Source organism: Artemia sp. Qi Xiang Cuo, chromosome 15 (genome assembly GCF_049724085.1).
Source record: "Artemia sp. Qi Xiang Cuo chromosome 15, ASM4972408v1, whole genome shotgun sequence".
Classification (NCBI taxonomy): Eukaryota; Metazoa; Arthropoda; class Branchiopoda; order Anostraca; family Artemiidae; genus Artemia; species Artemia sp. Qi Xiang Cuo.
The window spans coordinates 21,795,521-21,867,609 of record NC_142808.1 but is presented as its reverse complement, the minus strand read 5'-3'; the positions used below and the strand labels follow the sequence as shown (position 1 = coordinate 21,867,609).

Genomic DNA, 72,089 nt, shown 5'->3' with positions numbered 1-72,089 from the left:
AAGCTACTACCTCTACTTCTCTTTAATTTCTTGGGATTATAAGAAATTGCTTGCTTTAATTTATATTGTATATTCACTCCTGTAAATTTCATGTGCTTAATATACAACCTTTGGGGTTCTCCAAGAGTTCAAATAAATATGGCAATATAAAAACAGGGGGGAGGGCATTGAAATTGTCCATAACAAGGATATGAGTTGAAACATTTAAAATACATGCTAAAAAAAAGTTACAAAGTTTAGTTCAATTTTCTGACTTTTTATAAATAAAGTAAGGCTTCTCTGAAGGTGAACGTAGTATTATTAAATGCTTGATTAGTCATGTTAACAATTTTGGTTTTTATTTACTGTTTTTCAGTTGAGAGATATCCATGGGTACTTTGGTGCCCTCACAAAAGAAATGAAGGAGATGGACCCTGAGCTGTTTTTTAAAACCTATTGGATGGATAAAGAGCATGTGAATGCTATTGCAACTCTGGTCCAAGCTGATTTTGTGAAAGAGGACACAATAATGAGACCTGCGATTCCAGTTAAGGCCCATTTAGCTGTGACACTTAGGTGAGAATTATTCTATACTTTTGCTTTTAGTATAGATTAGGATCCAACCAGTATAGATTCTTGGGGTCTGATAACATATATTGCTTTCATACTGACTCAGTACCAATATAATTTGCTGATAAATTCCTCTCTGGAAAAAAAAACCTTATCCTACCTGAAGTTTAAACCTCCTATTCTTTGCTCATAGTCATAGTCACTTGTTTCTTCATTGTCTATACACTCCAAAGAACAGCCCCAACAATTCACTGTGGATTCCAAATGGATTTATGCTTTTTATGATGTTCATATTATGGGGGAGGGAGGATTGTTAGAGGTGGAATTTGTTTTGAACTACCTGTTCAATGTTGTGAGGTAAAGAGTATCAAGATTGAATGTGATTCACTCATCCATCTGATTTGTGGTAGGTGGAGTTGGATGACGTTTTTTTACTTTTACCTTATGATGTTATTTATAAATCAAAGAATAAAGGTTTAATATGATCCCAAAGATAGATAGACAACAGAGTTTCAGTAAACAGTATGACAAAAATGGCTTAAACTCAGTCTTGTTCCTCCAGACTGAATTTATGGTTTATGCATATATGCCTGAGTTGGAAGCATGTTTCCCCTATTTGTTTGCTCCCATTAGTGTTAATCATTTTGTTCATGTTTCGCACTGTGAAACAATTAATCCAATTTTGTTTGGAAAAACATGCAGGCTTCATAGATATATTTGGCATAAAGGCTAAGAATCTTAAAGTGATGTTAATATTGTTATATTGTTTTTTTTTTGTTTTTTTTTTATAGAGGAATTAAATTGAGATTGAAAAAAACTGCCAGTATAATGGTTTTATTACCTTATATATTTTGTCTGACAAACCCAGATTTTTTTTTTTTGCCTCACCATAATGAGCTTCAGGCAATTGATTTATCTATTGACAAATATACACTCAGTTTTTGACCTATTTATTACTACAAACACTTGATTAAGCTACGTGATCGACGCTGCCACATTTAAATGAGGAAAAATTGCCTTGATAAATTTCTTTGTGATAGAAGGTAAAATACCTTATTCGGATTTTATTGACTGTTAAAATATTTTATATACAACAGTCAATATAATTTTTCTCAGAGGCTTGGTCATTAAGGTAAATTGAAAGTTTTCTACCCTTTGTACTTTGCAGAAATTAAGTCAGTGTAAGGTTTTGATTTTATGCCCAATTTTAGAAAGCATATAAGAGTGATATAAATGGATTTGAACTGTAAATGATTTGTAACTGTAAGTGATATAAATGGATTTGAGAGTGATAATGGATTTTGAGTGTAGCTCCTTTCACTTGTTTTCTTACAAATTCTAACTTGAATGTTTGTTTATTTCAATCTTGTGGCCCCAGTTTTTTTTGTATTCTCTTTTACAACTGAATTTATACAAATCAATTTTTATTTAGAAAATATGATTACTATCCCATCTTTGTGGTAGTCCCTTTATATATACACATATTATATAAATACTTTATTTTCAGGTATCTTGCAAGTGGGAATTCTATGGCAACATTATCATCGTGTTACAGAATGGGACAATCCATAATTTCAGGCATCATAAAAGAAGCATGCGAAGCAATTTGGAAAAACCTACAACCTATTTATATGAAGCCACCTTCCAAGGAAGATTTTTATGCAATAGTCAGAGATTTTTCCGAACCTTGGGACTTTCCACATTGCATTGAGGCAATTGATGGAAAACACTGTCAAATTCAGTGTCCTTCTGAATCTGGTTCTGATTTTTTCAATTTCCATCAATTTTACAGCATAGTTTTGATGGCTGCTGTAGATGCTCGCTACAAGTTTATTTATATTGACGTAGGCGCTAAAGGAAAGGAAAATGACAGCACTGTCTTTTCTAGGTCAAGCTTTGGTACTGCTTTGTGCAATGCCACCCTACCCATCCCTGACCCATCTTTGTTGCCAAACTCAGAGGATGTTTTCCCATTTGTTTTTGTTAGGGATGAAGCTTTCCCTCTTCAAAAAAACTTAATGCGGCCATATCCAAAGTATGGTAGCCTCACCCAACAACAAAAGATATTTAATTACCATCTGTCACAGGCTAGAAGGGTGGTGGACAATGCATTTGGGATAATGTCCATGAAATTTAGAATCCTCAAAAGTAGTGTCAATTGCAACCTGGAAACAATGGATCTTATACTGAAAACCACTTGCATCTTGCATAACTTTCTTTTAGGATCTGATTTGTCAAGACATAACTTCACCACCCTTGTTGACCGAGAAGCAAATTGGCAAATTATTCCAGGCTCTTGGCGCAACAGCTCTAGCCTAGAGTCAGCCGGAAATTTATCCAGCAATTTCTCATCTAGAAATGCTATCCTAGTAAGAAATACCTTTAAGGAATATTTTACTGGTCCTGGATCTGTTCCATGGCAGGATCAGTCTGTGCAAAATGGGATATATTAGATTCAGTCAGTCAAAATTGTTTTTCTCTTTCCAGTTTGCAATTGAGGCTATTTCTATAAAACATGTAGGTTAAATGAAAGTTATTAACATGGTATTGTTTTGGGATTGGGGTAAACACTTGAATAGCATATTAGTACTATTTAGTATTTAATGATTAGCAATCTTAACGAGAATTGTGCTAGAAAATCTTGAGGAATAGAACAAAAAATTAGATGAAAATTGTCTTTCTAGAACTCAAACTATTTTGTAGAAAAAACCCATTTATTTATTAAATTTTTTAATTTTTTTCATGGGTTCCCTGTGGCAATGTTTCATTTATCCTAAAAACTAATTTTTTTGTTATTATTTCTCAAACATATATAACAAGTTATTTAAATATAATGTTTTGTTAAACACCAACACTCCAATCAGATTCAAAGCATGTTTTGGCTTCATTTTGAAATTGAAGCTATTTGCCACTGAATTTGTAATGTTTCTTAAGCAATACAATTTTTTTTCCTTTTTTGTTTTTATTTACTTGCTTAACCCAAGACAATTCCTAAACCCCATAAAGTACAAACCACAAGATATTTCTTTTTTAAGCCCCTATTTTTTTCCAGTACTAAAACATGCACAGAAAGGTATTAAAATTACAATATTTATTTTTTAAATTCGGCAAGAAAGAAAAAATTATCCAAATATTTTTTCAACAATAGCCATTCTATTTGTGCTAGTAATCTCCTTTTCTTTAGTGTCTACTTTATTCTTGTATTCCATAGTTTTTAGTACTATTTTAATTTGTATTTTGGTAACATGACACATATACTGGACTAGGCAGGATTGTTTCTCCTATTAATGTTATTTATTTTTGTCTTGCCTAGTTTTTTGTTTGCTTTAATGATTATTTGTTCATTTGGGGTATAATTTTTTGGGGTCTCTAATTACCTTCAAATGGATAAAAGAGTTTATAGACCATTGGAATTGACTTTATTAAATCACTTACACCATAGTTCTTCTTAGTATGGATGATAGACAATCTATCAACAGTTGTTTTGTGTTTCTTAAAAAGTTATGCTAGCTTTGCATCTCACAGAGACAATCTGTCTTGGCTTTACTCTAATTAGCCATGGCTTTCCAGTTTTTCATTACTTCCATCAAGTTGATTTAATTCAGTTTTTTTTCTTCTTCTTTTCCTTTTTTTTTTTTTTTTTTTTTTTTTAACTTTAATTAATTTTAATTGCTAAATTTAATTTTTTTTTTCATAAATGCCCTTTAATTTACAAAAACATGTTTACCGATTATAATACAATATAAAAACAAATAAAAAAGTTATTTATTTTATCTATGTATCTTAAGCAACAAAACCAACAATAAGGTTACCTACAATACTTGATTAATTAGGACCTAGACTTGATTAAATCCAACCACATCCAATAGAGGAAGCCATACTTGAATCAATTGCCTAAAATTTGTGTACAAGTAACTTACGACACATAAAGCTTATAATTTAGTTTTGATAAGCATAATAGTTTATTTTAAAAAAAGCAAAAAAGCACAATTACTCAAGCTTATCAAGCTCTTGTTCAAAAACCTCCAGAATAGCCTTCTGAGTACAGATTTGGCTATTCAAGGGAAGGCCATCCAAGTTTTTTGCAAGCGTGCAACAAAATCCATTTTTTCTTGACCCTTCCCACTCGTCCTTTTTATTGATCCTAGTTTCAAGAAACTGCTTGACAACAGACATGGTATGTTATACATCTGCTGTCTGTTGTAATTCTTCTCGCGCAGTGGGGAGTCTTTTTCTTTTATTGTGAGAGTTGGAGGTGGAAGTGGATGAAGAGGTTGGAATGGTGGTTATTGGGAGGTTGGGAGGTTAAATCGTTATTGGGAGTGTTGGAGGTGGAAGTAGGTGAAGAGGTTGGAGTAGATTCTAGGTGAACAAAAGTGATTGGAATAGGAAAATAAATTGGGGTTGGTGAAGGATTTGACACACTTGGGATTTGGGATTATGAAGGAGGCGGGGGGGCTGGGGAAAGATTTCACATGAGGAGTTTGAGTTTGATATTTGGAGGATTGGGGAAGGGGTAAAGATTCCACATGAGGAGTTTGAGTTTGATATTTGGAGGATTGAGGAATATCTGAGTAGAGGTTTGATGTTGAGATTTCATCACTTGAAGTGGTAGTGGGTAGGTCTGTGAGTCCATCATCTCCAGAGAGCTGAATAATGACTGTCTCTTCAGTATGTTCCAGATTCCCTGATGTCCTGCAAGACAAAGTAAGTTGAAAATATTTTCATTTACACTACAAAGCACATATATTTTTAGTTTTTAACGCTATCTGTAGTTATCTTTGAAAACCAGAAAATTAAACAGTCTAATTTTTTTCACAGAAAGTAAACAGAACAGAAGAAAGATACAAATGGTTGGTAGTTTGTCAAGGATTACTATTACTTAATAGCCTTGCAATCAGCATTACTTGAATCCAATTTCCATAATCTTAAATGCAGAGCTTTGGCCACCATTTATTAAATATTTTATACAAAAAAATTGTCACTGGCAAATCTTTTGAAATGATTGAACAATCTATTTTAACGCCATTTCCTTCTGAACTTTCTTTTAAAGCTTGGTCAGGGGCGAATCCAGGATTTTTTGTGTGGAGGTGGGTCGGGCAAAATAGGTTGATCCAATAAAAAAAATTTAGGGGTGGGGGGTAAAATATGTTTATCCACTAAATTTGCATTAGCAGCAAGTTTAATTAATTTAAAATTGATTTTATTAATTAAATTACACAAATTTAGACTACGCTGGGGGCATCCCCCCCACCAATCTGCCACTGAGCTGGGTGACTGTTTAATGCATATCAAGTCTTGTTCATAAAAAGCTACTGAAATATTGTGAACTTAAAGGTTATTTATGAAAGTATAATTATATATATTTCAAAAAGACTATTAGAGGCTATAATAGATTCAAATTTGCTTCTTTGGTAAAGTAGAGCATGAAGGAAAAAATAAAACCGTTTAAAACTAATTAAGAAAGAAGTATACATAAATGGAAAATGAAAAAAACACAAACAAAGAAAGAGGGGGGAAGGTGTATTTCAATTATTCCAGGGAAAAAAATAAAAACTTACAGGGACAAGATGCATCACAAAGCAGTAAAATTTAAAGGAAAATTGCTATAGCAGCATACAAACAAATGAAAAGAGACACCGGAGCCCTGTTTAGTTCATGACATATATCAGGCACCATGAAAAAAGGCAATAAACTATTTTGAAACCTCTCAGTAAGAGCATTGATTAGTGGTTAAATTAGTATGGGTGAGGTGGTTATGGAGTAGGACAGTATCTGGGGCTATAAAATTCATTGAAAATATCCTCAATATGCATATTGAAATGATGGACTTAACAAAACGCTAGCAAATACTGTCCCTTTATTTTTTGGTGGATTTATGATTAGGTTTCATGTTTGGACTGGAGTAATGAATTACCCATCTTTTTTAACTTTTTTATTTTATGTTATTTTAGTTATGTCTTCTCCACCACATGGAAAAGCTCTGCTTTTAGGGTGAATTATTTATTGTGTTCAATAATAAATTTAAGGAAACCACTCCATTACATAGATATAAAGGAATATTTTTAAAGGTAACAAAAAGTTTTCTTTTTAGATACCTATAAATACTTCCTGTGTATAAACAATAAATGAAAACCATAAATCTTACCATCGGGGATTATGATGATTCAAGACAAATTGCATTGACCTAAGGTGAGGCCACTTTGGAAATCCCCAATCTTCACCACCATCCCCACTTGTTTTGTTGTGCATTAAGCTTCTTGAAAAATTCATTTCTCAGATACCTCCAGGTATTTTTGCACCATTCAACTGAAAACAAAAATGTTATAATAAATTGAAGGTCCTTAGTAGATTGTTAATACATTACTGAAGTTGGCATTACTGAAATAGGAAAAATACTTTCCAATCACAATAATCATTCAAAGATATGATAAAATCATCAAATGCAACACATCTCTAATCAACTGCAAATGTAACATAAAGCAAAATTAATAAAAACTTGAATTACTCTACAGTTTGAAAAATTGGGCTTCTTGAAAAAATTTATTACTTTGGAACCTGAACTCAAAAGAATAGAATCACAATAAACTTCTATTTTGCAACACAAACATTCTAGATACATGTAAATTGTAAGACACACCCAAGTATTTGCAACTAGATAGCATGAAAAAAAAAATGCATGCAAGACAAAGAGTTAAAAGGAGAAAAAAAAGTTAGTTGGGAACCAGCTGTATTTTGGCAAAACCCAAAAGAGCAAAATGTCAATATAGCAATGTCGAAATTTTGAAAATATATACAAAATGGAAAATGATTTTTAAACAGTGTTGTTTGAGTAACCAGACTAAATTTATGCCATTTTTGCCCAATTATTTACTGAAACTCTATTGCCTGACTATCTTTGTGTGAGTATCTAAATAAAATTATTGCTTATTATTTTGTCTTTATTTGTATAATCAGATCCAAGAAAGAAAGGAAATGAACAAAGCTACAATTATGTATCTGTTTTCTTTAGACAGACTGAAGGGGCAAACCTCCAAGCTTTGACAAATCCAATCTTAGTTTTGGCTCCTTTTCAAAGGGGACTTTCTTTGGATTCTTTTCCATCCAACTAAAAGCAGTAGGGGCAGCATCAGGTACAAGTGACCTTCCTCTTAGTCTACATACATAGGGGGAAATCATGCAGCTCTATACTAGCCAATAAACACATGGTAAATATATAATATGGACTATAGATTTGGGAAAGGTTGGGTTTGAATTGAAGGTATAGATGCATAGTTGATCCTCTACATAAGGAAACATGTTAAGATCATAATACTTAATAATTTGCAGAATAATCATAGTTAACATATTCTGAAGGGGAAGAACCTTCATCTTCAATTCTTTCCTTGTTTTTCTAAGAAATTCATGAATTTCTTAGAACATATATATAAGGCTGTACCCAGGATTTTTTGAGGTGGGGGGGGGGGTGGGAGGGGGTTCAATCCTCCCCCTGGGTATGACCTTGAATAGATATTGACAAAGTACATACCCCACCCCCTTAATGTGTAAACATATACCCAGATTTGCATTCTGGATCTAAATACAACCTTCATTTGCATCACAGATAAACTTTATGCCCACGCCTAAATGGATCAAAATCAGATTATATATTTGCAGGCCATGGGGGTGGGGGTAAAGTTGATCTGTGATGCAAATGAAGAATATATTTAAATTCAGGATGCAATTCTGGGACTACATTTGCATCTTACAGGGGTTGGGATATATACTTTGTTAATATATAGGTTCTAAGAAATTCACGAATTTATTAGGAAAACTGGAAAAAGAAGTGAAGATAAAGATTCTCCCATTGCAATATATGTTAACTGGGATTATTCTGCATATTCTGAAGTAAGCACTGTTTTCTTAACAAGTTTCCTTATGTGGAGGACCAGCCCTGCATCTAGGCTATACTGAATTTAATTAGCAACAATAGGAATTAAACTAGCCTATTATATTTGGAAAAAAAAAGCATAAATAGGCATTAAGTTGTATGTTCATATGTAGATTGTTCCATATTTACAAATATATGTTAAAAACTACAAATTTGGGCAATCACATCAGTGACCTACAACAAATGCTGCAGTTGTAATTGCATTCAAACCCTTCCTAAAGGTTTAATTTGTATAATGAGCCAACTGTTCATAAAAAAAAAACAAATAAAAAGCAAAGGCAAGCCCATAAATCCTATCTATGTGGAAAAGGGAGTATATAAGACAGTAGGACCTGACGGTCCAATTTCAACAGCTATTTGATTCCATCGGTCATTTTAAAATTTTGCATTTTTATAACTGTTATTGCTTGTATCAGACAGACAAGGATGGTTTTGAACAAAAGCAATCAAGTCCATATATGCTTCTACTTTCACATTAACTCTTTCAGGGCTTTGATCTGTCATTTTTATAATCTTCTCATTCCTCTTGAAGGTAAAATAGGTTTTTCCTATCAAAATCATAGAATCCTATCACCCTCATAGGGTCGAGTTGAAAAAATTTCAACTCAAAAATCCTATCGGCCTATGAGGAAAACCTCATAGGAATCCTATCACCCTCAAAGGATTTTGATAAAATCCTACGCGTCTGATCGAACCTTAAGCTAGTAGGAGAAGTAAATTTGTACGCGGTTCGAAACTGGGAAGATGTGATGATTCCAGATACTCCTTTGGTTCGTTCGGACTTTGGTCTGGGCGTGAGTTTGGGACGTGCTTCGAACTTAGTTCCTGCTGAGATTCGTCAGTCACGCACACTTGATTCCTTTAAGAGACATGAAAAGCGTCTTATTAAGGGTAAATATTAAATAATTTTTAGTTGTTTTATGTTTTTTTTTTTTTTTTTTTTTTTGGCGTTGGATCCTCGATGATGTAGAGAATTTTATTTTTTATTTGTTGTCGGGTGATAGGAGGGTCGCTGTTTCGTGTGGACTGTCGGTGAGCAGGGTTGCCACCCTGACCTGGAAGAATTTAGTAAATCAGTGAGAAAAAATTTACTAGATCGTATCCGTTTTTACTAAATGCTCAAAAAATGTTTTTGCGCGTGCGGCTATGCCGCAAGCGCACCATCAAGAATTAATTTTTACTATAGGAGGATGATCAATACGATTTTCACAATCTTTTTTCTCTTTTCTTTCGTTTTCATAGTATGATTGAAAATTCCGGAAACCTACAAGTTCAAAAATCCTTTTTTTGGATCGTCCCCATATAAATCTTTAATCTGTCTATAAAAATGCAGGCTACTAGACTTTTCCAGACCCGTTAGCCAAACCTGAATCTCTTGGTCCCGAAGGCGCGATGCAAACTTACCGAGGAAATCTTCTTACCGAGGAATATTTTATACACTGTTGCTTTTTTTCAGGTTATCAGGTTTTTTAAGTGTCTAGTAGGTCCCTTTGACAGGTCTTAATCCCCTGGGTGCGCTTGCAATGGTGAATATCTTCCATAAAAGGACGGAAGACCAGTTCCAACAGGGAATAAAAAGTTCATTACCTTTACCTCATAGATTAGGTGAAAATAAATATAAATATATATATATATATATATATAATATATAAGGAACCTTTTCGCGTTTTTTATGGCTGCAAGCCAGTATTTTCAGGATAGTTGGTAAAGGACCTGAGTATTACTGAAAAATTGAAATGTGGAAAGTTTGCTACTGACAATACATAATACGTCGCTTTACTTATTATTAATTTAAAAACACTTTTTCCACGAAATAAGCCTTTCAAAGAAAAGTAAAGAGACATTAAACCAAACGCAAGCAGAAATGAAGTCAAATAATAATCATTCAAGTGCAAAACCACTATAAATCACTTTATTACCAGGGCATCATAACCATGACGTCACTATAAACCAAAAAGACATTGACGTTTTACAGAAAACAAAATACGTCTTATATTTTCTTTTTTAAAACTTTAATGAATCTGGGACTGTTGAGACCCTCGGAAATTAATATCAATATATACTAAACGGAGAGCGTGAAACAGAACCCCATGCACAAAATAAGCAGAAAGTAAACAATTTAATGTAAAGCAGTCCGCCTTCAAACAAAATTACTCCCTGATTTACTTCACCGCCTCTACACTAGAGAATGATTAACTAAGTGGAATATCTATTGGTATCTGTGGTAGAATAATAGTAGACTCAGCTTATCTCTCTTGCCTGCTACCGCTTTAGGTAGTATCTCTGCTATAGTCGAAGCCGAATCTCTGCTAGAATGAAACTCTGACTTCAAGAAGAGAAACAGGTTCACGAATCTTTTACTACTCTTCATAGTTGTGCCCAGACCCCAAATAAACTCTTTCTTTTTGGTGGGCTATTTTTTCAGATTTTGAACCTGTTTAAAGATATTAATACAATACGTTTAACTTCTAAAGAAAATTTTAGCAACAAGTGGATCTGCAGATCCGACATAGTAGAAGCACTGCATTTACTCTACATACGACTACGACTAATCGTCCAACAGGCCACTATGACATTTAACTCAACAGGCAATCTTATGAGGTTTCAAAAGGCATCATCCAGCAGCTCATATCCGCTTTGGCTGTCGTCCAACTGTTTCAACTGGCACTCATTGGCTGAACGGACACTTTCAAGATGTCGTCTAACAGGCTCTTTGGTTCTCTTGATAGAAACCAGTTCCTGCTACTCAGATAACTCATGAACAGCAGCAGTAGTGGACATGGTAAGAATCGTCACGGCAAGAGTAGTAGCGGTGTTATTGATTGCCTTTCTACGGGTAGTCCTTAAAGCTTTAGTGGTAGTTGTAGTAGGACTGGATTCCTTTTGCCTCCTCAACGCATCACTCTTTACGCTAAAGTTTGACTCTTTGTCACAACTCTACTTTTTTAAACAATATAAACTTTAGCGCAAAGAGCGAGACGTTGAGGAGGGGACAGCCCCTTTCATACACGGAATAATTTCTGTTCGTTTTAATGTCGCTTCTTATATGACAAACAGTCAAACTTTAGAGTAAAGAGCAGGGTATTCAGGAGGGGGCAACCCTTCCTGTACGGAATAATTTTTTTCGTTTTTCAAATAATACCGGTAAATCTGGCTCACCCTCTGTAAATTATGCCCCTCCCTCTCACGAACAACTCTTCCGTGTAGATTTCATCGAACGTAAAGTGCATCCATCCCGTCAAATTCCCTCCAGACAGTTCCATCCTCTCTGAGAATCCCCTCTCTGTAAAATTGGTTACGGACGATTTAGCCTGAAAAATTCCCCTTAGCATTCTTTCATTTGAATAAGACTTTAATCTAATTGGTTTCTCAATCACTCCACAAACACCCCCTTCCATGGAAATTATTTCCTAGAAATCAAAACACACGGAAAAAAGCCCCTGGATAACATCCCCGGAACATCTCCACATGAAAAATTTCGCAAATAGAATGGAAGACAACTTAAAAAAAATTCGTATAGCCTTTATTTTTTCTAACTAGACTGGTTTCATTTCTCTTTTTTTAAGAAAACGTTTTCAAAGTTTCGATCACTATTGTCTGTGGTTCACTCTATACTAGATTCCACCTAAGAATTACAACAGTGTTTAGTAACATACATTCAACAACAAAAACAAAAATAAATAAATAAAAAAAATTAAATGCTATGAAAGAAATTTTTGAATTGTCTTGACAAATTTGTAATTTTTTCTCATATTTTTTTCCTATCGTTTTTAATGAATTATATTATAGCTAATAAAATTATAAATATCAAGCATATTAAAAAGTTAGAAGTTCAGGCAAATTTGTCGTTTTTTTTAAATGGAAACAGCGGAAAATTGGTATTTTCAACAAAAATATACGAACAAAAGCTTTTTTCAATTATAGGGGGACTATATTCCCCTCTCCAATCAAACCACTGCAGGGCCGGCGCACCCTATCCTGCCGCCCAAGGAAAGTTATTTTTTTGCCCCCCCCCCACAATTAGATTTTTTGCAAATACAAACAATGTAAAAATACTTAACAAGGAAAATCTAACCTGTGTGGCTGCTAGTACAACCATAATCACGATGGATAATTATACGCGAAACCCTTAGTGTCTGAGTATTTATTTCATTAGGTACATAATAGGAACTTATCAAAGAAAATCGATAATTTTGAAGAAAAGATATCTTTAATTCTAAAAGTTTACATAGATCATGGAGAAAAGTCAAAAGTTAACAGAAAGAAGGTCTATAGTTCACAATTTAATTTTTCTTAATTTCATCTTTGTGAAAGAAGTCACCAGTTCGTTCAAGTCGGTGTCTTCTGCCAAGTCTTGGTCTACTGGTAGTGTGGCTAGTCCTTGAAGCCTTTCTTGCGTCATGGTGGATCGAATATAAATTTTAATTAATTTTAATTTTGAAAAACTACGCTCACCACAAGCAACAGACACAGGCAGAGTCAGCAAGATCCCTAAAGCCACGGACAAATTTTGGCACAATCTTTAAGGCCATTGCTTATGATACAGTTAAGGACATCTTCTGGATTTGCGTTCTTGGGTACCCTCGTAGCAATGGCTTGAGTTTGAGTGCAAAGTTTGTGGCCTTCGATATCTTTAGCTTCATTGTTTAAGAGGAAATGTTGTAAATTCATACAATCGTCCTTCAGGGACTTTGTTGTTGCGGCATTTACCTTGGATATGTTGTAGAGAAATCTGAAATAGAAGTAATCTCGTCTAACTGTTGAATCTTTCACCCAGGGAAGAAATTGCAGTATCGAGAATGGCAAAATGGATATTGACTTTGAAGTGTTCTTGAGGGGATACCAAAGGTTCATCATCCGCTTCGTAATCAAACTGTTTTTTCTTCTTTTTCAACCGAGTTGCCAGGGTTTCTGTTTCAAGTGTTGGTTGAATGTTCAGCTCCTCTGCCACTCCTCTGGTGTCAACTAGAATACTTCCAAAGCCACCCTCGCAACGTAACCTTTGTAAGTACAATTTAGTTTTGCTTGGTAGACCTTTGGCAGCAGCCAAATCAAATTGTTTGGATTGTAACTGCTTACTTGAAATGTCGATTTCAAAAAGTATACTGTGCCATAAAACTACACTTACAACAAAATTGTATTTTTCAATGTTTTTTGCCAGACTTAAAGCTTGCACTCACGAGTTGTTACCTGTTTACCCATTCAAAGAGCGATCGAGTGTCGTCTGTCACTCCCGTCTCTCATGCAGTATGAATCAGTAAGTTGACCTGTAAAACATAAATCAAGCTAATATTCAAAAATTTTTATTCTGAAATCATTTTTTTTCTAGTTTTTTCATTTTTGCCGCCCTAGGTGGTCGCCTAGTTTGCCTAGTGGACGCGCCGCCACTGAACCACTGGTAGCTCCATACATGAGTCATATTTAATTTAATCAAAAGTACGTTTTATGTGTAAATTACGTTATTATGACGCTATAATCACCAGCCTCAATGTCTAGAAAGGGGTAACGCTTTTGAAGCTCTTTACTTTTTAAACAGGGCGATCAATTTTAAACAGAGAGGTTTTTCTGTTACAGCTTTTTTTGGGCGATGTTTTTACGTGAACTCTTGAGTTTGACTGAGTAAAACCGCAATATTTGCAATACAGGTCTAATTATTATTATTATTTTTTTATTATTGTTGTAGCCATGTTTCAAATAAACAACCTTGAACTTAATATGCTTTTTGACAACCTGGTCAAGTGATTTTTTTTTAAGCTTAATATGCTGCTTGATAAGCTTAATATGCTGCTATATTTACAAACTTATGTGGAATGTGTTTGAACTTGATATACTGCAGGACAGCCTGGCCATGCACTTATTTTTGTTTGAGCTTAATATGCTTAATTTGCATGTAATTTATGCATAAAATGTGGCCCATATATATCCCGCACTAGCTGAAAATTAAGCAGCATATGCTTTAACCTAAACTGCAAAACATTTTTACACTTAATATCCTACATGGCGGCTTGGCCAAGCAAATTTTCTTGTTTGAGTCTTCATATAAACTGGTTTGATGTTAACAGGTCAAAGACTGACAAATCATGACAAAGAGCTATATATCACCAACACGGCTTTCAAACACAGACACCAATTTAAGGTCATATGGAGATCACCCATTAGAATGACTGAAAACAAGATTGACTATATTCTAATATCCAGACAAAGGAAGTCTTCAGTAAAAGATACTGTTTCACTACCCGGAGGGGACTTTGACTCGGACCACACGGTCCTGATGTCTAAACTCAAGCTAAAATTAAAACCACTTGCCTAGATGAAAAAGATTCCCAGATTCCGACCAGAACTTCTCCGCGACCCTACCAAAAAAGTCGCTTATACCACTAGCCTCTCTACAAAACTACGGGACATCCTGAGTATATCTACCCTCTCACAACTCCTAAAGAGATTGACCGCTTAGCCAAACATACTATCATGACAATAATAGAGATTGAAAGTGACATACTTGGTAGAAAGACTAAAGATTAAAAGCTTTGGATCACTGAAGATATTAAATTAAAAAAAACAAGTTTTTTTAGCTGAAAGTAATGAGCGACATTAAAACTTAAAATGAACAGAAATTATTCCGTATATGAAAGGGGCTTTCCCCTCCTCAACGCCTCGCTCTTTACACTAAGATTTTTGTTGTTTAAAAAAAAATAGAGTTGTGAGAAAGAGTCAAACTTTAGCGTAAAGAGCGAGACGTTGAGGAGGTTTGGGGGTCGTAGCTAGCTGATCAATATCATCAGCGTACGCTAGTTTGTCAACTAGGCTTCAACCTATTTTTGCTCCATGCCCAGTGGGTATCAGGGAGAGGATGGCATGCAGGAATAGACTGAACAGATGCAGGGATAGGATGCATCCCTAGAATACTCCTCAAATTGTCGAGAATTCATCGGAGAGTCCATTGGTAGTCAGAATTTGCCTTTTGAACTTGTTTTACATGTCCTTAACGATTTTGACGATTTAGTCTGGGGCACCGTAGTGTTTTAGAATATGCCAAAGACCTTTCCTCCAAATAAGGTCAAAAGCAGGTCGAAAATCAATGAATAGTAGATAGAACCCTCTTTGAAACTCAGTGTAGCGTTCCATCACTTTGCACACAGTAAAGATTTGGCCAGTAGTAGATCGTCCTTGGCGAAACCCAGCTTGATACTCGTCGATAACATGAGCAGGGATTTCTTGTATTCTATGGAGGAGGATCTTAGTCAGGATTCTGGCTTAGTGGCTTGTCGGGTTGATAGGTCGGTAGTTTTCACACTCTTTCTTCGAGCCATTTTTATGGATTGGAACTATTGCAGCCTTGCACAACTATCGTGGGACATATCCAGTGGACCAAGTGGCTGTTATAATACTATGGTATAGGTCAACAGCTTCTTCTGAGTCGATATTTGTTAGTTCTGCAGTGAAACCATCTGGTTCTGGAGCTTTGCCTTGTTTCAGGGATTCTATGGCCACTTTGGTCGTAGATCTTATTCGAAGTAGCGGGGTGTCAAGCTTTGTGACTGGGAAGTAGCTTAGGACGTATGGTTCTGTCACACTCTTTCTTCGAGCCATTTTTATGGATTGGAACTATTGCAGCCTTGCACAACTATCGTGGGACATATCCAGTGGACCAAGTGGCTGTTATAATACTATGGTATAGGTCAACAGCTTCTTCTGAGTCGATATTTGTTAGTTCTGCAGTGAAACCATCTGGTTCTGGAGCTTTGCCTTGTTTCAGGGATTCTATGGCCACTTTGGTCGTAGATCTTATTCGAAGTAGCGGGGTGTCAAGCTTTGTGACTGGGAAGTAGCTTAGGACGTATGGTTCTGTCACTACTTGTGGGTTTAATTTCTCCTCAAAACATTCTTTCCATCGGGCGAGCTTTATTTTCGTATCATTGATTGTTCCCCTGTTTGTCCAGGATCACGGACGTTGTAAGATCTCTCCTGGTGGATAATTCTCTGACTGTTTTGAAAAATACATGACTGTTACTTTTGGTGAACTGGATTTAACTGTCCTTAAAATTCTCGGCGGTGTGGTTTTGGAATGCCTTTTCGACTTTTCGTTTGACTTTTCTTTTGAGATGTTTGTAGGTGTCGCGGCTACTTTGGTCAGATTTGTTGGTGTAGAGGCTTTTCTGGCCACACTGTCGTATTATCAAACAGTTAGTGGTAACGAACTGGACCACGAACTGTAAATAAGGAGCGACCCGGCTATATAGTAACCGAAACTTTAAAAGTTATAACACCCCCTAGAAGTTATAGAACCTTAATGAAAATCACAACATCAGATTCAGCGTATCAGTGAACCCTACTGTAGAGGTTTCAAGCTCCTACCTGCAAAAATGTGGAATTTTGCATTTTTTGCCAGAAGAAAGATCACGGATGTTTATTTATTTTTTTTTTTATCTTGGGTAATCGTATCGATCAAGTGGTCCTAGAATATCGAGGGAGGACTCATTCGAACGGTAATTAAAAGTTCTAGTGCCCTTTTTATGTGACCAAAAAAAATGGAGGGCAACTAGGGCCCCTCTCACGCTCATTTTTTTCCCAAAGTCACACGATCAAAATTTTGAGATAGCCATTTTGTTCAGCATGGTCGAAAATATAATAACTATGTCTTTTAGGATAACTTAATCCCCCTAAGTCCCTGGGGACAGGGCTGAATGTTATGAACTTTACCCAATGTTTATATATAGTATTGGTTATTGGGAAGTATACAGACCATTTCAGGGGGGATTTTTTCTGGTTGTGGGGAGGGGGGTCGGAGGTTATGTGGGAGGATCTTTCCATGGAGCAAGTTGTCATGGGGGAGGCACATTGCTATAAAGGGGGCACCGGATTTCCCAGCATTATATAAAAAACGATCAGAAATTAAATTAAAAAGTTTTTCAACTGAAAGTAAGGAGCAACATCAAAACTTAAAACGAACAGAAATTATTACGTATATGATTGGGTTCATCCCCTTGTCAATACCTCGCTCTTTAAGCCGAAGATTTTTTTTAGTACTTTCATAAGAGCTATTTATTATTATTAATGGCCTTTGTAATTAAGAGGTCATTTTTAAAGAATTGGAACAAAATTCAAACTTTAGCGTAAAGAGTGAGGTATTGACTAGGGGGCGAACCCCCTAATATACGTATTAAAATTATATGAATATAGAAGTTCGTTACGTATGTTAATTCGTAAGTTACGTATATTTATTACTAATAAAAACGTTCGTAAATAAAATTAAACAAATTTTCGAGAAAGCCATTTAACCAAATAAAAGTAACCGACCGAACAGCATATCGAGCACTGATCCATGAAATTTCGAAACAAATGGCCCCAAAACATCATATGGGGATGGATGGGACTTAAGTAAGTTAGTAAGTAAGTATTCTGCTTGTTGAAATTTTGTGACATCACCTTAGACCATATTAATTAGAATTACATTATAAAAAAGCAGGGGCTTGAGATCCGTGCCTTTCCCTCTGACTTCAATATACTGAACCATAAAAGATATTTTTTTAAGTGAAAAATAAAAATCGACACAAAAATATAGTTTACAAATAGAAAAAAAGACCCTTAATTAAGGCACATTAATAAGGAGTGGTGAACCTCATCTTACATTTAAGACAAGAGATCAAAGATCGTTTATGGGCTTACTCAATACTTAAATAAGACATAACCGAAATAGACTAAAGTCTTAAAACAAAACCCAGAAGAATCATAATCCAGAGCAATGGTGCGTCGTTTACAAAGCTAAAATTTCCTTGAGGAGCGCAAATCCTCAAGGTTGCCTTCCAAGGTCGTTTGCAGTAGCGGTTTTGTGGGTGAACTCGTGAAAGGTCCACCCCCAAACCATTATGAAGCCCCACAAACAGGGTTTCCTTTCCTCGGATAGGACGAAGAAAAGAGCTTATGGCGAAGTTGTGATCACAAACCATCTTTCAATAACAGAACTCCAGCCTTTTACACATATCTTATTCTTGTCAGGGAATTTGCCGGGGGTTTTCATCCAGAATAGGCTGGATAGAAGGCATAAAGAAGGACTGAAAGGCAATAATAACTTCGGGGTTGGGAGTAAAGAGTGAAGCTTTAACTAAATTAGGATGGAGGAGTATTTGTATTTGTGTTTGCCTCAGGCGGATTGGTCCTACAGTGAATCGTTAGTAGTGGTTAACAGGCCCTGAACGAGCACATTTTTGTAGGTATATGTTTATCTATTTTGTAGGTATATATGTTACTTACACACGAAACACTGATTATTTAGATGGCGTTTTCTTTTTAATACATGCCTGCCTGAAATCAAATTCCGAGCACCATCCCTTTATAATACAGGGTTAAATTACCTTTTGACTCCATGGTTTTACAGTCCAATCAAATGACGAAGTGAGGAATAGGTGAGAGAAGTCAAGAGGCCCTGAGGCGCTATGACTGCTAATCCCTGTAACAGGGCCATAATGTCCATCATATAGCTCCATAACGCCAGATTTACTACCGTGCCTGCAAATTTATAAGGTATCACTTGTTAAGTTCGCTTTAATTCCTATATATCATCATAAATTTTTAAGTTTTATGTATTATAACTGTTGTGAGTTACATTCAAATAACTTTGGCTTGTTTTGACTTTTGTTCTTACTTTGATATTTTGGCAAATTCCAGTATGGATTGATCCATAATCGTCGGTGTTTTCCGCGTGGAATAAGCAGAACAGATAAATAAAACCTATTAATTCAATTTGACAGTGCTTTTCCTTCTTAAAAGCAAAAAAATTAACAACGAGTTTATTCCAGAAGCCAAATATCAGAATCAAAATTTTGATAAAAGTTACGTCCTTTCCCTGACAGTTCATGTAGCTACATATAAACTGCAAATTTTCTCACTATTCGACATTTTGATCGACACTGCTTAGCAGAAAAGCCCTTTCTAATTTTTACCACTGGAAAATTTATTTGTCTTCCCCCTGACAAACGTCTGTAGTGAAGCTTGAGTCCTAGAAGGTCATGCTGCCAAGGGACAAAAACCCCTTGCTACTATTCCTGCAAATTCAAGGATTATCTAGTTAATTTGATTTTGCTTACTTCTGATGCATTTTTTCACAGTTTTTCGCAAAATAAACCCAAACATGGGAGAGAGTTAAGCTCTATATTGAGTGGCGGAACAGCAAGTTCGGCAATGAATTTCAGTTGCAGTAGTCTAAAACTAGGGGTTACCAAACTACTATCCGCAGGGCATTTGCGAGATCACAGATGCGTGTTTATTCTTTTTTTTCAGAGCTGATCGCATCAAACCGATGGTCCTACAATATCGAGAGAGGACTCATTCGAACTGAAACTCGGTTATAGAGCTCTTCTAAAGCGACCGAAGGGATCAGGCCACGGGAAAACGGTGTTTTCGGCCATTTTGTGGCACATAACTACTATTTTGCCCGCGAGTAATAAGCAGTCGACCAAAGTCGATTATTCGGCCCGCAGAAGGGCAGCAAAAAGAGGTCATAAGAAGAGATTTATGAGAAAACTTTATGGAAGGGATTTAAGCTCTCTATTGAATGAAGAAACAGCCTGTGCGGCAATGAATTTCAGTTGCAGTATTCTACATCTAGGGATTACCACACTACGATCCGCAGGCCATTTGCGGTCAGCTAGAGCATTGTATAAGACCAGCAGATAAATATCTGCCGCATGTTGCGAGCTTAAACCAATCTGATGTTTCTAGTCGGACTATATTTTTTGGCGTGCTTCTGTACTTCCTTTGTAACTAAATTTCCACTCAATCAGAATTACAAAATCTGATCATTTTGGGTTCAATTTTATACAGAAAAGTTTTGTGACTGTTATAATATAGAATTAAATCAATGTAGACATAGAATTAATAAAGCATTGAATTAATTAAACAATTAACCAAATTGAATCGTAATGAATTAACACTGAAAACTGAAGATGAATTCCATGTGTTCAATGAAGAATAGACTATTTAAAAACTGATTTACTAACGTTGGAAACAATTTATATTTATTGTAAAGTGTAGTTAAAGTAGACTATAGTGAATATATGATGCTACCGTTAGCAATTAAGCCTACAATGTTGCCCTCCGAGTAAAAAGTTCGCCCCCGCCCAATCTAGACTCGTTGAACCTCCCTTGAATAGACTACTGATGAGAGTGGTAGCAACTTGCCTGCAAGCAATATAGACAGAGCCATCTTCAGATCCTACAATAAACGTATTGACATCAACTTGTGGCTGAGGGAACGTCATACAAGTGGCAGCGACAGACTTGCCCTACCTATGATGCAGCGCTAAGGTTTCTTGTGGAGAAGCTAGCGTATCGAGACTCCAGGAACAGAGCTTACCATCTGTTGAGATAGATACTAAACTGTGCGCATTTGAAGTACCAACAACACTCACACAATACTCAGGATGCTAAAAAAGTGGAAATTAAATAAAATAATAAAGTAAAGAAATTGCTACAAAAAACACAATAAAATCCACGTCTGACAATAAAGTTTAAAAATCCATACAGCAATTTAAGAACAGTTCAGTTTTTATGACGGTTATGATAAATGAATATAACTTGTGCTGAAAATTTGGAAAAGTAAGCATGAATGATGTTGCTTATTTTATTTTGCTTGTCCGTTTATCAATAAAAATCGACTTCATAAAAAACATTTAAACTATTTTGGGCTACAAGTATGAATTTGAATTAACCTTTTATTATTATCTTAAATATAAGCGAATATTTTTAGGGGAGATATACACCCCCCCCCCCCTAGAAAAAGTTACATGAAAGTACGTACTTTCATATATATTTAGAATATATTAGCCAAAAGTGGTACGAAGGTGTCTCTTGTTTGGGGTCTTTGAAAAAAAAAAAATTGCCTTTACTTAATTTTTGTTTTATTTCCCTTGGGGTAGGTAATCCAAGAAAGGTTGTATATACAAATAACGTGTGCAAGACAGTCATAGATTTCTCTCCATTAAATATACAATTTCTAGGATAGAAAACAATAGCACGAGATAGTACGAGAATAAAGACTAATAACAAAGAAATGAAAATAGTGAAAAATTAAGAGCTTAATAACAACTAACGAAGGAAATAAATCGAAACGACACAACCAAACTGTTCTGGTTTTTGGCACTAGACAATATCGTGCCGGAAAATCATGTATGGGCACAACATCTTTCAAGTACTTGCATGTTGTAGTATCAATACGGTAAGCACTTTTCAGGTTTTGGATTAATTTATTTTTTTTTTACTATGAATTTTTCCTCCTCTTTCTTTTTGTCCTCCTTCACTACCACTATTTAGTTTTACGGGTACCTTTACGGTAACCGTAAAGGTACCATTATTACTACCTTTACGGTACGTACAAAAAAGCACGTGCCGTAAAAGACAAGGAATGCGTGTAGTACCAGCCATACTCGTTGCGGTATCAATAAAGCAACCAGTTTTTCTCGTTTCAATTTTTTGTTTTGTTTTACTATTAATGTTTGCTACAATCAATGCTTTTTCTTGTAAAATATTCCTGATCTTACAATCAATAAAAATGTTCCGTAGAGAAAGGAAATATATACACTATACATAATAGCTATATCAACTAGTTACAATCTCAAGAAATCGAGCAATTATTTCCGTTTCGGTTTTTTTTCTATTAGTTTTTTCTTTCTTCTCTTTTTTGTATTCTACTATCTATGTTTTTTCAGGGCAAATCTTGACAAGCACTTTTCTATTCTTAAGAATCAAGAAGAAAAAGCCATGGAAAAAAAGATCATAGGCGCATACACATTTTGACTAATACTTTTTATATTGGTCAATATATTTTGACCAATACTTTGACTCAAATACCCGCATTTCCTTAGCAGCACATTGCCATTTTAAAATAGTAAATCTGAACACTGTAGTTTTTCCAAGTTCTGGTTAGTTTTTAAGACACCTGGTCATGACACCATAGCACCATGACACCTAGTCATGACCAAACAAAGATAATACCCGAGTCAAACAATTGTCACACCAGTTAATGAAAAAACGATATTTTCAGAGCGGTCAGTCCCTTAATGTTAACAACACCTTCCGAGTCTTTACCTCCTCCCCCAATTAGCATGTCAAGATATCCTTTAGTGAGAAACCGTCAGCAATAACCTTACTTTCAGGTCAAACGACTGTCTTTAAAGGCTGATGGACTGGAAAGTGTGGTAAAGGTTACGACGAGAGAAGAATGTAAACAAATGCACATGTACATCGGTGCCAACCTAAGGTACATTGGGCAATCGGTGAGGTTACTAATTGCTTTTGATGTAGACTTGACACTGAACACCCGCACCATTTTGCATAAATCGGTGCAAAAATTTTTGATGCAAGAATTTTCACTGTATAAGCTTTGCCAACAGTTCTTGCCATATTCTACACATTCTTTTAGGAAAACTAGCAACATGTGAAGAATTTAGCACCAAAAAGATTCAAGTGGTGAAAAAAAGTATAGAGTAAAATATAGGCATTAGGTTTGGATGATAAAATTATCAATCAGGGCTAAGTTTTCTTTATTTTTATTAAGAAATATCCCAGAGAACTAGCTGACCTGAATAAGTACCACCAAGCACCAAGTTAGGGTGAAATTTCGCAAAAGTGGCAGCGGTGACAGGCGACTGGCAGTGGAAAGTGTATTCGGGTGAAGTTTTCTTGAAACGAGTGTTCCAAATGAGACAAGCACCGTCGGGATCATGAGGAGCATCCTCACGACTGTGGTAGGCAGCCAAAAGTAGTTCAGGATGTTGCGGTGACCAGTCTAAGAATGAAAAGATGAAAAGATAAATAGGCATAGCTATCTCATGTTTATATTTATGTTTTAGATGTTCAGGACAACCTCCTAAAACAGCAAGAAAACCAAACATAAACGACACAGCAACATAAAAACCTTTTACATCACGCAGATACCCAACAGCTTTTGAAATCGTCATCGAAGATTGAACTTATTAGAGAGCCAATAATCAAAGAATTATCATGGATAGAAATAGGAGCAACAGTAAGTAAAACAACAGAGAATTTACCTAAGACAGTGAAATTTGTTCTGAAAACACTATACGCAAGAATCGTCCGCAGCAAACTAGGTATATAAATTAGATAAACTTTTATCAACAATATTTATATGGTTTAATATAAATTAAACAATAAAATGGGATCTTTAAAACTGAAATTGCAGAATTAAAACAGTCTCGACTTGGCTGTTTTTTTATAAGGAAGAGGCAGTGTGGTCTTCGTCGTTATTTAAAGAAAATGGACGTGTCTTTTTCACCCAGGGATAATCGTATCAAACCAAGGGACCTAGAAGATCGGGAGAGGGCTCATTCGAAGTAACATTAAAAGTTTGACGTGCCTTTTTCAATCAGGGATGATCGTATCAAACCAAGGAACCTAGAAGATCGCGAGAGGGCTCATTCGAAGTAACATTAAAAGTTTAAGAGCCCTTTTAAGTGAACAAAGAGTGTGGAGGGTGACTAGCCCCCTTCCCCTGCCCTTATTTTCCCCAAAGACATCCAAATCAAATTCTGATATAGTCATTTGGTTGATCATAACTGAGAGGTACTTGGTTGAATTTTCTCTTCGTCCAGAAGCTCTTCAAAGTTGTCTGATATTTTTTCCTTTGTTGCTGGCTCTATATTAATATCATTGACTTTTACTTCTTCCGTCGCTTTTTTTCGTTTTGTCTCGGCAAAAGGGGCTGAGTCTTTTCCGCTTTTAGGCTTGACTTTTGTTCCAGGTCGAGCTTTCTTTTCAAACTGTTTTTGCATGTTTGGAAGTTGAACAGAAGTTGAATCGCTCTCATATAGAGCTTCTTTAACTGGAGTCTTGGTTAGCTGATTGACCGAGGCCATCGAAGCATTAGTTGGTTGAATTCTCTCTTCGTCCAGAAGCTCCTCCCAGCTGTCTGGTATTTTTTCCTTTGTTGCTGGCTCTGTATTAAAGTCTTTGACTTTTACTTCTTCCGTCGCCTTTTTTCGCTTTGTTTCAGCAAAAGGGGCTGAGTATCTTTCGTTTTTAGGCTTGACTCTTGTTCCAGGTCGAGCTTTCTTTTCAAACAGTTTTTGCATGTTTGGAAGTTGAAAAGATGTTGAATCGCTCTCATATAGAGCTTTTTTAACTGGATTCTTGGTTAGCTCATGGATCGAGGCCATCACAGCATTGTTTGGTTGAATTCTCTTTTCGTCCAGAATCTCCTCCAAGTTGTCTGGTGTTTTTTTCTTTGGCGCTGGCTCTGGAATAAAGTCATTGATTTTTACTTCTTCCGTCGCCTTTTTTCATTTTGTCTCAGCAAAAGAGGCTGAGTCTTTTTCGTTTTTAGGCTCGACTCTTGTTTCAGGTTGAGCTTTCTTTTCAAACTGTCTTTCATGTTTGGAAGTTGAACAGAAGTTGAATTGCTCTCATATAGAGCTTCTTTAACTGGAGTCTTGGTCTGCTGATTGATCGAGGCCATCGATGCATTAGTTGGTTGAATTTCACAACTTTATTTTTCAAAACAATAAAAATTGTTGACAAATTATCTATTTCATTTCGCCCACCATCTTTTTTCAAATTCAGCCATATATTTTTGGCCTTTCCGACTCGTTATTGGAAATCCAAAAAAAAGAGAAATTTTTCTGGAATAGAAAAATCATTCTTTTGGCGTTTGGCATCACTTCTGAATAAGTCACTTTTGCATATTTCATTCGGGTTCGTCAAACCTGAATAAGCCACACCTATTTTCTTAAAAACAATATTAGCTTCTTCCCCAAGATCTATATTTTTATCTGGATGCCATTTTAAAGACAATGTTTTATACGCCTTTTTAATTTCTTCTTTTGTCGCGTGTGTAGGTAACTCAAGAATAGAGTAAAATTCTCTCCTTTTTTGCATTGTCCCTTGATCTTTTAAAGAATATGACCTACGTCTCTTTTGACCTTTATAGGAAGAAGTCCTAGGTCCTGAACTGTCATTATTCTTATGTGCTTGAAGTGCTTTCTGGTTCATTTTGGTCTGAGAAGCATATTCTTAACGCTGTTCTTTTTCTTGTGTGGTTATTTCCTCTTCTTCCAGAAGCTCCTCCCAGCTGTCTGGTATTTTTTCCTTTGTTGCTGGCTCTGGAGTAAAGTCATTGACTTTTACTTCTTCCGTCACCTTTTTTTGTTTTGTCTCAGCAAAAGGGGCTAAATCTTTTCTGTTTTTAGGCTTGACTCTTGTTCCAGGTCGAGCTTTCTTTTCAAACTGTCTTTTCATATTTGGAAGTTGAAAAGAAGTTGAATCGCTCTCATATAGAGCTTCTTTAACTGGAGTCTTGGTTAGCTCTTCGTCCAGAAGCTCTTCAAAGTTGTCTGATATTTTTTCCTTTGTTGCTGGCTCTATATTAATATCATTGACTTTTACTTCTTCCGTCGTCTTTTTTCGCTCTGTCTCAGCAAAAGGGGCTGAGTCTCTTCCGTTTTTAGGCTTGACTCTTGTTCCAGGTCGAGCTTTCTTTTCAAACTGTCTTTTCATGTTTGGAAGTTGAACAGAAGTTGAATCGCTCTCATATAGAGCTTCTTTAAATGGAGTCTTGGTCAGCTGATTGATCGAGGCCATCGATGCATTAGTTGGTTGAAGTCTCTCTTCGTCCAGAAGCTCCTCCCAGCTGTCTGGTATTTTTTCCTTTGTTGCTCGCTCTGGAGTAAAGTCATTGACTTTTACTTCTTCCGTCGCCTTTTCTCGTTCTGTCTCTGCAAAAGGGGCTGAGTCTTTTCCGCTTTTAGGCTTGGCTCTTGTTCCAGGTCGAGCGTTCTTTTCAAACTGTTTTTTTCATATTTGGAAGTTGAAAAGAAGCTGAATCGCTTTCTTATAGAGATTCTTTAACTAGAGTCTTGGTTAGCTCAGTGATCGACGCCATGGCTGCATTAGTTGGTTGAATTTTCTCTTCGTCCAGAAGCTCCTCCCAGCTGTCTGGTATTTTTTCCTTTGTTGCTGGCTCTGTATTAAAGTCCTTGACTTTTACTTCTTCCGACGCCTATTTTCGCTTTGTCTCAGCAAAAGGGGCTGAGTCTCTTTCGTTTTTAGGCTTGACTCTTGTTCCAGGTCGAGCTTTCTTTTCAAACTGTCTTTTCATGTTTGGAAGTTGAACAGAAGTTGAATCGCTCTCATATAGAGCTTCTTTAACTGAAGTCTTTCTTAGCTGATTGATCGAGGCCATCGATGCATTGGTTGGTTGAATTTTCTCTTTGTCCAGAAGCTCCTCCCAGCTTTCTGGTATTTTTTTCTTTGTTGCTGGCTCTGTAATAAAGTCCTTGACTTTTACTTCTTCCGTCGCCTTTTTTCATTTTGTCTCAGCAAAAGAGGCCGAGTCTTTTTCGTTATTAGGCTTGACTCTTGTTTCGGGTCGAGCTTTCTTTTCAGACTGTTTTTGTCTGTTTGGTAGTTCAACAGAAGTTAAATCGCTCTCATATAGAGGTTTTTTAACCGGAGTCATATTCAGGTCATTGATCGAGGCCTTCGCAGCAATGGTTGGTTGAATTTTCTTTTCGTCCAGAAGCTCCTCCCAGCTGTCTGGCTCTGGAGTAAAGTCATTGACTTTTACTTCTTCCGTCGCCCTTATTTCGTTTTGTCTCAGCAAAAGAGGCTGAATCTTTTTCGTTTTTAGGCTTGGCTCTTGCTCCGGGTCGATCTTTCTTTTCAAACGGTTTTTTCATATTTGGAAGTTGAAAAGAAGTTGAATCGCTCTCGTATAGAGCTTCTTTATCTGGAGTCTTGGTTAGCTCATTGATCGAGGCCATCGCTGCATTAGTTGGTTGAAGAACTGCTTCATTTTCAATATTTGCCGGTGGGGGTTTTGCGTCACTTTTTTTTCATCATCCTTGGCGATTTCTTCACCTCGGGATAAGCTGGTTATCCACGAGTAAATTGGTGATATAAATACGAGACACCGGTGATATACACCGGTGATAGAGCAGATTATATTTTTGAAAATTTGTACGCCTTTGTGTAATCCCTTGATCCCTTGCTCCATCCTTGGTCCTTGATTCATCCATCTTTTCTTCTATAAAATCATTCTGAGTTTCTGTTGAACTCCTTGAGCATGCCTCCGTTTCAGGTTCCGTATATTTCTTAACAGCCCACCAGGCTGATATTGTAGTAACAGAGATTGGAACTCCGACAACAAGAACTTTTAAAATCATTATCAAATGTTGCAATATTGCTTTATCAATAATTAACTGACTACTACACCATGTGGATTCCATCACTTCGACTACACTCCAATCACTTTCGACTATTAAAAAGGGCACTAGCTCTTTAATTTCCAATCGAATGATCCTGTATTGAAGTTTTTACGACAACACCTTCTATAAAAAACTTATATGCCCCCAGGGCATATCTTAAAACCCGTGCCCTGAGGGTTGTAGGGGCGTGTCCTCCTCAAAAATATATTTTATATTTGGAAATCAACTACGCTGAACAAAATGGCTATCTTGACATTTTGATTGGATGTGTTTGGGGGAATGATGGGCGTTGGGGGGGGCTAGTTGCCCTCCAATCATTTTCGACTATTAAAAAGGGCATTAGAACTCTCGATTTCCAATCGAATGAGCCCCCTTGGAAGTTTCTACGACGACCCCTTCCATATAAGTGCCTCTGGAAAAAAAATAAAATAATAATAAAACATTGGAGCCGTATGGCCTTTACTACAGGCAACGCTGCAGCGTTGCCTCTGATATAAAAACTTGCTCTGACGGATACATTACTCCCATCTATATTACTTTCCTCATCTGATAATAGTAATACGCCTATATACATGAATGATGTTTTTCATTATCATTATCATTGTCATAATGGGTATTATTATGTATAAGCTCATACAGGAGTGAGTTGGGGGAAGTTTTTTTCCCAAGGATGTGGCTTATAACTTTATGTATAATTTGTTCATGTGTTTCTCTGGAGATATTATTTGCAAAATTATTCCAGTAGTTATATTAAGCATCTATTATGGTCTTTTTTAGATAACATTCTGCTTGTAATTTTTTTTAAATATGTAGTAGGTGATGGTTTTTTAAGAATGTTCTCCTAGCTGCCTTTTTTGTTCTCCATTTATTTTGGCACTCATTTGTCCACCATGCTTTGGGAATGTGTTTAGGGGAGGTTTTCCTGGGTGTTATCCTGGGGATAGCATGATTAGCTGTATTTATTAGTAAAGATGCCAAAACTTCAGCATGTGTCAACTGTTGCATTTGAAATTCATGAATTTTGGGCGAAACTTGTAATTTCACCATTTAACTTATTTTGGAACATAGGCCAATTTGCTTTAGTGTTGATATATTTGGAGGTATGTGATAGGGTTTCAGCAGGTTCGTTAGGGAGCAAACTATGGCAAAGTGGTCAGTACAAAGACTATCAATTTTATTTATATAAATTTTATTCAAAATATTTAAAGACACAATTTGTAGGTCAATTATAGAAAAACTGCCACTTTTGAGGTTGAAATATGTATTCAGGTTTGGAGGGGTAGCAACAGCTAATTCATTATTATTTGAAGTCATAAACTCAATGAACTTACCAGCTAAATTTGCTGGGTTATTCCCCCACAAAAGGCTGTGGGCATTAAAGTCTACACAAATAATAATATTTTTCACCATATTAGAATTATTTATATAGATGAAGAAATCCATGGCATCTGTAATTTGGCCATTAGGGTTATAAAAACTTATTATATAAGTCTTTGTATTATTCAGCCAAACACTGATACCAATTGCATCAACATAATTCACAAAATTTGGAAAGCTGATGCAACAGAAATTTATATTATTTTTAACTATTAAAGCTACTCCACCTTCTTTTCTCTCTGATGATCCATCCTTTCTCAGGATAGTTTATCCCCGAGACTTAATTTTTTGATTTTGGTTTAGATGAGTTTCCTGGAGGCAAGCAATATTGATAGAATTATTATTCATAGAAGATATTAATTCATCTAACTTGTGTTCAGTAAGTGACCTTATATTCCAATGGAGCATTGATGTGTGTTGTGTTGTTGTTTTATTTTTTATATGACTGTGTATCAATGTTCAGCCTTGTTAATAGTAGAGCAAGATCTTTTTGCTTGAATGAGCAAATGATTAGGGATGTAGATTTTTGCCAATTCAGCAATGATTTTTGTTTTCTGTTGTTGTTGTATATTCATGGCCTGAACTACATTGCAGTTTAGAATGAATAAGCATATATTTGGGGTTTACATGTTTGGCTGTGCATCCAGTTTGTCAGTTAAGGGATTAATTCCTGGTAGTGTTTCTGGTTTGTTTCTTATTAGGAGGGGGTGCCAGGCCGACCTCATCTCACTAGACAAGGAGGCTTGTTGGCTTGGTGATTCTTTCTGATAGAGATATGAGGTGGGGGGCTTAAAGGATGGTGTTTTGTAAGGAGTACTTGATGCATTGGGAGTGTTTGACTTGGGAGTTTTATTTCATTTCAATATAGGTTTTATTTGGTGTGATTTGGCAGCATTTACTTCCATAGGTGCAAAAGGGTATGGAATGGCCTTCTCTGTTGCTATTTGGAGTGTTAGTGCTCTTTTCATATATGCAGGGCATTGTGATTTATTGGTGGATTCATGTGGGCCTTTACAATTGATACATGTAGGCTGAGTGTTGTCTCAAGTTGTCAACTCTTTAGGATGGGAGCCTTTACAATTACTACAGGCTAGGAGAATTTCATTGCATTTATTTGTTGTGTGTCCCAGTTACAGACACTTCTGACACTGGATAGGCTTTGGCTTGTATTCCTTGTGCGGTTTGATTTGCCCAAATAGGAATAACTTTTCTGGGATATTAATTTTTTCCTTCAGTGTAAATAGGAAAGATCTACTTGTTTTTAATCCATTAGAGTTGGGTTTACCCAGTTGAGTGACATCTTCTACAGGGATTTTATTACCAGCCCTATCTGACAGCCCTTCTTTTAACTCCTGAATTGGTATTTCTAGGGGAACATTATATACTACTATTTTTGTTGGGGATTGTTTTGGGTTCCATTTAGATTAGTTAATTGGGGTATTCAGAAGAGATTTTAGATTAAGTATTGTATCAGCTGATTTCTGATCTTGGACAGATATTAGCAAAGATCCATCACGGTGAATGTTAAGAGAAAACATTGATTTTAACATTTTGTAAAATTACAACTCTTATTGTAGTAATCTTTGTTATTTCAAAGGGGGTATTTGGAGAAATTTTGAGGTAAATTCCTAAGTTTTGGGAAGGATAATCTTGGAAAGGAGGAGGGGAAATACTTTTGCTTGGGGATGTTTTTTTCCTTTTTTTTGGAGCTTCTAGAAAGGACCTCTTGAAAGCCATTATCATCTATAGTGGCATTTGCTCCAACACTGATCATTGTCCTATTCTCAGAATTTGAGCTTTCATGTGAGCTTGACCAGCCAATATATATATATATATATATATATATATATATATATATATATATATATATATATATATATATATATATATATATATATATATATAAATATATATAAATATATATATAAATATATATAATATATATATATATATATATATATATATATATATATATATATATATATATATATATATATATATATATATATATATATATATATATATATATATATATATATATATGAAACTCAGAGAGGAGAGAAACTAACAAAATGAAAAATAAAATCAAAAAGGGTGAAAAAACGAGGATTTTTTCAGCCAGTGGCAAACCATAAAGATGACAAAATATAAGCAAATATTTCGACAAGGACCTCCGCCAAGTCGTCCTCAGTGCTAAACAAAAAAGAAGACAAAAAAAACGAAAATCTAACCTTTCGAAGTTTACTTTACAAAGACAGAACAGACACTGAATAAAAACCAGGTAGAAATCAATGAAACTGAATTTACCAAGATGATTGGGCAAGGATCTTTTGCCTTGCAATAGTTTTAGCTGGTCTACAACTTCGGTTTTCATTAGATATGCAAATAAGTTCTTTAAGTTATACCGGGTGAAAATATTGATTGAGTCCTTCAAGATTAAACTGTCGTAAATTGGGCTTAATGAAATATCTCCAGTATCTCTATTTATTGCTAAATTTTGGTTCATATACTTTTTTATCTCAATTACCTCTTTAAAAGTTTGTGGTACACCCTTTACAGTTGATATTAAAGCTGCCTCGTCAAACAGAACTAAATGGGTCGGATTTACGAAAATATGCGAAGCCAATGCTGAATCAAAGTTGTCATTGTTGTTTTTTAATCTCAGGGACTTATCTACTGAAATTTTGTGCTCATGCAAACGTTCACCTAGTTGTTGATGGGTCCTACCAATGTAAAATTTTCCACAAGAACACGGGATTCTGTAGACACCACTACCCAGTACCGGGTCAGTTTTATCCTTTCCTGAGTTGAAAAAGTGTTCAACTTTTTGTTCGGTTTTGAAAGAAACAGAGAGATTATGTTTTTTAAAAAATCTTTCATATTTATCGCCAAGTTTCGGGATGCATGGTAAAACGATGAAAGTTTTTTTCTCAATTGCCGAGGTAACTGAATCAAGGGGTACAAACTCCCTATTTTGTTCTTTTATCTTTTTTAATCGTCTATCTGTTATATTTTCAATGAGTTTGATTGGGTAACCATTGCAGAAAAGAATATCCTTGACATAATTTAATTCAGAATTTATATGATTACGGGAACAAATTTTTAAAACTCTGTCGACTAAAGAGATTACTACCCCTCTTTTCACAGAAGGAAGAGAAATGTAGATATCGATCATTATGAGTCGGCTTTCTATATATAGAATATTCAAGACTAGGATTAGTTTTTATAATCAAAACATCCAAGAAAGGCAGTGTACCTGAATCTTCGAGTTCCATTGTGAACTGGAGATTCAGATCAAAAGAGTTAAAATGTGCCAAAAAATCACTTCCAGAGTCCTGTCCATTTTCCAAAACAGAAGGGATATCATCAACGAAAACAAACCATATAGAGTGTTTTAAGTTGAAACTATTCAAAGCAGATCGTTCTATGAAATCTATGTAAAAATTTGCCGAATAAGGAGACAAAACAGTGCCCATGCATAAGCCCATTATTTGAAGGAAAAATCTTTTTAAGAAATTAAAATAAGAAGAGAATTAATTGTAATGATGGAAGAGGATCATTATTTTATCAATTTCCAAAGCTCTGTTATTTAACTGGGTTCATTTCTCCTCTGATTTACTTAACAAGGTCTGGTCATAATTATGGAAATCACAAAAAGGGCACACAAAAACTGTATCGAAACTAGATAAGACGGTATTTTCTGTTGTACTTTGATTTTTTAACTTCTCAACAAGATCTATGGAGTTTTTTATATAGGATTTCTGTGTGTTTAAAAGAGGCTTAAAAATGGTGGCTAAGAAGCTTCCTATACCCGTAGCTGGAGAACTATAACATGCTACGATTGGACGTAACGGAATATCTTTCTTATGGATTTTAGGCAGACCATAAAACTTTGGGGCTGAACAACCTTTGGGATAACATTTTCTGTGTATTTGAGGGGTAATTAGTCTAGTATCTTTCAAAATTCCTAGTTCATTTCTCAACTTCTGTGTGTATTTGTCCGTGGGATCAAATTTTATTTCTTTGTAAATATTTTTATCCATTAAAAGGGTGTTAACTTTTAATTCATAATCTGCAGAATTCATAATTACAACTGTGTTTCCCTTGTCCGCTTTCGTTATCACTGTGTTTTTGTCTTTTTTTAAATTTCGGAGGTTTTTAATTTCTTCCTTTGATTGAGTTAAAAGTGATAAAGATGGCCTATAATCTATAATACTTTTTACAATTTCACTTCTGATCAGCTCTGAATTCTCGAATTCTCAGCGATAGCCAAAGACAGCAGACTCCACACCCGTAATAATTTCCGATGTATATATGTTTGTTTGAGTCATTACAAATGGCGGTTAAATAAAAAGAATACATAGCTCCTTGGATTTAAAAATCTTAGAGGGAAGATTTTCCAACGGAGGACCAAGACAAAACCTAGGAAGGAAAATCCGTGTTTGTTGAAACTGTTGAAATTCCAGTTTTGAGAATTTTTCCGATAAACGAGTTTTTCCTAAATGGAATATGTGTCTGAAAGACCTATGTGAGATTTGTAAAATCTGGTGAAAATCTCGAGGGGACAAAATCGGATATAATAAGGATTTTAAATTAAGTATTTTATTACGAAGGACGTATCTTCTGGATCTATGGTCTTTTAAAATATGTGTTAAAGTTTTGAAACCCATTCTCTGAATAAATGGGCCTTCAGATTGTGTGCCTAAATGTAGGTTGAAACGTAAAGAATATATATATATATATATATATATATATATATATATATATATATATATATATATATATATGTATGTTGAAACGTAAAGAATATGTAGGTTGAAACGTAAAGAATATATATATATATATATATATATATATATATATATATATATATATATATATATATATATATATAATTACTGAAAAAATACATATGTTTTTACTTTTATAACTTTAATAAATCAAACAATATTAACATTTTGATTATTAAATATATGTATATTAAACTGACAATCTATGTAAATTAAACTGACAATGCACATTCATTTGTATTTTTTTCAGTACAGTGCAAACTATGTTCTGGCCTTGGGAAGGCATAAGGGTTTTGAACCCTACTCATGTTAATTTCTCCTCCTTTTGAGTTTGACTCGATTATTTATTGTAATTTATGTGCGTTTTGGGCTTCATTTATTTATTGATGCTGATTTGTGGTAGTTTCAGGCTTGGTAATTATTTGATTTTATTTTTGCTCATTTCTGGTTTAATAGAGTTCTTTACTTTTCTTTGAAAAACTTATTTTGTGGAAAAGCTTTTTTTAATTAATTTCTGTTCGTTTTATATTGACATTGTCTTTTCAGGGAAAAAGAAAATAAGACTTTAAATCTTTTCGTTTTTTTAAGACTTTATAGTTGTTTTTTTTTTAGACTTTATATTTTCAATCAAATGAGCCCTTTTCGAAGTTCCTACGATAACTCCTTTGATACTTAGTTCCCTGGTCTAAACAAAAGAAAAAAATAATAATAATACATTGTACCCACATCGATCTTTACTAGGAAAATGTCAACCTTACCAATCACTTTTAACTATTAAAAAGGGCATAAATTACAACCCTTGCCCTGAGGGCTGTGAGGGGATTGTCATCCTCAAAGACCTAATTTCCAGAACTTTCAGCTACGTTAAAAAAAACGGCTATCTAAAAATTTTGATTGGCTGTGTATGGGGAAATGGTGGAATTGAGAGGGAGATTTTAGTTGCTCTCCAATCACTTTCAACTATTAAAAAAGGCACTAGCCCTTTCAATTTCCAATCGAATGAGCCTTTTTGAAGTTTCTATGACAACTCTTTCAATAAAAATCTTATATGCCCCCAGGGCATAACTTACAACCCTTGCCCAGAGGGCTGAGGAGGGGGGTGTCATCCTCAAAGACCTAATTTCCAGAATTTTCAACTACATTGAACAAAATGGCTATCTCAAAATTTTGATTGGATGTGTTTGGGGAAATGGTGGGTGTGAGAGGGGGGTTAGCTGCTCTCCAGTCACTTTTGACTATTAAAAACAGCACTAGCCCTTTTACTTTCCAATCAAATGAGCCCTTTTTGAAGTTACTACAACAACACTGTCTATAAAAACCTTAAATGCCCCCAGGGCATAACTTAAAACCCTTACCCTGAGGGCTGTGGGGGGAGTGTCATCCTCAGAGATATAATTTCTGGACCTTTCAACTACGTTGAACAAAATGGCTATCTCAAAATTTGATTGGATGTGTTTGGATAAATGGTGGGCATGGAAGGGGTGTTAATTGCCTTCCAATCACTTTCGACTGTTGAAAAGGGCACTAGTCATTTCAATTTCCACTCAAATGAGCCCTTTTTGAAGTTTCTATGACAACACTTTCTATATAAATCTTATATGTCCCCAGGACATAACTTACAACCCTTGCCCTGAGGGTTGTGGGGGGTTGTCATCCTCAAAGACCTAATTTCCAGAACTTTTTAGCTATGTCAAACCAAATAGTTATCTCAAAACTTTGATTGGATGTGTTTGGGGAAATGATAGGTGTGAGAGGGGGTTAGTTATCCTCCAATGACTTTCGACTATTAAAAAGGGCATAAGCCTTTCTAATTTCCAATTGAATGAGCCGTTTTAGAAGTTTCTACAACATCACTATCTATAAAAACCTTATATGCCCCCAGGGCATAACTTACAACCCTTGCCCTGAGGGGGTTATCATCCTCAAACACCTAATTTCTAAAACTTTTAACTATGTTGAACAAAATGGATATCTCAAAATTTTGATTGGATGTGTTTGAGGAAAGGTGGGCGTGAGAGCGGGGTTAGTTGCCCTCCAATCACTTTTGACTGATAAAAACAGCAGTAGCCCTTTAAATTTCCAATTGAATGAGTCCTTTTTCAAGTTTCTACAACAAAGCTTTCAATAAAAACCTTATATGCCCCCAGGGCGTAACTTACAACCCTTACCCTGAGGGCTCTAGGGGGAGTGTCATCTTCGAAGATATAATTTCTGGACCTTTCAACTACTTTGAATAAAATGTTTATCTTAAAATTTTGATTGGATGTGTTTGGATAAATGGTGGGCATGAAAGGGGTGTTAGCTCCCTTCCAATCACTTTCAACTATTAAAAAGGGCAATAGCCATTTCAATCTCCAATCAGATGAGCCCTTTTTGAAGTTTCTATGACAACACTTTCTATAAAAAATCTTATATGCCCCCAGGGCATAACTTACAAACCTTGCCCTAAGGGCTGTGGGGGGGTTGTCATCCTCAAAGACCTAATTTCCAGAACTTTCAACTACATGGAACAAAATGGCTATCCCAAAATTTTGATTGGATGTGTTTGGGGAAAAGGTGGGCATGAGAGGGGGGTTAGTTGCCCTCACATTACTTTTGACTACTAAAAAGAGCACTAGCCCTTTGAATCTCGAATGAAATGAGCCTTTTTTGAAGTCTCTATGACAACACTTTCCATAAAAGCCTTATATGCCCCCAGGGCATAACTTACAACCCTTGTCCTGAGGGTTCTGGGGAGAGTGTAATCCTCAAAAATTTAATTTCCAGACTTTTTAGCTATGTTAAACAAAATGGCTATCTCAAAATTTTGATTGGGTGTGTTTGGGGAAAGTCCTTTTGGAAGTTTCAACAACATCACTATCTATAAAAACCTTATATAACACCAGGGCATAACTTACAACCCTTGTCCCGGGGGCTCAGGAGGGGTTATCATCCTCAAAGACCTAATTTCTAAAACTTTTAACTACGTTGAACAAAATGGCTATCTAAAATTTTCATTGGATGTGTTTGGGGAAATTTGGGCATGAGAGAGGGGTTAGTTGCCCTCAAATCACTTTTGACAATTTAAAACAGCACTAGCCCTTTGAATTTCCAATCGAATGAGGCCTTTTTCAAGTTTCTATGACAATGCTTTCAATATAAACAATACGTGTCCCCAGGGCATAACTTACAGCCCATACCCCGAGGGATGTGAGGGGAGTGTCATCTTCGAAGATATATTTTCTGGACCTTTAAACTACTTTGACAAAAATGGGTATCTCAAAATTTTGATTGGATGCGTTTGGATAAAAAGTAGGTGTGTAAGGGGTGTTAGTGGTCTTCCAATCACTTTTAACTATTAAAAAGGGCACTAGCCATTTCAATTTCCAATCATATGAGCCCTTTTTGAAGTTTCTATGACAATGCTTTCTATAAAAATCTTATATGCCCCCAGGGATAACTTACAGCTCTTGCCCTGAGGGCTTTGGTGGGGTTGTCATCCTCAAAGACCTAAATTCCAGAACTTTCAACTATATTGAACAAAATGGCTATCTCAAAATTTTGATTGGCTGTGTTTGGGGAAAAGGTGGGTGTGAGAGGGGGGTTAGTTGCCCTCCAATCACTTTCGACTATTGAAAAGGGCACTAGCCCTTTGAATTTCAAATTGAATGAGCCTTTTTTGAAGTTTCTATGGCAATACTTTCTATAAAGACCTTATATGTCCCAGGGTATAACTTACAACCCTTGCCTTGAGGGCAGTGGTTGAGTGTCCTCCTCAAAAATATAATTTATATCTGGAAATCAACTATGCTAAACAAAAGGCTTTCTCAAGATTTTGATTGGATGTGTTTGGGGAAATGGTGGGCATGGAAGGGGTGTTAGTTGCCTTCCAATCACTTTCGACTTAAAAAGGGCTCAAGCCATGCCAATTTCCAATCAAATGAGCCCTTTTTGAAGTTTCTACAACAACTCCTTTGATATGAAGGGTCCTGGTCTAAAGTACACTCACTTTCAACTTTTGACTATTAAAAAGGGCACTAGCCCTTTGAATTTCCAATCAAATGCACCCTTTTTAAGTTTTTACAACAAATCTTTCAATAAAACCCTTATATGCCCCCAAAGCATAACTTGTAACCCTTGCCCTGAGGGCTCTGAGGGGGAGGGGTTGGCATCCTCAAAGATTTGAATTTCGAATTGAATGAGCCCTTTTTCGAGTTTATATAACAAATATTTCAATAAAAACCTTATATGCCCTCAAGGCATAACTAATAACCCTTGCCCTGAAAACTGTGGGGGGAGTGTTCGCTCAAAAATTTCCAGAACTCTCAACTATGTTGAACAAAATGGCTATCTCCAAATTTTGATTGGATGTGTTTAGGGAAATGGTGGGCATAGAAGGGGGGTAGTTGCCTTCCAATCACTTTCGACTATTCAAAAGGGAACTATCCATTTCAATTTCCAATCAAATGAGCCCTTTTTGAAGTTTCTATGACAATGCTTTCTATAAAAACCTTATATGCTCCCAGGGGATAAATTACAATGCTTGAACTGAGTACTGTGAGGGGGGGGGGTTGTCATCCTAAAAGACTTAATTTCCAGAACTTTCAACTATATTGAACAAAATGGCCATCTCAAAATTTTGATTGGATGTGTTTGGGGAAAAGGTGGGCATGAGAGGCGGGTTAGTTGCAATCCAATCACTTTTGACTATTAAAAAGGGCACTAGCCCTTTAAATTTCCAATCAAATGAGCCTTTTTCGAAGTTTCTATGACAATGCTTTCTATAAAAAACCTTATATGCCCCAAGGGCATAACTTACAACCCTTGCCCTGAGGGCTGTGGGGGAGTGTCCTCCTCAAAACATAATTTCTATCTGGAAATCAACTATGCTGAACAAAATAGCTATCTCAAAATTTTGACCAGATGTGTTTTGGGAAATGGTGGGCGTGGAAGGGGTGTTAGTTGCCTTGCAATCACTTGTGACTATTAAAAATGGCACAAGCCACTTTAATTTCCAATTGAATGAGCCCTTTTCAAAGTTTCTACAACAACTTCTTCAATATAAAGTGCCCTGGTCTAAAGGAAAGAAAAAATAATATATTGTGCCAATATTGTTCTTATATGCCCCCAGGGCATAACTTAAAACCCTTGCCCTGAGGGCTGTGGGGGAGTGGAAATCAACTATGCTGAACAAAATGGCTATCTAAAAATTTTGATTGGATGTGTGTGGGGAAATGGTGGGCATGGAAGGGGTGTTAGTTGCCTTCCAATCACTTTTGACTATTAATAAGGGCACTAGTCTTTCCAATTTCCAATTGAATAAGCCCTTTTCCAAGTTTCTATGACAACTCCTTTATACAAAGTGCCCTTGTATCAAAGAAGAAGAAAATAAATAATACATTGTGCCAACATTGTTCTTTACTAAGGCAGCGCTATTGTGCTGCCCATGATTTATTTTCTCTAGGGACTTGTTGTGAGTTTCACTATTGCAAGTCCTCTAACTTCAGATTTCATTTACAATTTGGTATGATCATCCCTGTCACATATATTCCAACTACAGATTTCTCTGTCTTTTACTTTCATTTGGGATTTATTGTGAGGCTTTTTGTTGCATGTATTCTAACTTCATTTGCCTTAGCTGTTTGGATTTATTCAAATCATGTATAATTTTGCTTGATGTAATGGATATGAAACATTTCTTTCCCAGATTTCCCCTGGTCGTTATATTTTTGCTTTAATTGTATTGTAAGGCCTATATAATTCAGTAATAACCACAAATTTCTAATGTCTATCCCCTGAAATTTTTAAATTATGCATAGGCACAATCATCATTTTACTCTTTTACTTCAAGTCATAGAGCAGCAAATCAGCAATATCAGTTGAAATAAGAAACAATGATGTGAATTAAATTTCTCCTTCCATTTATCCTTTGAAACTATGCTTTTTTTTGTAAATTTGGCACCCTGGGATTGTCTGGCCTGAAAAATGACAGGGTGGACTTGTAGCTGGAGTTCCATCAATACACTCTCTCAGCTGTTGGCACACTTAGTGCTTGAGTTTTGTGTAACACTAGCTTCCTTACAATTCAAGGGAGATAAACAACTCCTTCAAAATATCCAGCAGCATGTATCCAAAATACCATATAACCCAACAACCCTCCTGTGCCATGAGAGGCTTGCAGCATTAAAAATTCCAACCCTTAGCTAAAGTAGAAAAAGAGGTGAAATCAGCACAGTATTCAATCAACTACAAGCCAACTCTTACTTGTCAATTCAAGCCCTATCTCTATCACCCTGACCAGAGAATCTGGGGAAGCTCCCAAAAAATTTCCAAACAAGCTACTAACCACAAAAAATGTTACCACTCCCCCCCCAACTGTGCTACTCTACTTTTAAACTCCCTAAGTAATTGAACTATCCAACATCAAACCCTTGGAACATCCAAAGAAGGTGTCAACAAGGACTGGGGCCAAAACGAGTGGTGTGTACACTTGGATGCATAAGTGTTCTCAGCCAAACTTTGAAGTCAATACTGGCAGGCATACCACAAGGAAAAATCCTTCTATGCCAGCATAATAGAATTTAAGGTCATTTAAAGTAGTAATATTATATTTCATGTTTATTCAAAATATTCTGCCATTAGGACCAAAAATATAAAATAATGCTGGGAGAGTGTTGGCCTCTATCAACTAGTAGATTTAAATGGTATGACCTCTATTTCTCCTGTATAAAAGTATAGAGAGTTTCAGCTTAGCAGAGTAAGAAAGCTTCCACATTCCAGGTATCACTTTGGCAGGATGTCTTTCCATGTCTTCCAAACTTTTTTAAAATAATGAGGCTATAGATATTACAAGTGCAAGCTTGGGTCAAACTAATCCTTTATACATAAGACTAATTGTTTTGGGGAAACAATTGAAAAGGGTATATTTAATCAGCCCAAAAGTTGAACTAGCACCAGCAGCAGACTTCTTAGCATGGGTACTGAATTTTAATTTATAGTCAATGGTAACTCAAGATCTCAATCACTATTTGCAGAGGAGATTAAGCAGCCAGAGAGTAAATAAGAGAGTCAAAGATTCTAAAGATACCAAAGTGAATGACATGACACTTAGCAACATTGTATTCAGAATCATCAAATAGCTACAAACTAGGCTTGGGGCTAATTGCAGACAGTTCAACCAGAGGGCACTTGGTCACCCATATAGCGCATATTGTGCCCCAGCTCAATCACATCCTCCATAAAAGGGATAGGAAGAAGTTGCAGACTAATTATTTTAAATTTGCAAAAAAATTTATGTACCTCCCAAGGTCCACCCAAAATTGGTACCTCATAAATAATTTGCCAGTTAATGATGCCCTGTCTGTCCTTTTTGGGAGGATGTACAAGCAAACAGCTTTCTGCATTGGTCCTTATGATCAATTAGCTTATTTTGTTTTATTTTTTTAATTTAAGTGATATTCTACCTATTTTGGATACTGGTTAATGTGATCTCAATGCACTTTTATATATATTATGAATCTTTCAGTGTATGCCCTTTTCTTTTTGTGTTTACTCTACTGTTTTTGTCTCTTGAGTGGGTAATAAATGCTTGATTGATTAAAATTAGCTAGAATGAAAGTGAAAATGTCATTTGATGCCTTTTTTATGCTCTTTCATCATTCACTAATTGCTTCTGGGGCTAATTGCAGCTTGAGCCCCTAGAACAAACAAAAAGCATCAAATGATGTTCTCACTTTCATCCTAGCTAAATTATTACCTTAAATCGCACTTGCTAGCGATAGGACGAATCCTGTGTCCGCCAGCTTCAGTGATGATAGTTAATCATCATTTGTGGCGTCCCAAATGGTGCACCACGGTTTGTTGAGCCACTCTCTATCCACTGATGACTTAAACGCATCCACGCTGGTAGATGTTACTGTTTTTTCACTAAGGGAGTTCCACAAGCTGACAACTCTATTTGAGAAGAACTTGTTCCTTAGTCTGGTGTTGGCTGGTTTTCGGAATTGCTTTTGAGAATGACCACGAGTTCTGTTTGAATTGTCCGGTTGAAAAAGGCCAGGAATGGTATCCTCAGCATTTAGGAGCTTGTATGCTGTTATCACATCACCTCGTTTGTGACGATATGTTAGAGATGGTATTCTAAGCTTACGGAGACGGGATGGATAAGGGACATCATAGAGGTCTCTAATACATTTCGTTGCCCTCCTCTGGACTGATTCTAAAGCTGCTTGGTCTGTCTTATTGATTGGGCATGCGATACACATTCCAAACTCTAGCCTTGGTCAAACTAGACTCTTGTATAGCTTGGTCATAACAGTTGGAGATCTGCTAGTGAATGTTCTTTTGATTAAGCCAAGAGTCTGATTAGCCTTCACAATAGTCGCTTGTGCATGAATATGAAATTTCAATTCATCGTCTACCAGGACACCAAGATCTCTCGCCGCGTGGCTGCTCGAAATCGCATTTCGGGACCCATCCCTACAATCCATATGGTACTGAGTGTGTGGGTTTTTCTTCCCAAGGTGGAGAGTCTTGCATTTTGATGCGTCGAATTCAAGCCTCCAAATATTAGTCCAGTGAGTAAATGTATCGAGGTCCAGTTGGATCGACTTAATATTCTTTGCTGTGTCTGCACGACCGATAAGTTTCGAGTCATCAGCGTAGAGGCTTACTTTGTTATTTAGGATTTTTGGCACGTCATTTATATATATATTAAATAAAGTCGGACCCAAAACCGTGCCCTGGGGGACACCACTTCCAACAGCGGCCACCTTGGAGAAAAACGTCCTTCCATCCTCGCCAAATACTTTAACCGTCTGTTTCCTATCTGTTAAGAACTGCATCACCCACTCAACTACACCGCCACTCACCCCAATAGCTTGGAGCTTGATTCGAAGTCTTTTATGGCAGACTTTGTCAAACGCCTTTGCCAAATCGAGTAGTATGATATCGACTGGGAACCCCTGGTCTAGAAGATCGGTGATATAATTATAAGAATCAATCAAGTTTGTTTCAACCGACCAACCAGACCTAAAGCCATGCTGACATGATGAGAACAGTCTATTGGTTGTCAAGTGTTTCAGGATTGCAGTGTTAACAATCTCTTCTGGTAGCTTACTGACTGAAGTGGTGACACTGATTGGCCGGTAATGGCTTGTGTCTTCTTTGCTGCCACCCTTATGTATGGAAGTTATGTGGGCCGTGTACCAATCCTGCGAGATACACTTTTCATCAAGGGATTTCTGAAAAAGGTGAGTGAGCGGGCCTGATAGTTCAACATGCAATTCTTTAAGAAGCCTTGGGTGTACACCATCAGGTCCCACCGACTAATTTGGATTCAACTTTTTTAGGCGTGCCTCTACATCTACCCTATTGACGGTACGCGGGGGCATCGGGGTTATGAGGGTATCGGTGGGGGGGTCTGGAAGAGGGGCATTATCAGGTGGAGTAATTACAGATGTAAACTGCCTATTTACGGCGTTGGCAATTTCTATTGGGTCATCTGTTATACAGTCATTATCTTTAAGTTGCGTAACAGAGTGTCTACCAGGTTTACGGGCTGAGGCATAATTCCAAAAGCGATTTGGATTTAACTTGCTTGCAGCTGCTACAGCCTCCTCATGCTGTTCAAATAACTTTCTGAATAGATTTCTGACTTGATTTCGTGTCTTGGTATATTTTGTGTAGTGGTTCTTATCGTGTATATTCTGTTTATATAGTTTCCAATACCTTTTATTTTTGTTTCTTGCTCTCTTTAATTTTTTAGTCACAAATGGTAGCGTTTTGGGTTTACGAACTCATCTTACTACAGTATTTTTCTCTGAAACCTCTAGAAGTATTTTCTTCATCATATTCCACGATTTATCAACATCATTCTCAGTGATAAAGGACCGATCGTGCCCCACCAACTCTTGCTTCATCAGACGGTAATCTCTATACACATGTTTGGTAAAAACTGATTTTTCTGGATAGAGCCTAAGGGAGGATCGTATGGTAGCGTGATCGCTAGCACTAAAGGGTGGTAGTGGGGCCACGTCTAAGAGCGCTTCATGGTCGTGTACTATTACAAGGTCCAGCAATGATGGGGGGTGGCCATCCCGGTGCCTAGTCGGAAAATTTACAGCTTGGTAAAGTGAATAGTTAGCTAGACACTCAAGAAATGGTACAACTGATTTCTGTCCAGAAGAGCCACAGCCATCTATCAATTAGACGGAAGGTATGTTAGAATCACCGAGTATGAGAAGGTGAGCTGTCCTTGTAATATGTCTGTCTCTTGAGTGGACCACTTCAACCAGTGACATTTCTCCAGGAATTGACCTAAGATTTCTGTAAATTGTCCCAAAATGTCTACTTTCACATCAGCCGGGGCTAGAAATCCATACTAAGTAAGGCTTATATTCAGTATTAATATTTCTTACCTGGAAAGTATCTCAGATGTATAGGACGATTCCCCTTCCTTTCTCCTTTGATAGGTTGCTGATTATTTTGTATCCCGGTATCTGTATCTGTTGTTCTGTCAGAGGGATAGCAGTCCTTTTTGGTTTCACTTCATAGAAGGCATAAATATCTGAAGCGCCTGATGTAATAACACACTTAATTTCTTGAAACTTTGAAGTTAGACAGTCAACATTGCTGAAAATAACACTAAGGGGACTAATCTTCGCAAAGCTTCCACTATCAGAGGGAGTTGATGATTTTTCAGAACTCAGTGATTCAATGGTTTGTCCAGATCTAGCACTGTAAAAACAATTGTCCCACTCCCCACTAGCAAAAGCATCACTTACATCTAATAATTCACTAGAAGAGATTCTCTGTACAGGTTTCGGCAGCCCAGAGTTCCATATGAGTTGGAGGGGCTGGAGGTAGCAAGTTTTTGATATGATTTTGCCACCCCAAATCCCAATATCCGTCTCTCCATTTGCTCACCAAACTTGGATCTCTTCATAGAGCTTGGCTCTTTTAGTCCAGTCTGCTTTGGATACGTTGTTCCTTAACTAAATTCTGCCAGTTCCTGTATTTTCACACGACTCTTGGAGAAATTTTTTATTTGTTTCATGGTTGACAGTGTAAAAAATGATAGGTGAGTTTGTGTTAGTTTGGTTGTTCGAGTTGGCTAAGCGACGGGGATTTATGACGGATATATTTGGAAGGCTATACTCTTGGGACAAACACTGCTGAATAAACTGTCAGTCTTCTGGTTTTGCCGGCACTCCAAAAACAACAAGGTTCAGTTTACGTCTCTGTCTGTCTCTATCTTTGACTATTAACTGCTTCATTTTGATCTCTGAGTGGCTGTCAAGATAGGTTTTTAAAGCTTGTACCTGCGAGACTACAAGACAATTCAGCAAGTCCTGGTCAACGGCGGTACCAGTCGTTTGCTCAAGGGTATCTATCCGTGTCTCAATGGCTTGCAATCTACGATCCTTGTCTTCAATCACTTCATGCTTAAACTCACTAAAAGACATTTTGACGGCATCTTTAATTTTCACATCAAGATCCTGAATAACCGATAGGGCTGGTTGAATCGGTTCAAGGGATTTGGTAATAACATTTTGCATATCTGATGCATTTAGTCTTGCTTGTTTGTCACCTTTACACATAGGACAATGTCACTCGCATCCGCTACGCCTTGTCATCTTTGTTAAGAGAGCATACTCCGGCACAGTCATTTCAGGACAATCTATACAAAGCCATTGATTGCAACCATCACAATTCATTGCACTTGATTCTTCATCTAAATTACAACCGCAAACTGCACACTGTTCAGGTCCCTTTTTTGGACTCGTGCTAGGTTGTTTTGGTGGCATTTTTACAAGTATAGGACGAATAGTGCACTGTGGTTTTACTCTATCGGCACCAAATTTAAAAAAGCGGGATTACTTGAAAAATGTTCTGGAACATCAATGTTTAAAAAAAAACTTCACAGGTGTGTAATTTGTCGATTCTAAGAAAGCTAAATTTATTGCCTTGACGATTTTTGAGGTAGACAGAATGTGGGAAGTGCAATACTCAAATCACCTAGTCCCAGCAGTTTAAGGATTAAAGTCCCGCTGGTACCAATTCGGCCTCTTGTTTGTTTGTTATTGCTCCCTTCTGCACAAATTATCCACCAAAAAAACGCAAAAACGGACGAGCCAACGTAATCAATGGTGTTTTTAGTATTGAGCGTTTGGCAACTGCGCTATATTGCTGGCTGCAAATTCGGACGAAAGAGAAGGACACTGAAACTCAGCCTGGCCTTATTTACAAATAAACACACAGCTGTTTATTAGCAGACAAAGGACAAGTCCCTTGTGAATAGAAAATAACAATTTTCTAACATCAAAATGCAGGTAAATAGAGTGAAACACCAGGGAAAACCTCTTAAAAAAGAAACTTAATATCAAATATAAGCAGATATGGTAAAATATGGATAGAAATAAATGTTCTCTGCAAATATAGCCCTCTGCAAATTTACCATGAACTTTACCCCCCACCCTAATGTGAAAATATATACCCTGAATTGTTGGTAGCAAAGTTTTGAATAAAAAAATCAGCCATACTTTTAGTTGATGGCCTTCAGAAAATGCACACTTAAATTGAAATAGTAGAAAAGTGGTTTATAATTTGGTGGTGTAATAAATGAGGTCTGAATTGTTATAAATAAGTATTTTTGGAATATATTACTCTTGAACAACTTATTTATATACTAGTGATATGTTTTAATCACTTTTAAATACCTTAACTAGTATTGATAACTTCTCTGTGTGGTTACAAAACTGATATACCTTTGGGGTCCCTTTAAGGGCTCAAGATGCAATTATTGAATTATGAAAGAGCATAAAAAAAGGCAACATATGACATCTTCACTTTCATCCTAGCTAAATTGTATAACCAACTACAAATTTACCCTATGTTAACCCTTTTCTGACTTCTAAGTCTTGGAAATTTTTATACTTGATAGGTCTATATCTATTTGAATTTAGACAATACCAAATTATACCTTAATTTTTAGTTTTAGTATTGAAATTCTTATTATTTGAGTAGAATTTAAAGCTATATCAATGGATTTTTTCTAAATCCAAGAAAAGAATTTGCAGATCTTTGAAACCTCATTAATTGGGATTGAGCAAAATTCTGAAGCTGAAAATACTTTTCTTGTACTTTATTTAAGCAAAAGATCTATTTTGCAAGGTTTCGATATTTCTACAGGTCAGTGCCCTCTAAAGGGAGAAAGAGTGGAGGTAGGTACTTAAGTTGGCACAACTTAAAAAAAAATTCAATTTCTTCCATGCTAAAATCTTTTGAAATTGCCAAATAAATTGTTCTTATAGATAGCATTCATCCTGGTCATTGTTAATTCTGTTTTTTTTTAAATGATAGATAAAGCTTTGGCAAAAATACAAAATATTAATACAACCTAACCTCAATTCAAAATCAACAGACTTGGTCAAGGCAAAAGGCCTCAACCAAGTCTGTTGAACTTGGCTGGCATGAACACTACCTATAAGAACAATTTATACCAGCAACTTCAAAAGATTTACACATTGCATTTTAGCATGGAGAAAATTGAAATTTTTTTCCTTTAAGTTGGAAAAAGAAGGAAAAAAGAAGAAAGACTTGATGATAAAGGTTCTCCCCTTGGATAATATGTTAACTAGGATCAGTATATATATTTTAAAGTAAGAATTGTTTTCTACACATGTCTCCTTATCAGAAGTCACAATTCTAAAATTTTACTGTCAATAATATGATTTGGTAAAAATTTACCCAGGGATGGGTCTACAGGTTAAAGTATGTCCAGGGAAGGTGGTTTGAAATACCTACCTCTACTCCTTCTCTCTCCAGAGGAGCCTGACCTTTAAAAATTTGTGTGTTATAAAAGTAAAACCTTGCAAAATAGATCTTCTGCTTAAATGAAGTACAACAGAATTGTTTTCAGCATCACAACTTTGCTCAATCCTAATTTATAAGGTTTTAAAGAAATGCAAATACATTTCTAAATTTTGGAAAAAAAACATTGATATGGCTTAAAATTCTACTCAAATAACAAGAATTGCATTTTCAGAATTAAAACCAGAGAAAAAAAAACTGATAACTGAAAATTAAGGTAAAATGTTGTTTTGTCAAAACTTCAATAGGTGGCCCTATAGACCCATCATGCAGGCAAATTTCAGGGTCCTCTAGAAGAAGAAGGAGTGGAGGTAGGTACTTCAAAATACCTTCCAAGGACACAGGGCAAAAAAACAGTATCCAATTGAGCAAAATTATGTAAAACTAAAACCCTCACATCTTGTTACCAAAGAGGAATTGAGAAGAATAGGGTATATTAATGAATGGCTAAAAATCTAAGCTATGCATCAATATGGTTATTATTCAGATTATTTAAGATCAACCACTTGAAACTATTAGTTTATTGACTTACCTGCAGGGACTTTGGAAATGCCAATTACCCTATTTTGATGTATAGCCCATATCCTTTTAGTGTTTCAGTTTTATTCATATATAAACAGAAAGCTGATTTTCTTTTGATTCTAAAAATGTAACTTTTATTGCTTGATATCTATTCTATAAATCATAAATATTTAAATATAATTTTTCTTTTCAATTGCTTATCAAAACAGAGACTACATTTTAATTTGTGCTGACAAATCATTGGTGAAAATTTGACCAAGAAGGCAGGTTCTTGTTACTGCCCTCACATTGCTTCATGTTGTAGTAAAAAGGGGTGGTCCAAAAACCCATTGCTATTTTTCCGGAATGCCAAAGAAAAGTGGTCTTTCCCAAAAAGTGGTCTTTTACCCTACTTTAGCCTGTAGACCCATCCCTGAAAGTTTCATTTTCCTAACCTAACCTCTTTCCAAGATAGCCTAAAGTATAATTTTACTATAGAGAGTTCATACATTAAGCCATATGAATCTATTTTCTTTTAGTTTTGTAGCCTAGCCTATATGTCCCAAGGCTAGGTTATGTAGTACCACCAGACAGGGATATTCTCAGAAGTGACAATGACATACAGTTTAATCCTTTGATCAGCATACTTCTTTTAGTTTTGTAAAACACTAGAACCTTATCATAAGTTTTATTACCTATAAATCTTCTTCTTTCTTCTATTTAACAGCAGGCGGGCTTTTCAGTAAAACTATTTAGCCCTTTTCCTTCTGCTTCACTCTGTGGGCTACAGAGCTACTGGCTTGATTGCCTCATATTTATTAGATATATTCAGATATCTTTCAGCAGATCTTTCGACTCTAGGAGTTCAAATATAAGATGATAGATGTCGATTTCTATGCTCTGTGTGCAGGTATAGTTGGCTAGGCTCTTGACTGATAGTGGGATTTTGTGGTGTTTGAAGTATTTTAACTGTTTAGAAAGCAAGGTATGTTGTGCAGACATCAGCATATTACATTCAAATAGGCAATGGTCAATTGTTTCATTATTCATATTACAATGCCTGCAAAGAGGGGACAGGGGAATTGAACCACTTGAATTAGAAATCTTATATGAGAATGCAAGGAAATTTAGTCCATTTGTTCCAGAACGAATTCTATGATAAATTTTAAAGAGATACTTATTGGGAAAGGGGGAAAGGATAGGATTGATCTTATTAAAATTAATATCTGATATCCTCCATAGGTAAATATCTCTAATTGAAATTGGTCTCCCACTTGGCTGGTCAATATTTATAGCATTTTTTGCTATTTCATCAGCCTGATGATTACCACTTATGCCAGAGTGGCTAGGAATGTACTGAAAGTAAGTGTTTATGCCACTTGAAGCAAGATTATCAATAATACTGAGACAATGATAAGTGTGAATGTCCAACTTATATTGAGGAGCTGAGGCCAGCAACTCAAGGCTTGATAAAGAGTCGGAATAGATGATAATATTATTCAATTTTTCAATCAAAGATTGGTTTTGCTTAAGGTGTTCTAATGCCATGATTATGGCATTTAACTCAGCAGACATAATAGATAAATTATTAAATAATCTCTCGCCCATTGCAATTTTCAGGTGAGGAAGGAAAACACCACTTGCAACCTTCTCATTCATTTTTGACCCATCAACAAACATTTGGAAGTGATTTTTATACGTAATTGTATTAAGTTCTGCAAATTTTTTCTGAACAAAAGCAAAATGGAATCTTTATTCCATTTTGAAAATTCAGTATTTATTATGGGAAATGACCAATTCCATGGAGGGGATTGGGGGAAAGTAGGTGCAATAGACTTTGCTGGTACAGGGAACTTCTTTTGAATATTGGCATACTCATCTGCAATACCTCTATAAATGGCAGGATTTCTTAACCAATTATGTAATGTGTGTGAGCTATTTGATTCAATTTTTGTAAGATGTTTTATCAAGAGAAAGCTACGTCTATCCCTTATTGTTGTTAATCCACTCTCCATAAGCAGAAACTTGGTGCTTGTTGGTTTCCTAAGACCAAATATGAGACGTATTATATCATTTTGTGTTGTTTCAATTTTTTGCATCTGGGTCTTTGCACATGCACCATATACAATGAACCCATAATCAATATGGGGTCTTATATGTGATTTATAAAACTGGAGTAAGGTTTTCTCCTTATAACCCCAGGGTGTGGAAAGAAGTCTTTTTAGTATATTTGCTTTTCTATAACATTTTTTTATTGTGTTTGAAATGTGGAGGTGGAAATTAAGTTTTTGGTCAAGCATGAGACCTAGGTAATTAATATTATTATCTTCTGGAATAGTGGTTTTATTTAGAGTTAGTTTTGCATTAACATGGTTTCGCTTCCTGTGAAATTGGATTATTTTTGACTTGGTGGGTGCAATGGGTAAATCTGAATGTTGCGAGAATTTTTCAAACTGGAAAGTGACTTTTGCAGATTTGACTGTGCTATATGAAAGGTTTTGCCAGATGACCATAGCACCAGAACATCAGCATATTGTAGATTCGTGTGGGGTAGGTTCATGTCCGCGAGATATAGGGCAAATAGGAGGGAACTGAGGACTGCTCCCTGAGGTAGGCCTTTGGATATTGTCTTTGTGGGTGAAGAGGCTGAACCAACACAAACAATGAAACTTCGCACTTCTATGAAGGATTTAATAAAGGATACTAGCTTGGGAGGTACTCCAAGGTTTGCAAGTTTATTTAAAAGGATTTGGTGGTTCACATTGTCATATGCTCCTTCAAAATCAAGGAAAGCTGCCACTAGGATATTATTTTTTGAGAAAGATTCATTTATTGCATTTGTTAGCAAAATAAAAGCATCTGTTGAGGAGTGGTATTTCCTGAATCCAGTTTGAGTATGTGGGATCATGTTATTTTTCTCAACAAACCAGAGGAGTCTGTGATAAATCATTTTCTCCATTATTTTCCCCATCACAGGTGTAATCATTATGGGCCTATAAGACTCAGGGTTATCTTTTGGTTTATTTTTCTTTAGGATTGGTAGGAGGGACGAACATTTCCATATATTGGTAGGAGGGATCTTCTTCTTCTATTTAACAGCAGGCGGGCTTTTCAGTAAAACTATTTAGCCCTTTTCCTTTTGCTTCACTCTGTGGGCTACACAGCTACTGGCTTGATTGCCTCATATTTATTAGATATATTCAGATATCTTTCAGCAGATCTTTTGACTCTAGGAGTTCAAATATAAGATGATAGATGTCGATTTCTATGCTCTGTGTGCAGGTATAGTTGGCTAGGCTCTTGGCTGATAGTGGGATATAATACAGCAGTCAGATATTTTACTTCTTCTTCTTCTTCTAATTCACAGCAGGCGGGCTATTCATGTATTTGCATTTCTTTAAAACCTTATAAATTAGGATTGAGCAAAGTTGTGATGCTGAAAACAATTCTGTTGTACTTCATTTAAGCAGAAGATCTATTTTGCAAGGTTTTACTTTTATATCACACAAATTTTTAAAGGTCAGGCTCCTCTGGAGAGAAAAGGAGTAGAGGTAGGTGTTTCAAACCACCTTCCCTGGACATACTTTAACCTGTAGACCCATCCCTAGGTAAATTTTTACCAAATCATATTATTGACAGTAAAATTTTAGAATTGGGACTTCTGATGAAGAGACATGTTCAGAAAGAAATTCTTACTTTAGAATATTTATACTGATCCTAGTTAGTATATTATCCAAGGGGAAAACCTTTATCATCAAGTCTTTCCTCTTTTTTCCTTCTTTTTCAAACTTAAAGGGAAAATAAAATTCAATTTTCTCCATGCTAAAATGCACTGTGTAAATCTTTTGAAATTGCTGCTATAAATTGTTCTTATAGGTAGTGTTCATCCCAGCCAAGTTCAACAGACTCGGTTGAGGCCTTTTGCCTTGACCAAGTCTGTTGATTTTGAATTGAGGTTAGGTTGTATTAATATTTTGTATTTTTGCCACTGCTTTATCTGTCATTAAAAAAAAAAACAGAATTAACAATGACCAGGATGAGTGCTATCTATAAGAACAATTTATTGGGCAATTTCAAAAGATTTTAGCATGGAAGAAATTGAAATTTTTTTCTTTTAAGTTGTGCCAACTTAAGTACCTACCTTCACTCTTTCTCCCTCTAAAGGGCACTGACCTGTAGAAATATTGAAACCTTGCAAAATAGATCTTTTGCTTAAATAAAGTACAAGAAAAGTATTTTCAGCTTCAGAATTTTGCTCAATCCCTATTAATGAGGTTTCAAAGATCTGCAAATACTTTTCTTGGATTTAGAAAACATCCATTGATATACCTTAATTACCTTAATTCGCACTTCGGAGCAGATTAAGGTCCATACTGGATCTGTTTTGCTCTGGGTCAATGATGGCAAAAATTTGTCACTGTGTTAGGGCCCAGTGACACACCATCGGAGAGGTCTGCTGGAGAGATGCAATTTAAGCCCACTCGGTAGCGGTGGCCACGAGGTAGGTATGGCCCATAAAGACCATTCTCAGTGGAATAGAGCTGACACCGCAGCACAATAGCAACTTCGGATCGAGTATGTGAGATGGTTGGGTATGACAAGTAGCATCAGCCTCCTACCAAGACACTCATTATGATAAAGTTGGCATCAGTCAGTAGTTGAGTGGGACGGTCAGTCCCACTCATATTTCCATGACTTGTTATTCCATTCCTTGTCAAGTCTGGATTTGAAGGACGCAACAGTAGGTGCAGTCGCCATTTCAGCTTGAAGGCTATTCCAATCGTTGACAACACGCTTGGAGAAGAAGTGTTGCCGCGCTCGTGTTTTGACAGAACGTTTTGACAGCTTATGTGAGTGTCCTCTTGTCTGGTGCTGACTTGAATGTTTGGTAAAGAGGGGGTTATTTGGTTGTGCGTTATACTTGTAGGTCAGCATCATATCACCACGGTGGCGTCTGAAGACGAGTGTTGGCAGCTGCATGCGTTCCAGTCTCTTGTTGTACGGGAGATCTCGTAGGCCGGCTATACACTTCGTGGCACGTCTCTGAACTCCTTCGATTAGAATGGTATCATTCTTATAAGAAGGGGAGGTGAGACACTTACCAAAATCCAAAACGGGTCTAACTATAGCCTTATAGAGCCTTAGAAAGACTGTATGGGAGCGGCTGGTTATAGTGCGTTTGAGGAGACCAAGGCTTGAATTTGCTTTTGAAACGGCTTGTTGCCAGTGGCCGTGGAACTTCAGTTGTTCATCTATCAACACTCCTAGATCTCTTTCTTCGGGACTTGTCTTTCGTACTAAGCTAGCCAGTGAATTGGGATCGGACATGTTGTACTGGTGACGGGGGTTGTTGCTTCCAAAGTGAAGGACACTGCACTTCGATGTGTTGAATTCAAGTAGCCAGTCTTGTGCCCACGTTTGGATTTTATGAAGGTCACCCTGCAGACTTTGTTGGTTTGCAGGCCCAAACAGCGTGGAGTCGTTGTCATAGAGAGTGATGTTGTTTTCTGTTCCGTTCATCATATCGTTGATGTATTTGAGGAAAAGGGTAGGGCCCAAAACAGTACCTTGGGGGATTCCGCTTACAACATCACATGGCTCAGAGTAGACCTTGTCACCATTAATTGTGAAGAGTCAAACCGGCTGACTCCGACCAGTCAGAAAGTTCATGACCCAATTGACCACGTTCAGGTGGGTACCTGCTGCTAAAAGTTTCAATCTGAGACGGTTGTGTGGTACCTTGTCGAAAGCCTTGGCTATGTCTAGTAAAATCAGGTCCACAGGGATTCCTTTCTCTAGGTGATCTGTTATGGTGCTGTATGTCTCAAGGAGATCGGTCTCAACCAATTTTCCTGGCAGAAATCCATGCTGGTCGGGGGAAAGTATATTATTATTACGGAGATGTGTCAAAATATCAGCATTCACAATCCGCTCAAGGGTTTTTGTCACCGCTGAGGTCAGACTGATGGGTCTGTAGTTTTTGGCTTTGGTGCAGTCACCTTTCTTGAATATTGGGGTGACATGGGTCAGCTTCCAGTCTTTGGGTACCTTTTTCGAGTCAAGCAACAGTTGGAATATATTGCATAGTGGTTGTGCAATTTCTTTGGCAAGCTCCTTCAATAGTCTTGGGTGCAAGTTATCTGGACCGGCAGACTTGTTGATGTCTAGCGCTTCAAGTCACTTTTGGACGACAGGGGGGGGGAGCAGAACAGGTGGCATCGGGTTAGGGATGTAGTATGGTGGGCTATGAAGAAGAGGACCATCTGGTTCATTGGTGAAAACCAACGCAAACTGCCTGTTGAGGAGTTCGGTGATGTCCTTCAAGTTGGTCACTTCCTTGCTATCATCTGTACTGAGTGCTTTTACTGACCATCTGCTGTGGTCCTTACTTGATACGTACTTCCAGAACTTCTTCGGGTTATTCTTACTATCATCAGCCAGCTTGGACTCGTACCGTGCGTAAAGTTGTTTAGTTAGGCTTCTTAGTTTGTTTCGAGCTTTCGCAAACTTTTGGTAGTGTTCTTCCTTCCCTTCTTTATTTTACTTTCTCCAGTACCGTCCCCTCCTGTTTTTTTCCTTGCGTATCTCAGGGGTCATGAAAGACAGTGTTTTGGGCTTTGGCGTGAGTTTTACTGACGTGTGTTTTTTTTTTAAGTGTAAGTAGCTCGTCCTTTAGGTTAGCCAATTGTCGGTCGACGTCCCCTTGAAGTAAAGGTGACCAAACTACGCCTTCCAGCTCTTTTCTGATCGCCCCGTAGTCTACATAAGTTTTCTTTATGTAATCATTTTTTATCTTACGAAATGACACATTCACTTCTAGGATTAGATGATCGCTCTTTCCAAGAGGAGGTAAGTAATTTATGTTCTGAAGCTGGTCTTTATCCCGTAAGAACACTAGGTCCAGTAGAGTCGGTCTCTGGAAAAGTCGGCCTCTAGTAGCTTGTTCGACAATCTGGTAGAGATTAAGGTCGTGAAGGCAGTCTGTGAATAGATTTGTGCTTCTGCTTCTGTCCGTAAGTACAGGTATATATGGATATCCCTCCTTCCATATGAGGTCAGGGAAGTTGAAATCACCAGCTATAAAAAGGTTCCCCGTGTAATTCATAGTTGCTTTATGCTGCATTGTTGCTATTGTCCCCTCGGTTTCTTGGCAATCTGAGGCAGATGGGCTTCTGTAAATACAGCCTACTCTGGTTATTACTCCACCGCCGTCATCACATATGTCGAACCATATAGATTCGACAAATTGTGAGTTACCTGGGAGACATAATGATCGTATAGTATAACATGTCTTGAAAAGCGCCAACGTACCACGCCTGCATTCTGAAGACTGTAGGTTTGACATGACACCATACCCTGGAATCTTAAAATGGGAATCTTCGAGCCTGTTTCTACTGGACTTGGGACAAACCTCAGTCAATAGGACCAGATCAGAATTTTTGGAATAAATCACGGATTTGAGCTCGTTCAATTTGTTAGGAAGTTGGTCAACGTTAGTAATTAGAGCATAAAAATCTATACTTACTCGTTTTTGGTATTGCTTACTCTGGTTGTTGGTCCCGTTGCCTGGCTGACCTAAGTCCCCTTCTGTTTTGCCTAAAGTGGTTGCTGTTGCTTTTAAGTTAGTAGTGTAGTAGCTTCCAGAGCTTGTTTCGCTCTCCAATTAGCTGTCACTAGTCATGGATGAGAGTCTTTCCTTAGAAAAGGCACTAACATGTTCGGTAACACCCATATTTACATTATTTACACAGTTCACAACTTTGAATTCTACATCTGGATCGGTTTCGGAGAAGGGACTTCTCCTCCGCTTTTCGGGTTTTTTGACACAATACGGAGGTCACGGATTGCGAGGTTTTGTTCACCACCAGCTATTCTGTCCTTAAGCTCCGCAACAAGTGCTTTATATCTCTCTTGATCTTGTTAAGATCGATCATGGCGGAACTGTACTGCTCCTTTCCTTGAGAAAGACTCTTTCAAAATCTGTTTTTTAATTTGAAAGGATGACACAGTAAACAAAAGGGGCGGTGCCGTATACCGGGTTGGATCGCTAGCCTGTATATTCTGCTTTAGAACACGGACATTAGTTATGGGACCGCAATAGATTCCGTACTCGGTTGATAAAAACTGCTTGAGAGCGTTAGTGTCATCAATGGAAGCGTCATATATATATATATACCGTATGCAACAATGTTGTTTTCCCGTGACTCTCGGTCTTTTTCAGCACGGATGATCTGTCGTACTTCGGATTCTAACGACTGCTGAAAGTTAGCAGTCGAATTTAAAGTATACCTTTAAATTCTAATCAAATAATAGGAATTTCAATACTAACACTAAAAATTAAGGTATAATTTGGTTTTGTCTAAATTCAAATAGATATAGACCTGTCAAGTATAAAAATTTCCAAGACATAGAAGTCAGAAAAGGGTTAACATAGGGTAAATTTGTAGTTGGTTATACCAGTGTTTCCACTTCTCCCGATTTTTCGGGAGATCTACCGAATTTCTAATCAATCTCCCGACAAAAAAGGAAGATACCGAATCTCCCGAAAATCTCCAGAAAACTTAATCTCCATTTTACTTTGTGGTCATTCTTTTGTTCTTTCTTTTACCTTTCCGTTGCCTCTGGTCTTTTAGGGACTATTCCTAACGTCCCAGGCAATTGAGGCACTGCGACTTGAATTTATTGGCATAGGTATGAACATTGCTCATTATCCATTCCACAGTGGTTGCATTGGTTTTCTGTTTTTGATCATTTAAACACCTTCAATGTTTGTAATTAACTAATTATTTTCAATTCACAAACTAACCACGGGTTTTGGCTTGCACCAAAAAAATGGGAACCAGCACTATGTGGGTTCAGCTGATTCATTAGCTTCGAAAGGATCAAGAATTACTAAAAATTTAAAGAAATATGACAAAAATTAGAATTTGTCAGCAGTTGCTCGGTAGAACCGAAGGGGTTTGCTTCAAATGATCCAACACAATATACAGAGACGACATTTGCTGCATTTTTAAAACAATTTACAATTTTTGCTGGTTGATAAGTTAGTCCTATTCCTGAAAAATTATACCACATAAGAATTTTACTGAAGAAAGACTAGGTATGCAGAAAGTGACGAATATAGTCCGCCAAAGCCTGTCAGTGTATTATAAAACATAAAATTGCGAAGAAAGGATGAAAACGAGTACAAAAAGTCGAAAAGTGCCATTGACAAAGAATGGCGGGAACATTCTGATAGTGCCAATGATGATAAAACAGTGACTGTGACAGCCGTGGATTGCTCGAAATCGGCTTTGAGGGCGAGGTACCACCGTGGAAACCAAAGTCAGCAAAGTTTGTACAATATTTGTTTTCCTTGCCATTTTCGAACGTAGCTTCAAAAAGACTGTTCAGCTTACTCAAGAAGTAAAGACAGGCAGAAGGAATCATTTGGTAACAGTAACTTTGGCGTCCACAATTCAGACGAAACTTGAAATGAAGCGAGATGGAGTTACAGCAGACACACTGACGGTTGACCAGCCCCTCAGAAAGAGGCTAAAAGGAGTAGTAGCATATCCCAGCACAGCTGAGTTACCAGCACAGCTAAAAAGCCATGCGATAGACACAGATTATGAATGTAATGTGGTATATGTATCTGAAGGTTTTGCAATTTCTTATACTTTTTTCAGTTATATCAATACAAATGAGCTACGACTTCGCGTTTTCTCTTTATCATTTTTAAATACCTCTGGGGATGATGGTAAAAAAAAAATTATCCACTTAACTCAGACTCAATGGTCAAAGGCCTAGTGTCCCTAATTCGTCAGGATTTTCTCTCCCAGTCCTGAACTTAGTGAGAGGTCGTGTGGAATCTGAAAGGGCCGGAAAAAGTAAGGATCGATGAAGAAAAATGTCTTAATTTAACAGCTTTAGAGTCTGAATGAAATTTAACTTCACTTAGTTTCAAAATTAAATAGATTTCAAGCTTCTAGCTGCTTCCTTTTGTCATGTTTGACAACGTTGATTGCCAAATCTTCTTTCCGGAATTGCAGCTGGCTCCAGTAAATCTGCACTCCAAACATTTAGAATGTGGTACTTTATACTCAAGTCGCTCGAACACCTCCAAAAACTCAATACAAAATACAAAAAACTGGAAATTCTACCAAATCCTGAGATCCGTCTCCCGATTTTCTCCCGAATCCTAATAGCCATCTCCCGATTTTCTCCCGAAAATTGTCAAGATTCTACAGATTGTTTGAAAAGATAAGTGGAAACACTGGGTTATACAATACAGCTAGGATGAAAATGAAGATGTCATTTGTTGCCTTTTTTTATGCTCTTTCATAATTCAATAGTTGTATCTTGAGCCCTTAAAGGGACCCCAAAGGTATATCAGTTTTGTAACACACAGAGAAGTTATCAATACTAGTTAAGGTATTTCAAAGTGATTAAAACATATCACTAGTATATAAATAAGTTGTTCAAGAGTAATATATTCCAAAAATACTTATTTATAACAATTCAGACCTCATTTATTACACCACCAAATTATAAACCACTTTTCTACTATTTCAATTTAAGTGTGCATTTTCTGAAGGCCATCAACTAAAAGTATGGCTGATTTTTTTTTATTCAAAACTTTGCTACCAACAATTCAGGGTAGGCCTATATATTTTCACATTAGGGTGGGGGGTAAAGTTCATGGTAAATTTGCAGAGGGCTTAAAAAAGGCATCAAATGACATTTTCACTTTCATTCTAGCTAATTTTAATCAATTAATCAAACATTCATTACCCACTCAAGAGAAAAAAAAAAAAAAAAACAGAGTAAACACAAAAAGAAAAGGGCATACACTGAAAGATTCATAATATATATAAAAGTGAATTGAGATCACATTAACCAGTATCCAAAATAGGTAGAATATCACTTAAATTAAAAAAATAAGCTAATTGATCATAGAGACCAATGCAGCAAGCTGTTTGCTTGTACATCCTCCCAAAAAGGACAGACAGGGCAGACAGGGCATCATGAACTGACAAATTATTTATGAGGTACCAATTTTGGGTAGACCTTGGGAGGTACATAAATTTTTTTGCAAATTTAAAATAATTAGTCTACAACTTCTTCCTATCCCTTTTATGGAGGATGTGATTGAGCTGGGGCACAATATGCACTATATGGGTGACCAAGTACCCTCTGGTTGAACTGTCTGCAATTAGCCCCAAGCCTAGTTTGTAGCTATTTGATGATTCTGAGTACAATGTTGCTAAGTGTCATGTCATTCACTTTGGTATCTTTGGAATCTTTGACCCTCTTATTTACTCTCTGGCTGCTTAATCTCCTCTGCAAATAGTGATTGAGATCTTGAGTCACCATTGACTATAAATTAAAATTCAGTACCCATGCTAAGAAGTCTGTTGCTGGTGCTAGTTCAACTTTTGGGCTGATTAAATATACCCTTTTCAATTGTTTCCCCAAAACAATTAGTCTTATGTATAAAGGATTAGTTTGACCCAAGCTTGCACTTGTAATATCTATAGCCTCATTATTTTAAAAAAGTTTGGAAGACATGGAAAGACATCCTGCCAAAGTGATACCTGGAATGTGGAAGCTTTCTTACTCTGCTAATCTGAAACTCTCAATACTTTTATACAGGAGAAATAGAGGTCATACTATTTAAACCTACAAGTTAATAAAGGCCAACCCTCTCCCAGCATTATTTTCTATTTTTGGTCCTAATAGCCAAATATTTTGAATTAACATGAAATATAATATTACTACTTTAAATGACCTTAAATTCTTTTATGCTGGCATAGAAGGATTTTTCCTTGTGGTATGCCTGCCAGTATTGACTTCAAAGTTTGGCTGAGAACACTTGTGCATCCAAGTGTACACACCACTCCTTCTGCCCCCAGCCCTCGTTGACACCTTTTTTGGATGATCCAAGGGTTTGATGTTGGATAGTTCAATTACTTAGGGAGTTTAAAAGTAGAGTAGCACAGTTGAGGGGGGGGGGAGTGGTAACATTTTTTGTGGTTAGTAGCTTGTTTGGAAATATTTTGGGAGCTTCCCCAGATTCTCTGGTCTTGGTGATGGAGATAGGGCTTGAATTGACAAGTAGGAGTTGGCTTGTAGTTGATTGAATACTGTGCTGATTTCACCTCTTTTTCTACTGTAGCTAAGGGTTGGAATTTTTAATGCTGCAAGCCTCTCATGGCACAGGAGGGTTGTTGGGTTATATGGTATTTTGGATACATGCTGCTGGATACTTGGAAGGAGTTGTTTATCTCCCTTGAATTGTAAGGAACCCAGTGTTACACCAAACTCAAGCACTAAGTGTGCCAACAGCTGAGAGAGTGTATTGATGGAACTTCATCTACAAGTCCAGCCTGTCATTTTTTCAGGCCAGACAATCCCAGGGTGCCAAGTTTACAAAAAAGCATTGTTTCAAAGGATAAATGGAAGGATAAATTTAATTCACATCATTGTTTCTTAGTTCAACTGATATTGATGATTTGCTGCTTTATGACTTGAACTAAAGGAGTAAACTGATGATTGTGCCTATGCATAATTCAAAAATGTCACGGGACAGACATTAGAAATTTGTGGTTATTACTGAATTATATAGGCCTTACAATACAATTAAAGCAAAAATATAAAGACCAGGGAAAAGCTGGGAAAGAAATGTTTCATATCCATTACATCAAGCAAAATTATACATGATTTGAATAAATCCAAACAGCTAAGGCAAATGAAGTTAGAATACATGCAACAAAAAGCATCACAATAAATCCCAAATGAAAATAAAAGACAAAGAAATCTGTAGTTGGAATATATGTGACAGGGATGATCACACCAAATTGTAAATGAAATCTGAAGCTAGAGGACATGCAATAGTGAAAATTGCAACAAGTCCCAAGAGAAAACAAATCATAGGCAGCACAATAGTGCTGCCTAAGTAAAGAACAATGTTGGCACAATGTATTATTTATTTTCTTCTTCTTTGATACAAGGGCACTTTGTATAAAGGAGTTGTCATAGAAACTTGGAAAGGGCTTATTCAATTGGAAATTGGAATGGCTAGTGCCCTTTTTAATAGTCAAAAGTGATTGGAATGCAACTACCACCCCTTCCATGCCCACCATTTCCCCAAACACATCTAATCAAAATTTTGAGATAGCCATTTTGTTCAGCATAGTTGATTTCCACTCCCCCACAGCCCTCAAGGCAAGGGTTTTAAGTTATGCCCTGGGGGCATATAAGAACAATATTGGCACAATGTATTATTTTTTCTTTCCTTTAGGTCAGGGCACTTTATATTGAAGAAGTTGTTGTAGAAACTTTGAAAAGGGCTCATTCAATTGGAAATTGGAGTGGCTTGTGCCATTTTTAATAGTCACAAGTGATTGCAAGGCAACTAACACCCCTTCCACACCCACCATTTTATTCATTCTGAAATTTAGATTTTGTCAATTTTATTTGATGCATCTGACAAAGGATGTTGATAAAAAAAATTGTTCACTCTGACACTTAGATTCTGTCAATTTTATCCGACGTATCTGACAAAAGATGTTGATAAAAAAAAATATATTCACTCATGATGTTGATAAAGCATTTATTCAGTCTGATACTTAGATTTTGTCAATTTTATCCGATGTATCTGACAGAGGATGTTGATAAAAAAAATGATTCACTCTAACACTTAGATTTTGTCAATTATATTTGATGTATCTGACAAAAGATGTTAACAAAAAAAATTATTCACTCTGGCACTTAGATTTTGTCAATTTTATCTGACATGTCAATTTTAACTGACATATCTGACAAATGATGTTGATAATGCATTTATTCACTGGTACTTAGATTTTGTCACTTTTATCTGATATATTCAACAAAGAATGCTGATTAAGCATTTATTCACTCTGATACTTAGATTTTGTCAATTATATTCGATGTATCTGACAATAGATGTTGATATAGAAAAAATTATTCACTCCAACGCTTAGATTTTTTTCAATTTTACCCCATGTATTCGAGAAAGGGTTGTTGATATAGAATTTAATCAATCCAATACTTAGATTTTGTCAATTTTATCCCAAGTATTTGAGAAAGGTTTGTTGATATAGAATTTAATCAAACTGATACTTAGATTTTGGCAATTTTATCTGATATACCCAACAAATGATGTTGATAGTGCATTTAGAGGATGTTGATAAAGCATTTATTCACTCTGATACTTAGATTTTATCAATTTCTGTCCGTTTTAAGTTTTAATGTTGCTCCTTACTTTCAGTTAGAAAAACTTTTTTTATATTAAATTTCTGAATGTTTTGAATTAATATAGCTTTGATTTTGGCTCATTGTAAGTGCATAATTAAAACGAAGTTTGCGTATTAGTTTTATTTTTATTTTTTTTTTGCTAAATGGCTTTCTCGAAATTTTGATCTGACATGACTTACGAATTAACTTGTGTAACGAATTTCATATTTGTATATTTTTATTACGTATATTAGGGGGTTTGACGCCTTATTAATACCTCGCTCTTTACGCTAAAGTCCAAATTTTGTTCCAATTCTTTAGGAATGACACATCAATCACAAAGGCCGTTAATTAGAATAAAAAGCTCTTATGAAAGTGCTAAAAACAATCTTTGGCTTAAAGAGTGAAGAATTGACTAGGGGGCGAACCCAATCATAGACGTAATAATTTCTTTTAGTTTTAAGTTTTAACATTAACCACAATCCACCTTGCAATTATGACAGCGTATTTTCACTTTTCAGCTGAAGTGGTTGCAAATCAAATGAGAGAAAATCCCTCCGATTATGTTCCGTCATGCTCTACGTCCAATGTGAACCAAGAAGTGGAACCATTAAAGTCAGCTCATCCAATAGAAGAACATGTGGAATGGGAGCTCCTGGAAGAAAAGTAAATAACAAACAAAGACTTACTAGGAAATTTATTTGAAAATCTGAACTTAAAACGACTATAAAAGAAAGGAATTTTCATCCAGGCTTTGAATAGAGCTACCCTTTTTAGTGTTTTAACGTACCTGCAAGCGTACTATATCCCTTGTTTGCAAGTTAAAATTGGACACCTTGGTAAAAGAGATATAGTGAAATATAATATTTTGTCAAGAGAAGACATTCGGTACCGAATCATAATACTAGTCAACGTAAGAGTGGAAATGACAGCAAAAGAATATGCCACTTTAAAGAAAATGACAGTTTATGATGTTGACTTTACTAAGCATATTGTTAGTGCAGTTTGTAGTCAGTCGGAAGATTACCAGGAAGCCATCTGGTTAAATGGTTAAAACCAATGGCTGAACTATTCAAAAATCCTGTTTTTTTTAATTTGACCAACAGGCAAAACACTATTAAAACTTCAAAAAGGATGATGAAACAAAGCTTGTGCTCTTACACTAAGCTGAAAATTGAAGATCAGAGACATAATTTTACCAAAAAAATGTCAACATGAATAAATGAAGCAGACTATATTTTCCGTCAACTCACTCTTTGAAAATATCAAAATATGATTTACAACTTCTATAAATTACCATGTACTTGTTTAACTGGATGTACTACAAATTAATGTTGTAATGTATTAAAGGAGGACATTTTTGACCAGGAATACGATGTAAATAAAGAGCAAAAGAGCTTAAAGTTTTGCTGAAAGTTTTTTGACGTCTTTCCTCTAGATTTTTACAGTTTAAAGTCTAAGAGACTATGATGTGCTATTTATCGCTGTGCTCAATTATTCCTCTGCCACCAGTTGACTCTCTGCCACCATAACAATCTGCATATGAATATTAACGATTCGTAAATTATTCCTGCTAAGAGAAATACGATTTAAATAAAAACCAAAGGAGCTTAAGGTTTTGCTCAAAGTTTTTTGACGTCTCTCCTATAAATTTTTACATTTTAAAGTCTACGAGAGAATGAGGTGCACTTTATGGATGTTCTCAATTATCCCCCTTCCACATATTGACTGTCTTCCACTGCATATGTGTAATCTGAGTATGCATATCAGCGATTCGTAAACTATCCATGCCAAGATAAGAACGATGTAAATAAATAGCAAAGGAACTTAAGGTTTTGCTCAAAGTGTTTTGACGTTTTTCCTCTTGATTTTTACAGTTTAAAGTATAATACACTATGATGTGCTATTTATCGCTGTGCTCAGTTATTCCTCTGCCACCAGTTGACTCTCTCCCACCATATAAGTATAATCTGTGTATGAATATTAACGAGTCTTAAAGTTTTTATGCGAAGATAAATACGATTTAAATAAATAGCAAAGAAAGTTAAGGTAGTTCTCACAGTTTGTAGACGTTCGTTCACTATAGTTATAAAGTTCAAAGTATTATTGACTCTTTTTTTCTCTGTATGTAAGTTATAAGGTTGTACCATTCCTACAGTTTAATCTCACAAAATTTAATTGAAATCTCTGCGCATTTATATTAACGATTCTTAAAGTTGTCATTATAATATAAATACTGTTGACATAAATACAGCTTGAACTTAAGGTTTTGCTCAAAGTTTTTTGATGACTCTTGACTGGTTTATTAAAGAATAACGTTGTATACAGTATTATGAGCTACGGATGCATTTTCTCTCATTTCAACCTTCAACCTGATGAGTCTATCACAACTTCTATGATTAATCTGCGCATGACTATTAACGAATCGTAAAGTATCCATGCTAATATACGTTCGATGTAAATAAATAGAACAGGAACTCAAGGTGTTGCTGAAAGTTTTTTGACGTCTTTCCTCTAGTTTTTTACATTTTAAAGTCTAAGAGACTATGATGTGTTATTTATCTCTGTGCTCAATTATTCCTCTGCCACCTGTTGACTCTCTGCCACCGTATAGCCTAAGTGTAATCTGTGTATGAATGTTAACGATTCGTAAAATATTCCTGCTAAGAGAAATACGATGTAAATAAAGAGCAAAGAAGCTTAAAGTTTTGCTCAAATTTTTTTGACGTCTTTTCACTAGATTTTTACAGTTCAATGTATAAGAGACTATTATGTGTTATTTATCGCTGTGCTCAATTAGCCCTCTGCCACCTGTTGACTCTCTGCCACCGTATAAGTGTAATCTGCGTATGAATATTAACGATTCGTAAAGTATTCCTGCTAAGAGAAATACGATGTAAATAAAGACCAAAGGAGCTTAAGGTTTTGCTCAAAGTTTTTTGACGTCTTTCCTCTATATTTTTACATTTTAAAGTCTAAGAGACTATGATGTGTTATTTATGGCTGTGCTCAATTATACCTCTGCCACCTGTTGACTCTCTGCCACCGTATAAGTGTAATCTGTGTATGAATGTTAACGATTCGTAAAATATTCCTGCCAAGAGAAATACGATTTAAATAAAGAGCAAAGGAGCTTAAGGTTTTGCTCAAAGTTTTTTGACGTCTTTCCTCTAGATTTTTACATTTTAAAGTCTACGAGAGAATGATGTGTTCTTTATGGATGTGCTCAATTATCCCTCTGCCACCAATTGACCGTCTGCCACCACATAAGTTTAACCTGTGTATGAATGTTAATGATTCGTAAAATATGCCAGCTAAGAGAAATACGGTGTAAATAAAGAGCGAAGGAGCTTAAAGTTCTGCTCAAAGTTTTTTGTTACCAGGAGGACTTTTTAGAAAATATCTAAAAGAGGATAACCTCTTTTAAAGGGTTGAAAAAGAAGAGTGCTTCAAGAATCTTAGTAATAGTTGTACCACTGGATTTGTTAGAAAAGATGTTGATTTGTTAGGAATTGTGTGAGTTAGGTTGCGTTTTCGGCCAATTTTGTTTTCTCCGTTTTCTTGAAGTTAATTTTTTTATGCTTAATATCTGAAATTTATTAGTAAATACAAAAATGTTTAAGCATCAGTTCTGGTAACTAAGAAATTTTCTTGTTCACTTTATAGATGATCACTCTAAGGTTATTTATTTGTTTTTGGCAGCTAAAAATGTGGCTTTGATTGAAGTGGCACCTACCTGGGAACTAATGTTGAAAAGGGAAAGCATGGTACCTATGCAGAGAAGGGGGATGGGATTTGTTGATAAGTTTGGATATATTTTCATTGTTAAGCAATAAATTAGACGGATACATCACTTGAGACCTTCTTTTGCACTCTTTCAAAATATAGCCGTTGTTTTACACAGAAATTAAGTGGAGCCTTTCAGACGATACCTTTTTCTCTTATTCTCTGCAATTTAATTTGATTCTCACGTTCTTTTACTCTAGGTTTTGGGCATAATATATTAACCTTAAATTTATAATAATTGAATGCGTGATAGATTAAAGGTTACTTATGTATTATATCACCAACACTCAAGTTTATGCTGTGTAAAACTCGAGAACAAAGCGGTTTTATCTGTCTGCATTAAGAAACAGTTAGCTTATGCTCAGTGGAAAACGAGTGGTGGGTGACAGAATACATTGGAATTATATAATTTGGGCTATATATTTTCATATTAGGGGATGGGGGTTGGGTTGGTAAATTTTTAAATAAACATCTTATCTCTTCTCAAGCTGCTGTTTTTTTAAAACTTGTTCAAACTAAAAGCTCATTGAGTTTCAATGTCACTGTGAAATTTTACTTGTAAGTCATTGTTATCCTTTGGCAGTATGGATACTTACTTCACTTCTCTTCAACTGAAAATGAATACATAAGCATAAGGTGATTTGTGCAAGATTTGGACACATCATTCTGTCGTAGACTTTAAAATGTAAAAATTTAGAGGAAAGACATCAAAAAACTTTAAGCTCCTTTGCTCTTTATTTACATCGTACTTCTCTTAGCAGGAATATTTTACGAATCGTTAACATTCATACACAGATTACACTTATACGGTGGCAGAGAGTCAATAGGTGGCAGAGGAATAATTGAGCACATCCATAAACAACACATCATTCTCTCGTAGACTTCAAACTGTAAAAATCTAGAGGAAAGACGTCAAAAAAATTTGAGCAAAACTTTAAGCTCTTTTGCTCTTTATTTACATCGTATTCCTGGTCAAAAATGTCCTCCTTTAATACATTACAACATTAATTTGTAGTACATCCAGTTAAACAAGTACATGGTAATTTATAGAAGTTGTAAATCATATTTTGATATTTTCAAAGAGTGAGTTGACGGAAAATATAGTCTGCTTCATTTATTCATGTTGACATTTTTTTGGTAAAATCATGTCTCTGATCTTTAATTTTCAGCTTAGTGTAAGAGCACAAGCTTCGTTTCATCATCCTTTTTGAAGCTTTAATTGTGTTTTGCCTGTTGGTTAAATTAAAAAAAACAGGATTTTTGAATAGTTCAGCCATTGGTTTTAACCAGATGGCTTCCTGGTAATCTTCCGACTGACTACAAACTGCACTAACAATATGCTTAGTAAAGTCAACATCATACACTGTCATTTTCTTTAAAGTGGCATATTCTTTTGCTGTCATTTCCACTCTTACGTTGACTAGTATTATGATTCGGTACCGAATGTCTTCTCTTGACAAAATATTATATTTCACTATATCTCTTTTACCAAGGTGTCCAATTTTAACTTGCGAACAAGGGATATCGTACACTTGCAGGTCGTTAAAACACTAAAAAGGGTAGCTCTATTCGAAGCGTCGACGAAAATTCCTTTCTTTTGTAGTCGTTTTAAGTTCAGATTTTCAAACAAATTTCCTAGTAAGTCTTTGTTTGTTATTTCCTTTTCTTCCAGGAGCTCCCATTCCACATCTTCTTCTATTGGATGAGCTGACTTTAATGGTTCCACTTCTTGGTCCACATTGGACGTAGAGCATGACGGAACATAATCGGAGGGATTTTCTCTCATTTGATTTGCGACCACTTCAGCTGAAAAGTGAAAATACGCTATAATTGCAAGGTGGATTGTGGTTAATGTTAAAACTTAAAATTAAAAGAAATTATTACGTCTATGATTGGGTTCACCCCCTAGTCAATTCCTCACTCTTTAAGCCAAAGATTGTTTTTAGCACTTTCATAAGAGCTCTTTATTCTAATTAACGGCCTTTGTGATTGATGTGTCATTCCTAAAGAATTGGGACAAAATTTGGACTTTAGCGTAAAGAGCGAGGTATTAATAAGGCGGCAAACCCTCTAATATGCGTAATAAAAATATACAAATATAAAAGTTTTTCAAACAATTTAATTATTAAGTGATTTAGTATACAAATTGAGGTAAAAAAATTTAGCAAAAAAAAAAAAGTAAAAATGGAAAGGAAATTTCATTTCAATTATTAACGTCAGAAGATACCATTTAAAAGATATCTTAATTAAAAATAGTTAAGAAATTTAATATAAAAAAAGTTTTTATATATTGAAGTAAGGAGTGAAATTAAAACTTAAAAACGGACAGAAATTATTCCGTATATGAAAGGAACAGTCCCCTCCTCAATGCCTCACTCTTTACGCTAAAGTTTGACTCTTTATTACATATTTATTTTTAAAAGCAATAAAAAACTTTAGTGTAAACAGCGAGGCGTTGAGAAGGGGGCAGCCCCTATCATATACGGAGTTTTAATGCCGCTCCTTACTTTCAGTAAAAAAAAAGCTTGTTTTTTTTATTTAATATATAATAATATAGAATAATATAATAATATATTTAATATTTTATATATAGAGTTGGTTAGGTTAGCTATTTAATATATTGTGTTCTGGACGGCCTGCTTTCCATGATTTTCAGCTGAAGTTTACATGATTTTGTTAAGAAAGTATTACATTATAATCATATTTTGGTATATTTTATTATAATTAAAATAAATTCACTTATTAGGTGTGGTCGCTCTAATTAACACCTATATTTTTTATTTAATCAAACAAAACGATGAAAGAACTTTCATTATGAGAATTAAATGTAGATGAGATGTTTGGTTTTGTTGCTTCCTCGGTCCTGGTCAGAAAAAAAGTAAAAACATAAAAACAGATCTACTAAAAAAAGAGATTGAAAAGCAAACCACCAAAAAGATGTATCAATACTTAATAGTTATTTATCCAAGGTCTTAGAGACAGAAGTGATTTTACAGGTTGTCATTAAAATATATGTTTTAATTCTTGTTTTAGGCACTGACTAAAACGACGTCTTTAGGAATAAACTTTCAATCCGAAAAGGCCCCCACCCCCTGCTCAAACTTTCTGTTTTAGCCGCCTCCTGAGTGCAGCCACACAATTTATATATATATATATATATATATATATATATATATATATATATATATATATATATATATATATATATATATATATATGCGTGGCCCCATTTCGCCACTCAGTCAACTGCTGTGAGTTGCGTCTTGGGTAGATACAATTTTCCAAGATGGTATTTTAAATAAACACAACCAACTTTGAGGTATAGATTATGGATCATTAAGACGCCAACAAAAGTTGCCTTTTTAACCGATATGTGTTCCAGGTTTAGCCACGAGAAAGGAAAATTTTCGGAGGTAGAGAATATATATTTAAATACATTTATACACTGCAGATGTTTCGAATATGTTCCATTCGAAAATTTATATAATTTCCATTTTCTTCTGTTCTGACTGCACGTGGTACATCTGAGGCTCTGAAACGTTTTTTTTGTGAACCCAATCATGGAGAGTAACAAATTATTAGGATACTATAGCACGTCTCTGGCCCCAAGATAGTTGCAGCCTAGACGTTATCATTAAAAATAACGTGTAGTTTTGGAAATTTATCTAAAATCTTTTGAAAAAGGAAGAAAAACCTGTAGAAATAAAATTATAATTTGGAGCCTAGGTAGACTTTATTTCTAGGTAGATGGTAATTTATAGGTTTTAAACTACAATACAAGTCTTGACTTCAAACAAAAATTTCAGGTTATTATAGGAAAAACTCAATGAATTGAAACTAAGTGCTTTATGAAAATGCTGTAATCTCGTAACGGTGTAATGTGGTAATAACGTCTTAACAGAAAAGTAAATTGATGTACTCAATCACAGGTAGAAGTATACAATTGAGAATGAGAAGGCTGATGGCGAACGAAGTAAAAACTGAAAAGTAACATTTAATATTAAAATATTTTAAAGATAAAATAAAATTTTACAATAAAGGCAAATTTGATTGATTATTGGATTATATGGATATTTCGGTGTCAAAGCGAACTAACTACATTCTCTACTTTTCCCAATAATAACCACCCCAGTCTTGCTTAAATTTGTCTTACATATAAATTGATTATAAATATAAATTTGCCTTACAATGACAAATATAAATTTGAATAACAATAACCATATAAAAATTATTCTTATATATGTCAAATGATCTTACACACATATAACCAAAATTAAAACTTTCTATTATACTCGCTTCCCCTCAGCGCCTATTCTTTAAAAAAGATAATCTTTCTTTACTTTGTTCAATATGTTATTTAATATATACACAAAATCACTTTATTTTTATTCTTAAATTATATGGTTATTGGTTATTTTTAATAATTATTTGAATATTAATGTATGTAATTATCTTAGTATGTACGAAAACCTAAAATTTCATAAATTAGCTCTGAAGTTTTTATTTAAAGACTTGGGCATTTATTTGGATTTATATAAGGATCAAAGGTGGGTAATGTTGGTTGAGACCTAAAAATAGTGAGACTTTGATGCGCACCCAGATAGGAGTGAACATTCACTGTGCCAGCCCGAGAGGGACGTCGAGAGGCGGAAATCCCAATGGCGAGAAATATAAAATATATGTCATATACACCGAGTTTCGAAAATTTGGATGTAATGAAAAATCGCTCTGAACACTTCGAAGTAGAAATAATTATTTTCTTGACAATCTCGCACAGGAAGTATTAATCGTCTTTATTTAAAATACTTTTGAAGTATAATATTATACTTTTTAAACCCATTTACATTATGTTATGTATAGGGCCATGAGAATACACTCCCCTCGATTAGTTATTAATCAAATACAAATAAAAATGTAACCTATAGGCTAAATAAAATTTTAATTGGAAATTTTGAAAATTTTAATTGGAAATATTTTGGAGATGGTCGAATCTCCATCAGTTACTATGAACTGGCTACTAGGAAAAAATTTTGAGGGGAGGAATTTGATATCCCCTCTCTAGTTACAACCAAAAACTATTCATAAGACAAAGAAAACAACAAAATTTCCAAAAATCAATGGATTTTCAAAATTATATCCATTTCCTGAGTCTATATAGCTAATCTAAACAAAGTTAGTTGGCTCCTAGCCTAAACATAATATCGTTAATTGATAAACCTAAAATAAGCTAAATCAGTTAGGCTAATTGCAGACAAAGTGTGTAAATTGGGAAACACATACCATTTCAATCGAAAAACTAAAAAGCTGACTTGTGTCCAACCAATTTAGCGTTGCGTTCAAGGCTGGTCTTTTTCTTCGCGGCTGTGAGTCAGAATGATGAAGCACTTCTGACGTCCCATGTTCTCCATAATTTTATGCGGAAACCAAAATAGATAAATATTTGTGTTTTATAGGGATATATATAAGTTATGCCCTGGGGAAAAAATTTTTTTATGAGGAGGACACTCCCCTACAACCCTCAGGACAAGGGTTTCAAGTTATGCCCTGGGAGCATATAAGGTTTCTATAGAAGGCGTTGTCGTAGAAACTTCAAAACAGGCTCATTGGTTTGGAAATGCAAAGGGCTAGTGCCCTTTTTAATAGTCGAAAGTTATTGGAGGACAACTAGCCTCCTCCCCTCACGCCAATCATTACCCTAAACACTGGGGGGCATATAAGGTTTTTATAGAAGGCCTTGTCGTAGAAACTTCAAAACAGGCTCTTTGGATTGGAAATTCAAAGGGCTAGTGCCCTTTTTAATAGTCGAAAGTGATTGGAGGGCAACTAGCATTCCCCCCACGCCCATCATTCACC

At 35.9% G+C, this 72,089-nt stretch overlaps 1 pseudogene across 1 annotated transcript; it reads right to left on the bottom strand.

Annotated features, from left to right (window-relative positions):
* Positions 1-13,662: 13,662 nt before the first annotated feature.
* On the bottom strand, positions 13,663-49,151 carry LOC148943448 (cytoplasmic dynein 1 intermediate chain 2-like; annotated as a pseudogene). Its single transcript, XR_016142923.1, has 5 exons — positions 48,908-49,151; positions 23,055-23,261; positions 20,657-20,901; positions 18,832-18,985; positions 13,663-13,746 (listed from the first exon to the last, which is right to left on the bottom strand). The product of XR_016142923.1 is annotated as a cytoplasmic dynein 1 intermediate chain 2-like (transcript).
* Between the last annotated feature and the right edge of the window lie 22,938 nt (positions 49,152-72,089).